The following is a 72,089-nucleotide window of genomic DNA, read 5'->3' as shown; positions in this document are numbered from 1 at the left end:
AGGGATTGTGCAGCCAATTTATAGACTCTGTTAGAAAGGATCACTGTCTTGGGACCTTCCCCTGCTGGACATTGAGGACTGAGTCTGGTGGGTCAACCTTCATACAATGGAAGGGATATCACCCCAGGGAAGGGGCCAAATGACAGTATATTGTGTAAAGATAGGTACAAACACTACTGAGTGTGACATTATTGAATGTATAGACACCAAAAGCATTTGTGTTAGTTAGTTGTGTATAGAATTATGGAACTGCAGATGCTGTTTTACCAAGGAAAGACAGAAAATACTGGAGCAACTCAGTGTGTCAGGCAGCATTCCTGTTGAACAAGGATAGTTTTGAGTTGGGACTCTTCAGACTAATTTGGTATATATTTTATTCTGAAATAAAGTTTATTTCTGAATATAAAGAATGTGAGGTTTGAAGAGAGCAAGGATTCTGCCTTTCCCCATCACATTCAGGACATGATGCAACATTCAGAGCAATGGTCAAAGCTGCAGGAAGAGCTGTAGCAATTTAACCACAATGATTCGTCTATTCTCACCTGTGGGCTGTTTCACTTCCCGTTTTTTATCTGACTAAATTTCACAATGTGTAAATAAACATCAGAATTGTGAAGGACAAAGACAACATCAAACTATCCCAAAACCTATTGAAACATGCAAAAGAGAATCAGGGGTGGATTATTTGTCACTTTGAGCCTGTTCAATCATTCAATACATTCTCATATTCCAATTCTCTCCCGATAAATGTTGATGCATTTTACATCAAATAAATCTATCCCCAACTTAACAAGATTCAGTGACCTGCCATCTACCATTTTCTGTGGAGTGAATTTCAATGGCTCACCATATTCACAATGAAGAAATGTCTCAGCCCTAAATGTTTCACCCCTTATCTTGAGTCCAAAACCCCTTGTTCCAGATCCTACAGTCACTGGAAATATCTTTATGTATCGAGTCTGTCTAGCTCTGCTTTGAATGTTGTTTAATTTAGAGAGGTCATGTTTAACTCTTCCAAACTCCAGTGACTACTGGCTCAGTCAGCTCCTCCTCTCCTTACACATTAGTCCTGCCATTCCAGGAATCAGTCTGGTCAGCCTTGGCTGCATTACATGTGTGGCTGAAAAACCCTTTCTCCGGTAAGGAGAGCACAAAGACATGTTTGGAGAGACATGGGCCAGGCGTAGCCAATTGTGATGGGGTCAGTTGGACATCTTGGTCAGCATGTGCGTGTTGGGTTGATGTGTCTATTTCCATGCTCTACAGCTCTATGACTCTCTGCTGCATCTGTGTATATTTGACAAGTAACTCAACTGACTGACATCACCTGGAAACCTCTTTGCATCCTCTTTGCATCTCCTATTTACTCTCAGTTTCATGTCATCAAACTTAGAAACATTCAATTTGTTTCCTTGTCAATACCATTGATGAACATTGAAAATAACAGACTCAAGAACTGGCTTGATGTTGGATCATTCATCACCACCTGCCACCCTAACAAAGTCTCCTCTCTGTTTCCTGTCTGCCAAATAAGTTTCAATTCATGCCTGTTTAATATTGCCTAATCCACATATTTAAAATTCAAAGACCTTCTGAAAATTGGACACATCGACTTGTTCTCCCTGAAACAAACAAAAACAATCTGCTGGAGGGACTCAGTGGGTCAGGCAGCATCTGTCGAGGTAAATGTACAGATGACCCTGTGTATCGTGACCCTTCTTCAGTTGCGAATGGTCATCTGTCCATTTACTTCCACAGATGATTCCTGATCCACAAATTCCCTCCAGCAGTTTGCTCTTTGCTGGTGTTTCCAGAATCTACAAACCCTTGTGTCTCCACATCTTCTGCCTTATCTATTCTACACGGTACATCACCATCATCTACAATAGATTTGTTTGCCATCATTTCACTTACATACATTCAAAAATACATTGTCTTATCGCATAAATTATTTTAAATATCCAAACACTGTTTTGGAACCTGGAAACACAAAACCAGGTTGGAGATTGAAATATGTTTTAATGAATAAAGAGCAACATTTACTAGAGAGAAACACCATTATTTTATTTTTTAATCAGTGGGAAGAAGCAACAATAATTTAAATATTATGATTTTTGGTCAAGACACCAACAATGTTAGTTTTCCCATGGTGAAATCTGTGGGCTCCTTCTCATGAAGAGGCAAGTGAGGAAACAGTATGTTCTTTCTCCTTTCATCAGGGCCAATCCTCTCTCCGGGAATGGTTCAGTTTATCCTAATGGATGGAATGGAATTGCCAGCATGTTTAATGTACACAACCCTCTATGGATGTTTTTTCATCATGAAATGGCAAGACCCCCCTGGATTGCATGTACTGTCTGGTGGAACATCAGGCCCAACAGATGCAGCAAAGCACCTGGAGCTCTCTTGGTGGCTAAATGGTTGCCGACTAGGAAAAGGGGAGATGCAGCGAGACCTGGGTGTCATGGTACACCAGTCATTGAAAGTAGGCATGCAGGTGCAGCAGGCAGTGAAGAAAGCGAATGGTATGTTAGCTTTCATAGCAAAAGGATTTGAGTATAGGAGCAGGGAGGTTCTACTGCAGTTGTACAGGGTCTTGGTGAGACCACACCTGGAGTATTGCGTACAGTTTTGGTCTCCAAATCTGAGGAAGGACATTATTGCCATAGAGGGAGTGCAGAGAAGTTTCACCAGACTGATTCCTGGGATGTCAGGACTGTCTTATGAAGAAAGACTGGATAGATTTGGTTTATACTCTCTAGAATTTAGGAGATTGAGAGGGGATCTTATAGAAATTTATTAAATTCTTAAGGGGTTGGACATACTAGATGCAGGAAGTTTGCTCCCGATGTTGGGGAAGTCCAGGACAAGGGGTCACAGCTTAAGGATAAGGGGGAAATCCTTTAAAACCGAGATGAGAAGAACTTTTTTCACACAGAGAGTGGTGAATCTCTGGATCTCTCTGCCACAGAGGGTAGTCGAGGCCAGTTCATTGGCTATATTTAAGAGGGAGTTAGATGCGCCCTTGTGGCTAAGGGGATCAGAGGGTATGGAGAGAAGGCAGGTACGGGATACTGAGGGATGATCAGCCATGATCATATTGAATGGCGGTGCAGGCTCGAAGGGCCGAATGGCCTACTCCTGCACCTAATTTCTATGTTTCTATGTTTCTATGTTTCTCCCATTTGAGATCCATTCGAAATGTTCAAAATCGCAAAGGTGCAAGTTCGATTCCAGATGGAGTCTTTATTTGTTGTATATCTTAACCCATTTGTATCAACACCAGTGGTGCGGGAACCCTGAGCTGGAGGGGGAGTGTCATTGAGTTTGACAAGAGGCAGCGTCAGTTACTGTGCAGTGTGAGGGAACCTCAGCTTGTCCTGTGCTGGGCTCAAAGTCACATTGCTACTTCTCCAGAATTCCACACAAGTTCCTCTGCAGAAGGTCAGTAAACTTCACACGTTATTCTTCATTGGTAATAGTGGATTAAATGAACGGGATTAAATGATTGAAATGTAGTTTGCAAAACTGATGTACTTCTTCAAATGTTATTGTGAAATGTGTTCTCCTGTTACAATGATGGTGTCTTCACTAAAAACGGAACAAATGTCATTATTTTTGCTCCATCCGACTGATTAAAATCTAAAATAGTGATGTTTCTCTTGACTATTCAAATGCACTTTATTCTTTCCCACATTTCAAATTTCCTGTTTCCTACCTGTTGTATGAAAAGATTTAAATATAACCTTGTTTGTTGTATCTGTTTTCCAAAACAATGTTTGATCTTGAAACAAAAGAAATTGTTGGATGAATAATTTTCCTCCACAGATGCTGCCTGAATCGCTGAGTTTAGTTTTGGGTTTATTTGCTTCAGGGAGAAGAAGTGGATGTGTTGAATTTTCAGAAGGTCTTTGATAAAGGCATGCGTAAAAGATCAACAATGAATATTAAAATATGTGTATTTGGCAATGTTCAAGTGGGATGGATTGAAAATTCTCTGGCAGGCGAGGAACCGAGACTTCTTTTGGGTGGCACATGGTGACTAATGAGCCATCATTGAAACCATTGCTTGAGCCTGGTATTTTCAATGTACATTAATGATTTGGACAAGGAAGTAAATTTAATATTTCTATGTTTGATGACATGAAACTGAGAGTAATTAGGAGAAGCAAAGAGGATGCAAAGAGATTTCCAGGTGATCTCAGTCAATAGACAATAGGTGCAGGAGGAGGTCATTCTGCCCCTCGAGCCAGCACTGCCATTCAATGTGATCATTGCTGATCATCCCCAATCAGTACCCCGTTCCTGCCATCTCCCCATATCCCCTGATTCTGCAATTTTTAAGAGCCCTATCTAGCTCTCTCTTGAAAGCATCCAGAGAACCTGCGTCCACCGCCCTCTGAGGCAGAGAATTCCACAGATTCACCACTCTCTGTGAGAAAAAGTGTTTCCTCGTCTCCGTTCTAAATGGCTTACCCCTTATTCTTAAACTGTGGCCCTTGTTCTAGACTCCCCCAACAACGGGAACATGTTTCCTGCCTCTAGCGTGGCCAAACCCTTAACAATCTTATATGTTTCAATGAGATACCCTCTCATCCTTCTAAACACCAGAGTGTACAAGCGCAGCCGCTCCATTCTCTCAGCATATGACAGTCCCGCCATCCCGGGAATTAACCTTGTAAACCTACACTGGGCTCCCTCAATAGCAAGAATGTCCTTCCTCAAATTAGGGACCAAAACTGCACATAATACTCCAGGTGTGATCTCACTAGGGCTCTGTACAACTGCAGAAGGACCTCTTTGCTCCTATATTCGATTCCTCTTGTTATAAAGGCCAACATGCCATTTGCTTTCTTCACTGCCTGCTGTACCTGCATGCTTACTTTCATAGACTGATAAACAAGGACCCCAGATCCCATTGTACTTCCCCTTTTCCCAACTTGATGCCATTTAGATAGTAATCTGCCTTCCTGTTTTTGCCACCAAAGTGGATAACCTCACATTTATCCGCATTAAATTTCATCTGCCATGCATCTGCCCACTCCCCCAACCTGTCCAAGTCACCCTGCATTCTCATAGCATCCTCCTCACAGTTCACACTGCCACCCAGCTTTGTGTCATCTGCAAATTTGCTAATGTTACTTTGAATCCCTTCATCCAAATCATTGATGTATATTGTAAATAGCTGTGGTCCCCGCACCGAGCCTTGCGCTGCCCCACTAGACACTGCTGGTCCCCGCACCGGGCCTTGCGCTGCCCCACTAGTCACTGCTGGTCCCCGCACCGGGCCTTGCGCTGCCCCACTAGTCAATGCTGGTCCCAGCACCAAGCCTTGCGGTACCCCACTAGTCACTGCTGGTCCCCGCACCGAGCCTTGCGCTGCCCCACTAGTCACTGCTGGTCCCCGCACCGAGCCTTGCGGTACCCCACTAGTCACTGCTGGTCCCCGCACCGAGCCTTGCGCTGCCCCACTAGTCACTGCTGGTCCACACACCGGGCCTTGTACTGCCCCACTAGTCACTGCTGGTCCCAGCACTGAGCCTTGCGCTGCCCCACTAGTCACTGCTGGTCCCCGCACCGGGCCTTGCGCTGCCCCACTAGTCACTGCTGGTCCCCGCACCGGGCCTTGCGCTGCCCCACTAGACACTGCTGGTCCACGCACCGGGCCTTGTGCTGCCCCACTAGTCACTGCTGGTCCCCGCACCGGGCCTTGCGCTGCCCCACTAGTCACTGCTGGTCCCCGCACCGGGCCTTGCGCTGCCCCACTAGACACTGCTGGTCCACGCACCGGGCCTTGTGCTGCCCCACTATTCACTGCTGGTCCCCGCACCGGGCCTTGCGCTGCCCCACTAGTCACTGCTGGTCCACGCACCGAGCCTTGCGCTGCCCCACTAGTCACTGCTGGTCCCCGCACCGGGCCTTGCGCTGCCCCACTAGTCACTGCTGGTCCACGCACCGGGCCTTGTGCTGCCCCACTAGTCACTGCTGGTCCCAGCACTGAGCCTTGCGCTGCCCCACTAGTCACTGCTGGTCCCCGCACCGAGCCTTGCGCTGCCCCACTAGTCACTGCTGGTCCACGCACCGAGCCTTGCGCTGCCCCACTAGTCACTGCTGGTCCCAGCACCGGGCCTTGCGGTACCCCACTAGTCACTGCTGGTCCCCGCACCGAGCCTTGCGCTGCCCCACTAGACACTGCTGGTCCCCGCACAGGGCCTTGCGCTGCCCCACTAGACACTGCTGGTCCCCGCACCGGGCCTTGCGCTGCCCCACTAGTCACTGCTGGTCCCCGCACCGGGCCTTGCGCTGCCCCACTAGTCACTGCTGGTCCCCGCACCGGGCCTTGCGGTACCCCACTAGACACTGCTAGTCCCAGCACTGAGCCTTGCGCTGCCCCACTAGTCACTGCTGGTCCCAGCACCGGGCCTTGCGGTACCCCACTAGACACTGCCTGCCATTCTGAAAGGGACCCGTTAATCCCTACTCTTTGTTTCCTGTCTGCCAACCACTTCTCTATCCATGTCAGCACTCTACCCCCAATACCATGTGCCCTAATTTTGCCCACTAATCTCCTATGTGGGACCTTATCAAATGCTTTCTGAAAGTCCAGGTACACTACGTCCACTGGTTCTCCCTTGTCCATTTTCCTAGTTGCATCCTCAAAAAATTCCAGAAGATTAGTCAAGCATGGTTTCCCCTTCGTAAATCCATGCTGACTCGGACCGATCCTGTTACTGCTATCCAAATGTGCGGCTATTTCATCTTTTATAATTGACTCCAGCATCTTCCCCACCACCGATGTCAGGCTAACTGGTCTAAAATTCCCCGTTTTCTCTCTCGCTCCTTTCTTGAAAAGTGGGATAACATTAGCTATCCTCCAATCCCCAGGAACTGATCCTGAATCTATTGAACATTGGAAAATGATCACCAATGCATCCACTATTTCTAGAGCCACCTCCCTGAGGACCCTGGGATGCAGACCATCAGGTCCATGGGATTTATCATCCTTCAGTCCCATTAGCCTACCCAATACTACAGTATTTCTTGCCTCATGCAAATTTATTTCTATTCCTCTACCCCCTTAGATCCTCTGTCCTCCAGTACATCTGGGAGATTGTTTGTGTCTTCCTTAGTGAAGACAGATCCGAAGTACCTGTTCAACTCTTCTGCTATTTCCTTGTTGCCCATAATAATTTCACCCGTGTCTGCCTTCAAGGGACCCACATTTGACTTTGCTACTCTTTTCCCCTTAACATATCTAAAGAAGCTTTTATTGTCCTTCTTTATATTCCTGGCCAGCTTCCCCTCGTACTTCATCTTTTCAGCCCGTATTGCCCGTTTTGTTTCCTTCTGTTGTCCTATGAAAGTTTCCCAATCCTCTGGCTTCCGGCTGCTCTTTGCTGTGTTATACATCTTTTCTTTTAGTTTTATTCTATCCCTAACTTCTCTTGTCAGCCACGGTTGCCTCCTACTCCCCTTAGTTGAGAAGAAATCAGGAAGTAAAACAGCCCAGAGCTCAAAATAGACGAATCATTGTGGTTGAATTGCATAAAAGCTCTTAATGCAGCCTTAACCATTGCTCTGTATTTTGCTTCAGGTCCTGAATGTGATTTGGGGAAATGCAGAATCCCTCATTGTTCTTGGGATCTGTCAGATCTATATAATCTACTGAATGAGCATGAGTCCTTCTAAACTCACTTTTCCTTTATATTTTAAAATAAACTTTAGGCAGAATAAAAACAATTTACAAAACTATTTTTGAACAAAACGATCCTGACCCAAACCATCACCTAGGCATGTTCTCCACAGATGCTGCCTGACCAGCTGAGTTACTCCAGCACTCTGTCAAACGTCACCTATCCATGTTCTCCACAGATGCTGCCTGACCCGCTGAGTTACTCCAGCACTTTGTGTCTTTCCTCGGTAAACCAGAATCTGCAGTTCCTTGTTTTATACAAATCTAAAACAACATAACAACATCTTCAGACACTTTCAGTGTCTCTACATTCAATAGTGTCATACTCAATAGCGTTAGCATTTATCTTTACAATAAACACCCTTAACACTCATGTGGCCCCCTGTGGTGATATCCCTTCCCTTGTATGAGGGGTGTACCCACCAGACTCATCCCTCAATGTCCAGCGGGAGAAGGTCCCTAGACTGTGATCCTCCCCCACAGAGTTTGTATGTTGGTTGCACCAAGCTTCAGTGTGTCCCTCAGCTCATTTTCCTGCAGTCTGGAGTGGATCAGTCAGGTGGCAACATTCCCTGATGGACCACACTTTGTCATATGGTTACTTCATTCCTCAGCACAGTAACAGTGTGTGGGAGATGGGGCAATGTTCCTGTCCTTATAATCCAGCCTTTGACCCACAGTGAGCAGCACCAGAACAGAGGTATTACAATTGAAGTTTTATCATTACAAACAAAAGAGACACTTCCTCACTTTCATTCAATGGCCTTAACATTGAAGGCAAACATACCACACGCCTTCTTCACTACCCTAACTACTTGTGCTGCCACCTTCCGTGAGCTATCAACGTAGACTCCAAATGCACAGAAGATATGTGTCTCAAACTGGCTCCGTCTAAAATTCTCTGTTATTTCCCACAGGAATCCACAAAATGAGGCCCAGGTTTCTCTGCAACAGTTTGCCAGCAGGTTTGATGTTCGGTGTCTTTGTTTTCCTGCTTCGACCAGTTTCCACACAGAGTAAGTACTTTCTCTTCACCAGTCACAATCACCTTGCATTAATTATCATGGTCCGTGTAAACCCGCACCCTATTGGCAATCTCACTTTCCTCTCCACGTCCCACAAATCCACCCCATCCTTGCTGGAGCTCTGTTTCTGAGCCTCTCCCATTAGCTCCCTCCCTCCCCTTCCCCTGCCCCAACATGGTCCTTTTCAAAGTCAGAAATGGCCCCCGGTGAGTAGTGTGACACGGTTGTCCACACCATCCTCCCAAACATCTCCTCATCACAGTCCAGGTGGGTGGAACTGCCCTCGACTTATCGATCCAGTCGCAGCCCGAGAACTACCTGCAATGTCTTCACTTCACGCTCCAGCACAGTTCCCTCGGGCATCCTCCGACAATCTACCATGGACCCCTCCTATTTCACATCCTCAAGCTGCCCTTCGGTGACATCAGCTGAAGTTTCACCGTTGCTTCCACAAGTTGACTGTGGACACCAGCTCGATCTCGCTAGCACCTCCCTCGACCCCTCCATAGTCTCCACATTCCTAGACTACACCTGGGACATCCAGGACTGGATGAGCAGACTTGCCCCCCAACTGAACACTTTGAATCACAAAGCCGTTGTCTTTAGCCCCACCACAACCCCTTTCTCCAGCCAGCAATTCCATTCCATTCAAATGCCAGAATATTTGGGGGTCAGACTGGTGATTCACTGGCAACAAACCAGGCTCCAGGATGGTGTGTTGCCTCCCTGGTGCCAGGGTCCAGGATGTCTCCCAGCAGCTGTGGGACATTCTCAAGGATGAAGGTGAACAGCCAGAAGGCACAAATGGGATGAGGTCTGATAGTTTCCCTACCACTGACATGAGTCTCACTACATTAACAACTCTCCAACCCTTCCACAAACCCACCTGTGGCCAGAGAACACACACAGATCTTTATCAAGGCTCGCTGGGTTCGTCATCTCCAGATTCCTCCCGGTGTCATGTGTTAGTGAAGGTAGGAATAGGAAGAAAGGGCAAATGAATGTATGGCTCAGGACTTGGTGCAGGGGGCAGAGATTCAGATTCAGATCTTTTGGTCATTGGCATCTCTTCTGGGGCAGACGTCACCTCTACAAGAGGGATAGTTTGTATCTGAAATGGAGGGGACCAATATGTTTGCAGGGAGGTGTTACCTAGAGGGCTAAACTGGAGAGGCAGGGGGGTGATGGCAAGGTGGAGATGAAGATAAGTAAGTCTCAAAGGAAGGACAGACAGAGGGAGGTGAAGTTATATAGTGAGACTGATGGGTGGAGGTTTGTTCATTTCAATGCAAGGAGTATTGTGGGCAAAGTAGATGAACTTTGAGCCCAGATCGCTGTTGGTGGAATATGATGTTGTGGTCATTGTGGAATTATGGTTGTGACAGGGACATGATTAACAGCTCAATGTTCCATGTTTCTATGGGATAAAGATGGGGAGATTGCTCTATTAATCAGGGAAACGATCTTGTTGGCACACAGAGTGGAGACTCTGGATGGTTTGTCCACTGAGGTGATATGGGTAGAGCCATGTGAAAATAAGAAAGGTGCAAGCAATCCAACGGAATTGTATGAGAGGTCTCCCAAGAGTGAGCAGGAAATAGAGGAACAGATGTGGACACAGATTACACAAATGGATGTATTGGGGGGTGACTAATGGTATATCCAATAGGATGTTTTATAACAATTATCAATAGTGCAATGTGAGAAAGGAATCCAAAATGGACCTTGTGTTGGGAAATGAGTCTGGCCTGGTGACTGATGTTTTAGTGAAAGAGTATTTTGGAGATAGTGAATACAACTCCATAAATTTTAAGATTGGTTTGAATAGGGATAAGTCTGGACTGTACGACAAGGCAAGGCAAATGACACCATTATTAGGCAGGAGCTTGGAAGGTACACTCAGAGCAGTTGTTATTAAGTTACTCCAAGTTTGAGATAGTGAATTGTCTGAAGGTCAGTTGATCCAAACTCAAGACCGGCAAGCTCCAGTAAGGAGGAGAGATAAGACTGGCAAAGTAAGGGACTGAGATGACCAAATACATTTGTAAAGTTGGTCAAAAATAGAAAGGAAACACATGCAAGGTTGAAGAATATGATAGCAGAGATGGCCATTGAGGAATATAAAGCAAGGAGGAAAGAACTCAAGTGGGCGATTAGAAGGGAGAACATAGGCCACTAAATGGCTGTGGTGTTTTGGAGTAAAGAAAGTTCCAAGGCTTCTTATACATACATTAAAATCAAGATGGTAGACAAGGAGAAGGTGAACAAGGATAAATGAAGGAAACTGAAACTGGAGTTAGGGGATGTAGGTGAGGTGTCAGATAACTCCAGGGATGAGAGGAACAAGGGAAAAGGAAACAATATGTCAGTAAAAAGGTGGGGTGGATTGTTTAGGGATTTGTTGCCTGAAAGTCAAGAATTCAATGTTCATGAGGTTGTCAGATACCCAAGGGAAATATGAAGTGAGATTTCTTCAGTTTGCATGTGGTCTCACTGGCAATGGAGGAGGCCAAGGACAGAAAGATCAGTATGGGAATGGGAGTTAAATGGTGTATCTGTTTAGAGAGAGAATTCAGCGAATTAAAGAGCTGTGACTCACATGACAACAGCAGGAAACAATTGGAAAGGATTCTTTGGGATAGAATTGACTCCCATTTGGAACAAAATAGATGAGGGGACTAAAGAGGGCATGACGTTTACGTGGCATTGTCTACAGTGATTTTAATAAGGCACTTGGTAAAGTCCCCCATGATAGACTGATGCTGAAGATTAATAAACATGGGATTAACATTGAATTATTTGTCTGGATTCAGAATGGGCAGACTAGAAAACAGAGGAAAAGGCAATATTCAGGCAGGAAATCTGTGACCAGTGGAGATCTATATGGATCTCTGCCAGGACCACTGTCGGTCATCATTTATACAATGAATTTAAATGTAGATGGGTTGGTTAGTACATTAGCAGATGTGAACAAGATTGCTGCACTGTGAACAATGATGTCAAAGTATCAAAGTCTGTTGTAAAGTAATGAATGGGATTTAGACCAGCTACAGAAATGGGTGGACAAATGACAGATCAAATTTAATAGTAAGATTAAACGAGAATTTACCAGTTTGAAGTTTGATCTGTATTTTATGAGGAGTTACGATGAGGGATTACGTGAAGAACCCGCTCAGTGCGCAGGCGCGGCATACTTCCAAGCAGCGGTGTGGAATCACAGATAGACACAGTTATTTTGAAGTAAACATAGTAAAGATAAGGAGACATCAATTTATTAGTTTGATCCATATAATGAGGGTGGGAGCGGAGGGCACGTAATCCCTCATCGTAACTCCTCATAAAATACAGATCAAACTTCAAACTGGTAAGTTCTCGTTTAATCTTACTATTTTACTTCGGAGTCACGTGAGTGACTACGTGAAGATTTCAAAGCTCTGTGATTTCAAACCGTGTAACAGTTTCATTTCACTCACTGCCGAAGTTCTTGAGGGAGGAAGTGTTATCGTAATGAACCAATGAGTCTATTTGTAGAAAAACACAATGGTATTTTTTTAAACAATAACAACAAAGAATTAAGTTGCTCCCCTGGGCTTAAATTAAATATTTGCAGTTCGTAAATCTTTACTGCAAATAAACCAGGTTTTGCCAACGGCTTATTATAAAATTTCTGAACGGTCTTTTCCCTTCCCACCATCCTGCTGTAGCCAGGATGTGGTGTATAGGCATGTCCATTCTTTAGCCGTCGACATGGATGCTGCCCTGGTGGAATAAAATTTGTACATGTTAGTGTTTATCCCAGCAGTTTCTAGCACCTGCTTGAGCCATCTCGCAATGGTTTGGCTCGTACCCCACCATAAGGTTTTTGTGACTGACCCACAAGGCTTTTCATCTCCCTCGAATATTCTGGTTGTGTCTATGTAGGATAGTAGGTAGGTCATGGCACATAACCGTGGTTCTGGTGGGTAAGCCACGACTGGATTAGGTGTTCCTGGTCTGCTCTGTTTGACCAGTCGCTGGATAACGACAGATCTGGTCTGGAGCTGTGATCATGTTGTCCAGTCGCAATAGGTGTAGTGACTGGACCCTCTGAGCGGATACAAGTGCCATCAACCTAAGCGTCTTTAGTGTAGCTTGCTCGAGGCCGGGGGATCTGGCTGGTGGCCATTCCCTGAGATATGTCAGGACCACACTGATATCCCAAATATGGGTATACCTGGGCTTAGGGCTTGATATTGTAAATGCCCTTCATCAGTTTTACCACCAGTGGATGGGATCCCATCGCCTGTTGTCCTGCCGCTGGTTTGAGATAAGCAGAAAGAGCACTCTGCGCTGTGTTGATGGCACTGTAGCTGATCCCTACATCGTGGTGTAGATGGCCAGGAACTCCAGTATGTTGGTGGCTGTAGCTGTTGCGTATGTTGTCCATGTTTCCTGGCAGTACTTCTCCCTTTTTTGATGCTGGTTAAGTACTGCCTCTTGGTGGATGTTCGAAGGGATGCCGACATGGTGGTGATGGTTTGTTTGGACAATCCCAGTTCCAGGTAAGGTCTGTTCAAACTTGCAACCCTGGCGTTTAATTTTCTCATGGCATGGGTGTTTAGCTTACCTGGTAGGTAAGTAGCTGATAGCCAAATATGTCTTTCGACATACCATTGCCAAATCATGTTGACCAATTTGTCGCATGATAATGATTTTATGCCACCCATTTGGTTAATATAAGCCATCACCGTAGTATTTATCAATTTGTAACCGAACATGCAAGTGCTGCATATTAGATACATATGCTTTTAAACCATAAAAGGCGCCCAACATCTCTAGATAGTTAATGCCCAGTGTAAGTAGTAATGATGACTCTAGTTTAGTCCATCTACCATTTGTGCTGGATATGGAGTTAGTCGCTCCCCAGCCTTGAGCACTGGCATCTGTTTGAATAACTAAAGTAGGGTTAGTGATAAAGATAGGGCTGAAACTATGCCAAACGTTTTCTGCCCACCACTGTAGCTCTGATATTGCTTCAGTGGGTAAGTTCATGACACGATCATAGTGACCTGTATGTCGTTTTATTGCCCGTACCTTTGCTCTCTGTAAAAAATTTTGATAGTGCAAAGGTCCGAATTGTGTAGCCGGAAATGCTGCTTGTCCATTTCCCCAATTACTCTTGCTACTTGTCGAATAGTTGGTCGCTCGTTGACCATTAATTTGTTGCACGATTGTGCTAATTCAACCATTTTTGCCTTTGGCAAGGTAACAGTCATATGGATTGAGTTAATTGTGAAGCCCAGGTAGTCCATGATAGTGGATGGCTTCAACTTAGATTTATCTGGATGTAGGACGAACCCGAGTTTCGAGGAGCTGTTTTGTAGCTGATACTGCTGCCACAGCCAATTCCATCGTTTTCCCTACTATGAGAATATCCTCCAGATATGTCATGACAATATGTTTTTGTTTTCTTAGTATTGCCATGGCTGGGTTCAATATTTTGGTGAATAATCTTGGGCTGAAGTTTGCCCATAGAGCAATGCTTTGTACCATCCAGATAAATTTTAGGTATCTGCGATGATCCTTGTATATGGGTACTAGATAGTAAGCATCTTTAAGATAAATGCTTGCCATGAAGTGTCCTTTGGAATTCAGTTGTTTGGCAGTAACATATGTCTCCATTTTGAAATGTATATACTTAACAATTTGTTTAGTGATGTTAAGTCAATGATGATGCGACAGACACCATCTTTTTTGGTTTTAGTGAATATATTCGATACAATTTCCAAAGGTTCATGTTTGGTCTTTTTGATGACCCCCTTTGTGATAAGTCTCACCAGTTCAGCTTGTCCCTCACGTTTCTCTTTGACGGAGGGAGAAATACCCTTTGGGGCCATTGTTGAACTGGCGGCGTTTTTTCTGACATGAATTGTATTTTATATCCTGTAATGTTGTTGAGTATATACTTGTCACTCGTGACCATACCCCATGCTTCTTTAAACAAGTGTAATCTCCCCCCTGTTAATAAAGCACCCTTATTCTCTATATGCTGGTAGGGACCAGACCCACCTACCTCCATGGTTATTGGCGATTCTGTTTCTTCATTTTCCTGAAGATTTTGTTCTGACGTGCTGGCGATGTTGGGGGGAGGCGCATTTTCCAGAGGGTCCGCTGCGGGCCCTGATCTGAAAGATCTTTGGGGATAATGTGCGGACCCCAAGCGTTCACCAGTCCCATATTGCGGACGTCGACTGGTGGATGCCGTGGGGTGCTGCCACTTGGGTATCGGAGGTCTTGGTTTGCTCGTCCCGGGGCCTGCCCTCATTAGGCCGAAGGTTTTTGATGCTTCCTGCATCTCCTTCAGTTTTTATTGAAATCTTTCCCAAATGGCAGCGCGTCCGTCTCCGCAGCTGGGGCTTTACACAAGCCAGCAAATTTGGGATTGAAGGCAGGTCTTATGTTTCCCTCCGGAGAATGTTGATCTCAAATTGTGTGGTACACATTAATGCCAGCACATCCTGCTGGCAGGTATCCATCTCCGTGGTTTCCACGGAACGAGCAAACGCTGTGATGGCTGACGTCAGGAGCCTTAGGATCCGCTGTAGCTTGAGTTCTTGGGTCTGGATGTGTGACCCACATGCCCCCAGATTTGGCTGTTGACACTTTTTACTTTGAGGGCCTCACCGTTTTCTGGTGCTGTGTTGTTTCAGCACCTCAGCGAGCACCTTTTCCAGTAATGGTTGATGCTGGCCGCCATTCTTGGTTCCAGCGGTGCTCCAGCCCGTGGGGTTGCTACAAGCGGTCCATCACACCCAACAGCTCTTCATGTTCCTGCACCCCTGGCATACTCCCGAATTCGTCCGCCTGCCCCTGTTCCAGACCAGCCCAGCCCTGGTCACCAATGCTAGCCTCCATTAATGAGGGAGCAAAGGGCAGTGCATGAGGCACTGTGGAGGGGGTGCCTGACCTCCCTCCGCGAGAGCGCTCTTTCTGCGCATCTCGCTGGAGCTGCTCCAATTGCTGTTGGATGCAGCTCAGGCGGCTGTCTCTCCTCCATTTAGGTGGAGACATGTCCCCGTCCGACGAATCGGACGCCACCGGCCGGATGCCTGTTCGGATGGCTAGACATCCAGCCCGCAGTTCAGGCACTAGCGGGACTGGGCTCGGCGCGGTGATGGGGATAGCGGGGCGACCGGTAATTGTTCCTACCGCCTGTTGCTGCCCCCCTTGCAATGGAACGCTCCTCCGCTGGAGTCGAGCGGGGGACAGGTTCTTCTGGAGCTTTTGCCTTGTAGATGCGAGAGCGCCCCTCAAGCAGCGCGTCTCGCAGGCACCTGCTCCGTGAGCCGCTCCAGCGGCTCAGGCGGCTCTCTCTCCCCCCGTGCGGGTGGAGAGACGTCCCGTCCGACATCGGGAACACCTGCCGGATGCCTCTCGAGTGGCTATGCGTCCAGCCCGCTGCTTCAGGTACTTGCGGGCTGGCCTCGGCACGGTGTCGGGGAATTACGGAACACCGGGTAATGCTCCTACCGCCTGTTGCTGCCCCCCTCCCCAACGGGAAAACGGGGGACAGTTTTATTCCAGAGCCTTTTTCTCTGCCTGTAAAACACAAGCAGAAAAAGGCTCACCTGTAAAAGAAAACCCGACCTCAGGGTACTCACCTGACGGTCCGGTTCATCCTGTAACGGGACAGCCTAACTCACGTTGCAAGCCGCTGTTGCACTGCTGGCGTAATGCCGCGCCTGCGCACTGAGTGGGTTCTTCACGTAGTCACTCACGTGACTCCGAAGTAAAATCCAAGCATCTGTGAGGTGTTGCACTTTGGGAGGTTGAATATAGGGGGAAGATATACAATTAACGGCAAGGCCCTTAACAGCATTGATGTACAGAGGGACCTTGGGATCCAAGTCCCAAACTCTGTGAAAATGGTAATACAGGCAGATAGAGTGGCAAAGAAGGCAGATGGCATGCCTTTGGTTGGATCATTGGGTATAAGAGTCAGGAAGTCAGGATGTGATGCAGCTTTGTAGGACATTGGTTAGGCCGGATTTCAAGCATTACATGCAGTTCTGGATGCCCCAAAAATGCAGATGCAGAGGCTTTGGAGACAAGGCTGAGAAGGTTGACAAGAATGATGCGTGTGTTACTGGATATTAGCTACAGGGAGAGGTTGAATAGACTTGGATTGTTTTCTCTGGAATGTTAGACATTGAAGTGAGGCATGATAGAATGATACCATATTATGAGCGGCAAGGTCAATGTAGACAGTCAGAATCTTTTCCCCAGGATGGAAATATCAAATACAAGAGGGCATGGGGGGCTTTTAGGTGAGAGAGGCAAAGTGCGAAGGAGATGTGAAGGACAAGTATTTAACACAGAGTGGTGAGTGGCTGGAACGTTGCTGCTGGTGGTGATGGAGGTGAGATGGGTGAATGGGATTTAAGAGACTATTGGATAAGCACGTGGACATGCAGGGAATGGAGAGATATGGATTATGTGTAGGTAGATAAGAGTTGGTTGTGGCATTATGCTCGACATAGACCTTGTGGGCCGAGGGGCTTGTTCAGGTGCTGAACTGTTCCATGTTGTAATTCACTGTGGAATGAGGAGCAGGCAGGGAGGCAGGAACATGTTTATTCTGTCCCAGGTCTGTCCGACAAGGGCCGGGGATGCGGTGTGTACAGGATCAGCCTGATCTCCACCCACATCAGGAAACCCCGTCACAGGGAACACCGTCACAAACGCCCTTCGTCTTTCTCCCACTCACTCTTCTCATGTCATGAAGTATCCCTGGATCAGGCCAGGTTATTCCAGCCAGCTGTGTCCGTCTCACTGGAGGTTCTGTGGGAGATCAAAACTAGATTCTGGAAATAAATGAAATTCAAAATTAATAATTACAGGCATGGAGTGGAAGAAATGTGCTTAAAATGTTAATTCCTACAATTTTCCTATTTCCAACAGGAATCAGAAATCAGATTTATTTCTTGGATAATGAAGGCGACATTGTGTTAAACGGACCGGACAATCCTGGGAGTGACACTGTTGTCTGGGAATGGGAACCACACTCAGGGCAGGGAAAACAGACCGTGGTAACTCTCCGCTACCAGAACAAGAACACGTGGAGCAAACAGTGGGGCAATGGCTGGGAAAAGACAGACAAGAACCAGGGGGTGGATGTGGATGACAATACTGGTAATCTGGCAATAACAAAACCCAGATTTAAATGGTCAGGATTGTTCACTTTGACTGAAACACATCCGAGGAACCAGATCCTGAAACAATATGAAATATATGGGATGAAAGGTGAGTGGGTGAGACATGGATCAACAATATGTTTCTCTGTAAATAATGTCACATGTAATGATGAAATATGGCGGGAATTGTGAGACTTCTTCCACCCGATGAATCTCCCAATGAAACAATTGGGGTAAAGTTTTGTCTTCATTGATTCTGTGGGCCTGGGGTGAGATTGTCGAGTGAGTGACACTGCTGCTCAATGTTACCCAGTGAACCAGGTCCATGCCTCACTTGGTTGTGATCCCAGAGGAAGTCCATCATCTGTGGAACTTACACTGGTGGGAGAGTTCCCACCTTGAGGGCGGTCGGGGGAGACAGGACAGGGACAAATGGACAAACGTATCAATCCAGTTACATCTAAACATTGTTTGCATTCACTGGTCAGAGTGTTGCCGGTTGCACCAGCAGTGTCACAGTGAACAGCTGGCATTTACCTGTGTGAATATGAACAGCTTCAGGACTTCCACCCATGTGTTTCACAAGGAGGAACTCCACAACTTGCTGACAGTTCTTGCGGTGAATCTGCCAGCGCTCCCCTTCACTTCTCCATGTGGAGACCAGGACTGGAGCAGGAATATGCTGATATTCCCCAACACTGGCACTGGGAAAACTGCTCCAGGATCCGGGGCCTGCAGGGGTGGAGACTCTTCAGGAATCAAAACTAATCCTTATTGTAGAATTAGACTCTTTCATGATAAATAAAAATGAAATATTCAATATTAATAAATGAAGTTTACTTCTAAAAGTTGGTGCCACTCAGAACCATTCCAACAGCTTGGGAGCTATAGCAGAGGATGAACAAGGCCTTTGCCTCCTGTAGATAATTCTCCACAGGTGGAAAGGGATTGGGATTTATTCATTGCTCTAACGTTTGCTGAGATACAGTGAATGAGGTTGGATCCAACGACTTTGATCTTCATGTTTTCCCCAGCGAAATCTCCATTGCAGAATATTCTAGGCTGCAGGAGTACGTGCTGAGGGACACACTGAAGATCAGTGCAGACAAAGCAAAGGCATTGTGGAATAAAACTACAGTCCATGGACCTTCTGCCACCAGACCCTGCCGAGCTAAATCTAATGTACAAACCTCTGAAACACTTGAATCTCAGGATGCAGCATGAGTGTCTAGAGTGTTATGTGTACACAATGTGTGAACACTGCCAACGTGAGGATCAATAACACTATGTCTGTGTAGTCTGAACAATATCACATTCAGATTTAGATTTAGTTTATTGTCATAACATTTGGGTAAAACACATTCATTGTTCAGATAAAGTCAATTATAATAAAAGGTGCATTAAAAAATGCAACAAAAGCAAAAGAGCAGAATGGTGCAAGTTCAAGTTCAAGTGAGTTTATTGTCATGTGTCCCTGTATAGGACAATGAAATTCTTGCTTTGCTTAAGCACACAGAACATAGTATGCAGAGATTGCAGTCTGAAGTAATGCAAAATAAAACGAACCTTTATGAAAATGCCCCAGGGGATGATGAGTGTTTGTGGCTCTGGGCTTGGACTAGCTGGAGTTTAGAAGAATGAGAGGTGGGTCTAGGTTTTCAGTTGAGGTGAGATTGAGCCCAGTCATTGGACTTGTATAAACCACTACTCACTCTGAATCTCATTGATCTGTTCTGTATTGATGCCTACAATATTCTGTTGTGCTGCAGCAAGCAAGAATGTAATTGTCCTATCTGGGACTAGACTTGTACAAACCACTACTCACTACAGGAGCCTGAAATCTGCAACATCCAGGTTCAGGAACAGCATCTTCCCCACAGCCATCAGACTATTAAACACAACTTCAAACAAACTCTAAACTAAAACAGTCTATTGTACTTTATCTGTTTATTTATGTGTGTATATATAAATATTCTATGGTATATGGACACATTGATCTGTTCTGTATTGATGCCTACAATATTCTGTTGTGCTGCAACAAGCAAGAATGTCATTGTCCTATCTGGGACTTGACTTGTACAAACCACTACTCACTCTGAATCTCATTGATCTGTTTTTCACAGTTGAGGCAAGTCCACAGAAGCCTCTGCTGGGCAGTGACGTTACACTCAGCTGCACCATCTCCAGACTCTCAGATACAGCCAGTCTTCACTGGAGACCCATGGACTCATCCCAGCAGAACAGGGGCAACACTGATCAGATCCGCCTGGATAACACGGTCTATCTGATGGTTCAACACGTTACAGTGGAGGATGGGAAGCTGTATGTGTGTGAAGTGCGGGAAAACGGAAACATTCTTCACACAAGTAACGGAGATTTTACTGTAAACAACGGTGAGTGTGTACATCTCCCATTGGGTATCAAGTAGACACTTGTATCACGGTGCTTCTTGTAATATTATATGTGCGCTCCGTGAAGAACTGTGGCAGTGACCAACTGCTCTCCAGTATAAAATGCTGCAATGATCAGGGAGAAGTTTCCAGAAAGTCTCTGTGTGGAGCAGCTGCCTGCTTGTCTCTGTGTGACAGACACACACACAGCACAGGAGGGAGATGTCTTTCTGTAACCATTGTTCAGTAAAGTATTTTGTCAGTTTATCTTGTCATCAATGCCCCAGTATCTGAGACTGAGATACTGATACAGGGCTCATCTTGCTATCAATGCCCCAGTATCTGAGACTGAGATACTGATACAGGGCTCATCTTGCCATCAATGCTCCTGTATCTGAGACTGAGATACAGGACTCATCTTGCCATCAATGCTCCAGTATCTGAGACTGAGATACTGATACAGGACTCATCTTGCCATCAATGCCCCAGTATCTGGGACTGAGATACAGGACTCATCTTGCCATCAATGCTCCTGTATCTGAGACTGAGATACAGGACTCATCTTGTCATCAATGCTCCAGTATCTGAGACTGAGATACAGGACTCATCTTGCCATCAATGCTCCAGTATCTGAGACTGAGATACAGGACTCATCTTGCCATCAATGCTCCAGTATCTGACACTGAGATACTGATACAGAGCTCATCTTGCCATCAATGCTCCAGTATCTGAGACTGAGATACTGATACAGGACTCATCTTGTCATCAATGCCCCAGTATCTGAGACTGAGATACTGATACAGGGCTCATCTTGCTATCAATGCCCCAGTATCTGAGACTGAGATACTGATACAGGGCTCATCTTGCCATCAATGCTCCTGTATCTGGGACTGAGATACAGGACTCATCTTGCCATCAATGCTCCTGTATCTGATACTGAGATACAGGACTCATCTTGTCATCAATGCTCCAGTATCTGAGACTGAGATACAGGACTCATCTTGCCATCAATGCTCCAGTATCTGAGACTGAGATACAGGACTCATCTTGCCATCAATGCTCCAGTATCTGAGACTGAGACACTGATACAGGACTCATCTTGTCATCAATGCCCCAGTATCTGAGACTGAGATACTGATACAGGACTCATCTTGCCATCAATGCTCCAGTATCTGAGACTGAGATACTGATACAAGACTCACGTCAAAGTGTCAGATAGAAAGTGTAGTCACCAGCACTTGCTGCTCACACACACACTGGGGGTCCCGACCCACACATCAACACTGAACAACAATCCATCCCCTCTCCCCACACTGACCCTTCTCTCCGAGTCTGGTGTTGCTTGAAGTGATTCCAGCTGCTGCAGACTCGGGCTTGGGATCAGCATTCAGCTGGGAGCAGGGCCCGGGAACAGGGAAGGACAGGGAATCAATGGGTGTGAATGGGAGAGGGATGGTGGGAATAATGGGAATGAGCCGATCCACTTGAAGTGTCAACGTGTCCGGGTCAGTCCCCGTGCAGGCATCCTCTGGGCTGCTTCTGTCCACAGCCTGAACCTGAACCTGAACCTGAACCCGAACCCGAACCCGAACCTGAACCTGAACCTGAACCTGAACCTGAACCTGAACCCGAACCTGAACCCGAACCTGAACCTGAACCCGAACCTGAACCCGAACCGGAACCCGAACCCGAACCTGAACCTGAACCCGAACCTGAACCCGAACCCGACCCTGAACCTGAACCCGAACCTGAACCCGAACCCGAACCTGAACCTGAACCCGAAACCGAACCTGAACCTGAACCTGAACCTGAACCTGAACCCGAACCCGAACCTGAACCCGAACCCGAACCTGAACCTGAACCTGAACCTGAACCTGAACCTGAACCTGAACCTGAACCCGAACCCGAACCTGAACCTGAACCACCTCCTGCAGACTGACAGAGACATTCACCTCCCACACCGCTCTCGGGAGTCTCCGGGAGGTTTCATTCCATCCCGGGACATTCCCGGACAGTCCGGGTGTGGGGGCCAACCTCATGTTGAAATGTAGAGTGGAATATCCAAACTTCACTGCAACTTACTGCCGTACAGCACATTGTATTTTATAAAGATCTGATGAGTTTAGTGCGGCATTCATGAAAGATGTTACATTTGAAACTTGATCAGTTGAACAAAACACCACAAATGTTTATAAGAATACGGTGGAGAATCTGTGTATGGCACAGTAACTGTAATACTGAAAGGAGTTATCCTCTGTCTCTCTGATACAGATTTATATTATGGGAGATACACACTTTACCGCTCCAGCACCGGTCACAGTGAACTTCACCTGGTTTGTTCTGGGAGTAATGGTCGTAGCTATTCCCGTAACATTGAAGTGGGCCTGGTCACCTCGTCCCCTTCAACAGTGGAAAGTAATAGCATCTGCAAACCGTTCTCAGCCCATCACCATCAATGTCAATGGGACCAACTTCGTGAATCGACTGGTGACCTCAGGGAAACTCTACGATGGCAAGGATTTCAATGTGAGGATTGTCCCCGTTGTGTTTCAAGATGCCGGAGTTTACGCCTGTTTTCTGGAATCAAATCCATTTCCCATCATTGATCTAATCACAGTGAAAGGTAGGAGTCAGAATGTTGCCACTGAGTTTACTGATGAACTTATTGTTTAAAATGTAAACAACCTGCTTGTTTCCAGTCACAGCTGAACCGTCTGATGCAGTGACTGAGGGAGACAACGTTACCCTGACCTGCTCTGTGTCTCACGTCATTGAGTCAATGAGACTGGTTTGGATCAATGGTGATGGCAAACGTGTTGGAGAAAAGGCACTGACTGTGGAAGAGAAATCTCTGAGTCTGGTTATTCAGAAAGCTGAGAGAGGCAGAGGGAACTGGAGATGTGTTTTGTTTCATCAAGACCTGCCCCGGCTTTTTGTCCCGTGTCAGGAGCCCCGTGGTAAGTGATAAGGGTTTGTTCTTCATACTTAGAGTCATAATTGAGTTTTGATGTCCTGACATTTGATAGGGGAATATAGTTGTACCTTGACTGTATTAAATACTTGACGTTAGAGGCATTTCCAAACAAAATTCTAACCGCAGATTTCACAAGGACAAATAACAACCTTCAACCACTGCTGGAATATTAATTATACTTTTTCCTGTATCTTCTTCTTCTTGCGTGTGGCGTGCACAGCCTAAAGTTGTTGGACAACTTGTTCTATTTGATCTTCCGTTTGTACACGTCGAGTTGATTGCATTAGTTGACACAGGGCGGACCATGTGAAGGTTGCAAACTTCCACCCCTTTTCCCTGTATAATCCTAAATAAAACAATTTCTCTCAAAGTCTCCCATATTTCCATCAATGCCCAATGCTACAGATCAAAGTGTAACTTCACTGGAGCCCGTCAATTGATGGCAGAATGTTATATCAGTGAATAAAGCAACAAATATGAAGTATTTTGTGTTTACATGTTACAGAAACACAGATCTTTCAAACCCATACATGAGGGTAACATTGAAGCAAGATTACACCTTTATAAAATGGACATTTCTTTAAATAAACCCAAGTGAATGAGCCATGCCTCTCACACCTCACTGGGTAATGGATAGAACAGGTTTGTAGGGATATGGACCAAGCTTGGGGGAGGTGGGACTAGTGTAACTGGGACATGCAAGTTGGGCTGACAGATTTGTTTCCACACTGCATCACTCTATGACCCTATTAGCTCCTCAGGCAATACGGCCCAGAGTAAGAATTCAGATCCAGCAGAGTCTCAGCTGTGAATCTGTATCCACGCCCTCTTGTGTAGACACCTGGTTGACATCAGTTTAGATAATGGATCAACCTATTTTGTGTATATTCAGACCCAAAACATATTCACAATGTTCCAAAAGTAATGAAGCAGAAACTATCAACCAGAAGTACTCAGATGTTATGGACACGAAATAAAATGTACCCTGGACTTAGACGTGGCACAAATATTTTTCACCGTGTCCCAGTGTCTAATTCAGAATGTTGTCACATCACAGACAGGAGTATTTAATTATGAAACACGGTGGAGAAAGGAAATTAAAATGTCAATTTTTTCCTTCACAGTGAGAGGCATTAGGATCATCATAGTTCTGGGCTACTTGGTGATTAAACTGGCCGTTGCTCTTGGACTAATTTGCTGCTCGTGGAGGATGAACAGGGTGAGAATTTCATGAGCTTTTCAATATATCAGAAACCAATGGCGGGCTGTCTCTGACATTGAAGAAATGGCTGTTCACAGAACATATTAGAGTGATGACAATCTGTATTTTAGTGTTTTTGTATCGAACAGTGCAGCACAGAAATAGTGTGTGGACGTGGCATCGAAGGATGAGAATCTGAAGCAAAGAAGTCGAAGACAAATAACCGAATGGAAACGTAGCTGAAACGCCAAATAGCCGAATGGAAACGTAGATGAAACGCCAAATAACCGAATGGAAACGAAGCTGAAACGCCAACTCACCGAATGACCGCTCTGCCGAAAAGTCAAATAATGGCTTGTGTGTGAAAATGACCCCCACCCTCCCGTCTCCACCGGCCAGTGATGTGATGGACGCGGGGGGTCTGGAACAATTGCTGACCAGTCCCAACCCCCGGAGACGTCATGTCCATTATTTGCCGTTTCAGCAGAGCGGCCATTCAGTTATTTGGCTTTTAGGCGACGCAGCCTTTCGGTTTATTGGAGTTTCCGCTTCGTATACTTTCGGTTATTTGGCGTTTTGGTTTTGTTTCCATTCGGTTATTTGGCTTCGACTTCTCGTCCTTCGATGCCACATCCGGGTACCACAGAATTAGGCCCTTTTGGCCCATAATGTCGATGTTGATCATGATGCTAATTTAAACTAATTCCTTTTGCCTACTCATGATCTAAATCTCTCCTTTCCCTGCATATTAATGTGCCTATCTAAAAACCTCTTAAACTAATTCCTTTTACCTACTCATAGAAACATAGAAACATACACAATAGGTGCAGGAGTAGAGGCCATTCGGCCCTTCGAGCCTGCACCATTCGCCATTCAATATGATCATGGCTGATCATCCAACTCAGTATCCTGTACCTGCCTTCTCTCCATACCCCCTGATCCCTTTAGCCACAAGGGCCACATCTAACTCCCTCTTAAATATAGCCAATGAACTGTGTGGCCTCAACTACCTTCTGTGGCAGAGAATTCCAGAGATTCACCACTCTCTGTGTAAAAAATGATTTTCTCATCTCGGTCCTAAAAGACTTCCCTCTTATCCTTAAACTGTGACCCCTAGTTCTGGACTTCCCCAACATCGGGAACAATCTTCCTGCATCTAGCCTGTCCAACCCCTTAAGAATTTTGTAAGTTTCTATAAGATCCCCCCTCAATCTTCTGAATTCCAGCGAGTACAAACCGAGTCTATCCAGTCTTTCTTCATATGAAAGTCCTGACATCCCAGGAATCAGTCTGGTGAACCTTCTCTGTACTCCCTCTATGGCAAGAATGTCTTTCCTCAGATTAGGAGACCAAAAATGTACGCAATACTCCAGGTGTGGTCTCACCAAGACCCTGTACAACTGCAGTAGAACCTCCCTGCTCCTATACTCAAATCCTTTTGCTATGAAATCATGATCCAAACCTCTCATTCCCTGGATATTAATGAGCCTATCTAACTATCTAAAAACCTCTTAAACGCCACTCTCAGAGCTGTTTCTCCACAACCCTTCATAAAACTTCATAAATGTTGCATTTTATTCCCACTCAAATGCAGACGACATCCTGGTAAATCTCTTCTGCATCTTCTCCAAAGCCTTCACATCCATCCTTTAATGGGGCTACAGAACTCCTCGTTCTCCTAATGAGTGTTTATGTTTACATGAAATGGCCATGTAAATGTTCCCAACTTTGTCTCCAAACTCCCTCTTACCTATCACTTCCAGCCTATTGTTTATCATTGCAGGATAAACTCTTTATTTTAAAGCATATTTGTTGCTCTTGTTTGATACAGAGCTGCAGAAATCCACGGGAAGTTACAGGAAATGTCACAAACAATTCAAACGAAGCTGTCGCAATGCAGACCCTTAATTCTGACCCAGATCTGAGGGATCAGAATGAATGACCCAGCGCAGGAGAGGCCGTTCAGCCCATCAGCCTCATGTCCAAGGAAATCCTACAAAAATATCGAGACCGAACGGAGACTTTGGAAATAGATTTGTGGGTTTATTGTGCATTTGCTTTGTGCTTGTTTGGTTGTCATCTCTCCGAACTGTCGTAAGTTTGTCTTGTACGCAGACCCCAAATTAAGGAGACTCCCCCCTCCTAATCAAGTGGTGGAGTCTGTCCCAACCCCATCTCTTTTCTCCAGCTTTCTCCCCCCCGACTCCATCAGTCCAAAGAAGGGTCCAGAACCGACATGTCACCTGTCCATTCCCCACCAAAGTGCCGGTAGATCTCAGCAGGTCAGCCATCCGTGGTGGGAAACGGATGGAGAAGTGTTCCTATTACAAGCTCTCCTTAGCCCTGTCAAGAATGTGGTGTCCATTCTTGGGATGAGATGCAAGGTTTGAGTTGACCAGTCATCGACAGCCCCCCCCCCCTTCCCTTCCCTTCCCTTCCCTTCCCTCCCCTCGTGGGCCATCTCTTTGTCATTCCTCTGTCTTCTTCTCACTGGATGACAAGTAGAACCATCTTGGTTTAACAGTAGATGTATCTTCTCACTGGATGACAAGCAGAACCATCTTGGTTTAACAGTAGATGTATCTTCTCACTGGATGACAAGCAGAACCATCTTGGTTTAACAGTAGATGTATCTTCTCACTGGATGACAAGCAGAACCATCTTGGTTTAACAGTAGATGTATCTTCTTCTCACTGGATGACAAGCAGAACCATCTTGGTTTAACAGTAGATGTATCTTCTCACTGGATGACAAGCAGAACCATCTTGGTTTAACAGTAGATGTATCTTCTCACTGGATGACAAGCAGAACCATCTTGGTTTAACAGTAGATGTATCTTCTCACTGGATAACAAGCAGAACCATCTTGGTTTAACAGTAGATGTATCTTCTTCTCGCTGGATGACAAGCAGAACCATCTTGGTTTAACAGTAGATGTAACTTCTTCCTTTTGGCCTCTCGTTTCTGCAGGTATTTACAGCAGAATGTAAACTACTTCCCTTAGGTCCTGATCTCCCTTTTGTTTTAGTAAAGGTAGAACGTTTGACAGTAGCGATTGGTTTAGGATCTTGAAAACTCCCATAGTGTAAATTTGACATGAACCGTACTTGCTTTTCTATGAAGTTCCCCAGATCAGGAAGCATGGCCTCTCCATTCTCATTTTCCTCTAACAGACCAGCTTTATCTTTTCTCTAAGTCTATAGGACAGTTTTAGAGTGATCATTTTCATATTGCCGACAACATTCATTTCTTGCATGTGGTCTAAGAGTGTAGTCATTTCTTTCATACTTGTATGAAATATCGCAAACTCCCGCAATGCTTTCGCATCTTCTGGCTGGATATCTATCCAAGCGTAGGCCTTCTTCATGAGGATGTCTTTGGATCATGGAAGCTTAAAGGGACTTTTATGTAGTGTGTTGGCCGGCTGTGAGCGAGCGGAGACTGCGGAGGGTTCAACAGCCCCGACCGACCACGGGTAAACAAAAGGGGAAGATTATTGAATTTTATTACCTTCCATCACAGTGAGGAATGTGGATTCCTCTGTGGTGGATGTTGATGTTAGATTTTATTTTATGTGGCTGTGTGTCTTGTTGCTTTTTACTCAGTGTGGCTGTGTGGTAACTCAAATATCACTGGACCTTAATTGGTGCATGTGACAATACATTCCAACTTGTTATTTGTATTTATTATTTTTATTAGAAGCAAAGCCATATTACAAACATTTCATGTATATCAGTCACACATTGTTAATATTAGCAGTTGTGGATTGGTTCTGCTTCTAGTTTGTTTTTTAAGATAGAAAGTAAGAGAGAAAGGGGAAAACCCCCCACAAATGTCAAGATAAATAAAAGAATGGAATGATTTACTAATAATACATCATTGGAGATAGGTTTGTGGATTATAAAGTATAACTTTCATCTAATCCTGAGTTCAAGCTTCGATTAGGTTCCCGTGCTAGACCGATCTACCCCTTCAAATAGTCAATGAATGGAGACCATATTCTAACAAAAAGTTCTTGTTTGTCCATTAAGACAAATCTGATTCTTTCCAGGTGTAGGGTCTCCGACATTTCCATAATCCACATTTTAATTGTGGGGGTTATAGGGGCTTTCTAAAATGTTAGTATTAATTTTTTCCCAGTTATTATACTGTAATCAAGAAAGTCTCTTTGGTTTGTTGTGAGTGTTAGACTTTGTTCTGTTATGCCAAGTATTTTTAGTTTTGAATTGGGATCTAATTTAGTATTAATAACCTGAAATTATTCTAAAAATATCAATCCAGAAATGTTTGATTTTTATACAGTTTACAAAAGTATGTGCTGGGTTAGCCTCTAGATGCTGACATTTATCACAGATAGGAGAGATATGTGGGAAAATTCTAATTAGTTTTGTTTTGGAGTAATGTAATCTGTGTAATACTTTAAATTGTATTCAAGCATGTCTGGCATTTAACGAGTATTGATGTATATGTTGTAGACTTTCACCCCAGATATCTTTTGTTATAGGATGGCCTAATTCATTTTCCCATGTGTGTCTATATAATTCCATCGATGGGACCTCGCTGTCTAACAGGATGTTATAAATATAAGCTATTGATTTTTTTGTATTAGGATGTTTGGTCAAACATTCATCAAGGATTTCTGGTTCCTTAGTCCTATAATCTTGTGTATTAGATTTAACATAATCTCTAAATTGTAGATATCTGAAAAGGTTATTTGAGTGTAAACTGTAGATTTGTTGTAACTCCTGAAATGAGAGAAAAGTGCCTTTCCTATAAAGATGTCGCAACTTTTTAATTCCACAATTTTTCCATTGTGTAAAACCTTTATCCAATATGGATGGTTGAAATAAAGGATTGTTTACAATGGGGGAACAGAGTGATATATTATCCAATTTTAAAGCCTTTTTTAATTGTTTCCAGATTCGTATACCACTATGTATTATAGGGTTTCCCCTATAGGTTTTTTTGTGCCGTTTTGTGGGAGCAAATATAATCGAACCAATTTCAAAAGGCAAACAGTCTTCCTTTTCCATTCTTAACTAATCTGGTTGCTGATCCATTTCTTCCAGCCAGAAATTCATATTTTTAATATGGACTGCCCAAAAATAAAACAAAACATTTGGTAAGGCTAAACCTCCATTTGTCTTTGATTTACATACAAGTTTTTTGCTTATTCTATGATTTTTTATAATCCCAGATGAAGCTTGTAACAATAGAATCGACCTTGTTAAAAAGATATATCGGAATTGATTGAAATAGGTACAGTAATTACGGTAAAAAGATCATTTTTATAGCATTAATTCTACCAAACATTGAAATGGGAAGTGTTTTCCAATACTGAATATTCTTATGTAGTTTATTCAGTAAAGGTGGGAAGTTTAATTTAAATAAAGAAGTATATGTCTTAGTTACATAAATTCCTAAATATTTAAATTTTTCCTTCACTGTTTTAAAAGGGCATTATTGTAGTGTATGTAAATTGAGTTCCGTTATTGGCATGATTTCGCTTTTATTCCAATTAATTCTATATCCCGAAAACTGACCAAATTGAGTTATTAGATTTAATAGGTTTGGAAAACTAGTTTCTGGCTTTGTAATATATATTAATACATCATTCGCATATAAAGAGATTTTATTCATTGTGTCTTTAGTATTATACCCGTGTATTTCTGGATGGGCTCTAATACTTTCTGCTAGTGGTTCAATTGCAAGAGCAAATAATGATGGGGATAGCGGGCATCCTTGTCTACAACCTCTAGAAAGATTAAATTTAGTTGAAAACATTTGGTTTGTTAATATTCTAGCTGTTGGGTTAGAATATAAAAGTTTAACCCATATGCAGTATTTCTCCCCCAGTTGAAATGTTTTCATCACCTAAAATAAATATGACCATTCTACCTGGTCAAATGCTTTTTCAGCATCTAACAAAATGATTGCTAGGTCTGCATTAGCAATTCTATTTGAGTATATAACATTGAATAGTTGTCTCAGATTATAAAATGAGTAACGTTTTGGAATAAAACCTGTTTGGTCGGGGTGTATTAATTTGTTAATCACTAAACTCAATCTATGAGATAGGATTTTGGTTCATATTTTCTGATCAGTATTTACGAGAGCTATTGCTCTATATGAACCTGGGTCTTCAAGATCCTTATCAGTTTTTGGTATAAGTGTTATTGTGGATTCATTTAAAGTTTCTGGCAGTTTCTGTTGAGTGTAGGCGTATTTATACAGTGTCTGTAAGCGTGGAGAAATCAGATCATAAATTTTTTAATAAAATTCAGAACTTAGGCCATCAGGACCTGCGGCCTATCCGTTTTTTAAACATCTAATTGACTCTTCGATATGTTTTACCGTTATTTCAACACCTAGTGATTCTCTCTCTTTGAGATCTAAACCCGTAAGATTACATTTCTGTAGAAATGCTTCCATTCCTGCTGATAGTTCTGTCACTTTAGTTGAGTAATGTGTTTGATAGTATTGTAAGAATTTGTCATTGATATATTTGGGCAGTGTTAATATCTGATCTGATCTAATTTTGTAAACTGTTTTTCCCCGTCTAGTTTACAAAGTTGACGTGCTAATAGTTTTTGTGGTTTATCACCGAATTCAAAATGTAATTGTTTTGTGTGTTGATAAAGTTTTATAACTTGGTCTGAGTATATTTTATTTAACTTGTGCTCCCCGGGCAACACAATCTTGCACTGTTCTGCACTGGATATAGATATAATTAGATAGATATAATTTATTGCCACACAACCAGGGTTGGTGGAATTTGGGTTGTCAGCAGCAGTACAATAATAAAGAACACACAACCACAATAAAAATGTAACACAAACATCCACCACAGCATTCATCACTGTGGTGGAAGGCACAACATTTGGCCAGTCCTCCTCCATTTCCCCCCCGTGGACAGGACCAGAGTCCAGAGTCAGTCCAGGATCGGCTCTTCCTCACTGGAGACCGCGGCTTTAAGTTGGTGTAGGCCGCAGGCCGGCGGTCAAGATTTAAAGTCCCCGCCGCAGCCAGAAGCACCGTAGACTGCAGGGCCGGCGGTCGAAGCTCCCCTCCAGGGGTGATGGTAAGTCCATGCCGGCCCCGCGGTAGAAGTTGGCCGTGGGCCGGCGGTGGAAGCTTCTTCTTCCCCCGGGTCCCCAACGTGAGATCCCGGGCTGTAGACGCCGCACCAGCTGGAGCTCTGCAGGCCGCGGCTTCAGGCTGCGACTTCAGGCTGCCGGCTGCCCCGGGCCAGCGAAACGGAGCGCTCCCCTCCAGCGAGGGCTCACCCGCTCCACATCGAGACTCCACGCTGCGCCCGCCGCTGGAGCCCCGAGCGCGTCTCCGGGAAAGGCCGCGTCGATCCTTGATGTTAGGCCACGGGGGAGGCGACCTGGAAAAAGTCGCCTCTCCATGGAGGAGGCGACCGAAGCGGTTTCCCCCTCACCCCCCCACACCACCCCCCACACCACCCCCCCCCACACCACCCCCCACACCACCCCCCACACACCACCCCCCCCACCCCCCCCCCCCCACCCCCCCCCCCCCCCCCCCCACACCCCCCACACACCGCCCCACACACACCGCCCCCCACACACCCCCCCACACACCCCCCACACACACCCCCCACACACACCCCCCCACACACCCCCCCACACACCCCCCACACATCCCCCACACACCCCCCACACACCCCCCACACACCGCCCCCCACACACCCCCCCCACCCACCCCCCCCCCCCACACATACACACACCCCACACACACAACCCACACACACACCCCACACACACCACCCCCCACACCACCCCCCACACACCCCCCACACACCACCCCCCACACACCCCCCACACACCACCCCCCACACAAAACACACAAGGGAACATTAAATACATACTTAAAAACATACTAAAAAATTTTAAAAAGTTGAAAAAACTAACGCGCTGCTGACATGTATTTATTACAGCGTTTGTCACCACTGTATGTACACTGTTCTGTACTGGATATTACATTTATTACAGCGTTTGTCACCACTGTATGTACACTGTTCTACACTGGATATTGCATTTATTACAGTGTTTATCACCACTGTATGTACACTGTTCTGCACTGGATATTGCATTTATTACAGCATTTATCACCACTGTATGTACACTGTTTGCTCTGGCGGCTGCGTGTGAACGGGAGATTTCATCGCCTCCCGATCGATGTGCAGAACAACAAACTAATGAAGCATCTGGAACACAGCTCTCCTGGGTTGCTGCAGGCTGAAGCATCAAACTACTACCCTGTTGAGCCCCGTCAGTCAGTCCCACAACACAGAAACACACAGCCATGCCTATCGAAGCTAGTCCCACATGCCCACCTCTGGCCACTCACCCTCTCTGCCTTTCCCACCCATGCCTTTAGACAGGAGATGAGGAGGAATTTCTGTAGCCGGAGGGTGGTGAATCTGTGGAATTCATTGCCACAGAGGGCGGTGGAGGCCAAGTCACCGGGTATTGTTTAGATTTTAGAGATACTGCACGGAAACAGTCCCTTCGGCCCTTCGAATCATCGCTGACCAGTGATCACCCCGTATACTAGCTCCATCCTACACACATTAGGGACAATTTTACAGAAGCCAATTAACCTACAAACCAGCAGGTCTTTGGAACACCCGGAGAAAATCCGCGCAGGTCATGGGCAGAACATGCAAACTCCGTACAGACAGCACCCGTATTCAGGATGGAACCCGGGTCTCTGGCGCTGTGAGGCAGCAACTCTACCGCTCCACCACTATCTATCATTTCATTTATTACTCACACCAGCAGAGTTGTGTACAAATGGTTCACATTAATAATGTCAATCTGAGGGGCAACTTTTCCACACAGAGGGTGGTGGGTGTATGGAATGAGCTGCCAGAGGAGGTAGTTGAGGCAGGGACTATCTCAACGTTTAAGAGACACTTGGATAGGACAGGTTTGGAGGGACATGGGCCAAACGCGGGCAGGTGGGACTGGTGCAGATGGGGCATGTTGGTCGGGGTGGGACTAGTGTAGATGTGGCATGTTGGTCGGGGTGGGACTAGTGTAGATGGGGCATGTTGGTCGGGGTGGGACTAGTGTAGAAGGGGCATGTTGGTCGGGGTGGGACTAGTGTAGATGGGGCATGTTGGTTGGTGTGGGACTAGTGTAGATGGAGCATGTTGGTCGGGGTGGGACTAGTGTAGACGGGGCATGTTGGTCGGGGTGGGACTAGTGTAGATGGGGCATGTTGGTCGGGGTGGGACTAGTGTAGATGGGGCATGTTGGTCGGGGTGGGACTAGTGTAGATGGGGCATGTTGGTTGGTGTGGGACTAGTGTAGATGGAGCATGTTGGTCGGGGTGGGACTAGTGTAGATGGAGCATGTTGGTCGGGGTGGGACTAGTATAGATGGGGCATGTTGGTCAGGTGGGACTAGTGTAGATGGGGCATGTTGGTCGGGGTGGGACTAGTGTAGATGGGCATGTTGGTTGGGGTGGGACTAGTGTAGATGGGGCATGTTGGTCGGGTGGGACTAGTGTAGGTGGGGCTTGTTGGTCGGGGTGGGACTAGTGTAGATGGGGCATGTTGGTCGGGGTGGGACTAGTGTAGATGGGCATGTTGGTCGGGATGGGACTAGTGTAGATGGGGCATGTTGGTCGGGTTGGGACTAGTGTAGATTGGCATGTTGGTCGGGGTGGGACTAGTGTAGAACCGGGCATGTTGGTCGGGGTGGGACTTGTGTAGATGGGGCATGTTGGTCGGGGTGGGACTAGTGTAGATGGGTATGTTGGTCGGGGTGGGACTAGTGTAGATGGCGCATGTTGGTCGGGGTGGGACTAGTGTAGATGGGGCATGTTGGTCGGGGTGGGTCTAGTGTAGACCGGGCATGTTGGTCGGGGTGGGACTAGTGTAGATGGGGCATTTTGGCCAATTATTGTCCCACAGACAACTACTGCCCCAGGTGGATGTCATGATGTGTGCAACAAACATTGATTGGCCACTGGTGGGCGAATGGTTAATGTGGCCATTGGCTTGATTGGAGCTGATTAGAAAATTGTCAGCTGCTGTGTATAAAAGGTGTAGTTGTGGCGTGTCTGAGTGTCGTTGGCCTGGGCTGTGGATGGGAGCAGTGGTCCTGGGTAGAGACAGGGAGTCTCCCCTTGTGTCTGATGTGGATCTACATCTCCAGGGCACGAGGTCGGTGAGAACACTATCGCTTTCTACTGAATTGTGTTGCATCTTTGATTAATTCTGCTGACTTTTCCTTTCAATTGTTGTCATTTGAAGTGTCCAGGGTTTTTAATGATGATTTTTTTCTGGTGCAACTGGAATTGTGTTGTTTCTGTGCTATATCTCCAAACTAAAAGGATGTTTCCACTGGTGGGAGAGTCTTGCACCAGAGGGCACAGTGTCAGAATAAAAGGATGTAACTTTGGAATCTTATTTGTGGATTCCCTGCCACAGAGGGCAGTGGAGGCCAAATCACTGGATGGATTTAAGAGAGAGTTAGACAGAGCTCTAGTAGGCATGAAAGTGCAGCAGGCAGTGAAGAAAACGAATGGTATGTTAGCATTCATAGCAAAGGGATTTGAGTATAGGAGCAGGGGGGGTTCTACTGCAGTTGTACAGGGTCTTGGTGAGACCACACCTGGAGTATTGCGTATGGTTTTGGTCTCCTAATCTGAGGAAAGACATTATCGCCATAGAGGGAGTACAGAGAAAATTCACCAGACTGATTCCTGGGATGTCAGGACTTTCATATGAAGAAGGACCGAGATGAGAAAAACATTTTTTTTCACACACAGCGAGTGGTGAATCTGTGGAATTCTCTGCCACAGAAGGTAGTTGAGGCTACACAGATCATTGGCTATATTTAAGAGGGAGTTAGATGTGGCCCTTGTGGCTAAAGGGATCAGGGGGTATGGAGTGAAGGCAGGTACAGGATACTGAGTTGGATGATCAGCCATGATCATATTGAATGGCGAATGGTGCAGGCTCGAAGGGCCGAATAGCCTCTACTCCTACACCTATTGTTTATGTTTCTATGTTGCTGTGCCAGTGAATTACAGTAGTCAATGTATTCTTCTACCCTGTAGGGTTCACTACAATCCTTTCAATGGCTGATCCTGTTTCTCGTGACATTTAATTTCAATTGGAATCTCTTCCTCTCTAGGTGTCCAGTGTGAAGGAGGATGTCGGCAAGACTTCAAATCACTAACGTAACATTGGTTTGTTTTGTATATAACTTGTTCTATGTGAATATGGTTATGGAGTTGGTACACAGGTAAGGCCCCTGTTTAGAACCTTCTCTTGGGCTTCAGTGTGGATGAATGTTTGGGAAAGATTAACAATTGTTTTCTCTAATTGGGCTCAGCCTGTCTCAGCTTGGGGCCACTTTAGTTTAAAGATTACATTGCCCCTCCCCCTCGTGAGGGTTTATTCACTAAAGTTGTGGTCTGGGCCTACTTGAAGGAGTTTAACAGGGACCACTGGTATGTACTTGTGTCTCTATTTAGTAGTGAGTTTCTGCCTGTACCTGGGGCTGTTGGTCAGGGTGGGGACAGTGAGGGGGATGTGTGGGGGGTGGGGACAGTGAGGGGGATGTATGGGGGGGTGGGGACAGTGAGGGGGATGTGTGTGTGGGGGGGGGGAGGGTGGGGACAGTGAGGGGGTGTATGGGGGGGTGGGGACAGTGAGGGGGATGTTGGTCAGGGTGGGGACAGTGAGGGGGATGTATGGGGGGTGGGGACAGTGAGGGGGATGTGTGGGGGGCGGGGGATGTAAACGGGTCCTTTTCACAATGGCAGGCAGTGACTAGTGGGGTACCGCAAGGCTCAGTGCTGGGACCCCAGCTATTTACAATATATATTAATGATCTGGATGAGGGAATTGAAGGCAATATCTCCAAGTTTGCGGATGACACTAAGCTGGGGGGCAGTGTTAGCTGTGAGGAGGATGCTAGGAGGCTGCAAGGTGACTTCGATAGGCTGGGTGAGTGGGCAAATGTTTGGCAGATGCAGTATAATGTGGATAAATGTGAGGTTATCCATTGATCAGGTGCAATGGGCCGGGTATCCGGGTGTAATGGGACCAGAAGGGATAAAAGGGAATGTGATTTGGAGATGGGGATGAGTGTACTGATGAAGGGACACCCCCTCTTTCCCTACACTCCCCACCCTGGTGCACCTCACTCAACACTCCGGTCACCCTACTCCTTTCCCCTCTAATGTACGCTCATCCCTGTCGCACATTCCCCTCTTTCCCAGATCCCTCTCTCTGGCTTTGCATGTCACACCTCTTCTTGTCTGACACTTGTCTCCGCTTCACCTCTATCCTTTGTCACTACTCCCCTATCTGCTAATCAGCCCCCAACTGTATCCAGCATCACTCACCAGGCTTTGTCCTGCTCCCATCTCTCTCCAGCTTTCTCCCAACTCCATCAGTCTGAAGAAAGGTCCTGATCTGAAACATCTGTCCATTCCTCTGCAGTCGGGCAGGTGGTGCCTGACCCACTGAGTACCTCCAGCACTGTTTCTGACCTAGTTATTCCTTGGTTAAAGTTATCTGAGGGAAAGTGAGTTTAATAGTCATGGCTCTTGAGTCTTATTACAATTTACTAATCCTGCCCCTTCCATTCACTCTACTGTAGTTCTTTAGAGTTGGTCTAAATCTATATTTGGTTTGGCGAGTGTCTGTGTTGCTGCAATCTGTTTGCTCTGAATAATTAGTGTTTGTTTCCACCCAGGATCTCCAAGGACTGGACCTGTGCTGCTGGAAGTGTCTGCTGGGGTTAGACTGTCTCTTCCCGTTCTGCCAAATGTTGGCGTAAGATGGAATAAACTTCTTCCCCATTGCTGTTCTCCTGATACACAAGTCCCATTTAATGTTTTTGTCGGTTAAAGTAGAGTCTGGTCTGTTGTGGTCGGGTTTCCTCTGATATTGTGAACTGCTGCACGTCCTGTAACATTCCTGCAACCTTATCCAGTCTATCTGGGTTTGATCTCCATGGAGATGGTGTGAAGGTAAGGCTCCTATTTCAACCCCTCTTTTGGTTTCAGTGGAGATAAGATTTTGAAAGTTTAACAACGGGGTTTCCTATTTATTTTTGGTCAAGGGTTTTATAATTCAGGATGCTGGATCTTTAGCAATAGAAGCAGAGTTGGAGGAACTTGATGGGTCAGGCAGCATCTGTAGGCTGGCTCAGAGATTTGTAGGTTAATTGGTTTTAGTAAACTGTCCCTAGTGTGTTAGATAGTGCTAGTGTATGGGGTGATCACTGGATTGTGCAGACTCGCTGGGCCAGAGGCTCAGATATTTGTAGGTTAATTGGTTTTAGTAAACTGTCTAGTGTGTAGGATAATGCTAGTGGATACAGGTGAGTGGGTGATGGGCAGATGGGTGGAGTAAGTGACAAAGGCTGAAGGTGAAAGTGATAAAACATGTTGGATAAGGACAAGAACTGTGACATGTAACATCAGGAAGGTAAAAGGGAAATCTGGGACAAGGAGATGAGAGAAGAGTGTACTTCCCTTCACCTCCCCCAACACTGTACTAGTTGACTGACTAACTAATTGACTGACTAACTAGTTAAATGACTAACTAATTAACTCACTAACTAACCAACTAACACTGGTCCTTTCCCTTCCTCTGTACGCTCATCTCTCAAACAGTCCCATATTTCCCACTCTCTCTTCAACCCATATCTCTCCTAGTTATTTGACATTTTGTCCCTTCCACCTTGAGCCTTTGGCACTCACTCCATCCATATGCTAATCACCCTCACATTGAGTCTAGAAGTTGGGATGTAATGTTAAAATTGTACAAGGCATTGGTGAGACCAATTCTGAGTATGGTGTACAATTTTGGACGCCTAATTATAGGAAGGATGTCAACTTAATAGAGAGAGTGCAGAGGAGATTTACTAGAATGTTGCCTGGGTTTCAGCAACTAAGTTACAGAGGAAGGTTGAACAAGTTAGGTATTTTCTTTGGAGTGCAGAAGGTTAAGGGGGGACTTGATAGAGGTCTTTAAAATGATGAGAGGGCTAGACAGAGTTGATGTGGATAAGCTTTTCCCACAGAGTAGGGAAGATTCAAACAAGAGGACATGACTTCAGAATTAAGGGACAGAAGTTTAGGTGTAACATGAGGGGGAACTTCTTTACTCAGAGTGGTAGGTGTGTGGAATGAGCTTCCAGTGGAAGTGGTGGAGGCAGGTTCGATTTTATCATTTAAAAATAAATTGGATAGGTATATGGACGGGAAAGGAATGGAGGGTTATGGTCTGAGTGCAGGTAGATGGGACTAGGGGAAAATAAGTGTTCGGCATGGACTAGAAGGGCCGAGATGGCCTGTTTCTGTGCTGTGATTGTTATATGGTTATATGGTATCACCTATTTACATGCTAGCTTTGTCCTGCGTGCCTCTGCCTCTTTTCACTCTTTCATCAGTCTGAGGAAGGTTGCTGATCTGAGGTGTCATCTGTCCATTCCACTTGCAGTCAGGCAGATTGTGCCTGAACTGCTGAATGCCTCCAGCACTTTGTCTTTGGACAGAGCCATGTTCCCTGGTTGTAGTTGGCTCCTGTTACAGGGAATGTAGAGTTTAATATTTGTGGTGTATTAAATTGACTGTTTTGTACATCTTTGTCAGTTCTCGGGATCTGGTCTTTCTGGAGATTACTTTAAGGTAAGGCCCCTGTTTCAAAACCTCTCTTGGGTTTGTGTTTGGGGAAAGATTGGGCCGCACAGTGGTAGAGTTGCTGCCTCATAGCACCAGAGACCAGGGTTCAATCCTGACAACATGTGTTGTCTGTATAGTTTGTATGTTCTACCTGTGACCATGTGGGTTTTCTCCAGTTCTGGCTTCCAACACCAAAGACACCGACAACATGTGTTGTCTGTATAGTTTGTATGTTCTGCCTGTTCTAGCCCCTAGAGCTCTATCTAACTCTCTCTTAAATCAATCCAGTGATTTGGCCTCCACTGCCCTCTGTGGCAGGGAATTCTACAAATTCACAACTCTCTGGGTGAAAAAGTTTTTTCTCACCTCCGTCTTAAATGGCCTCCCCTTTATTCTAAGACTGTGCGTGGCCCCTGGTTCTGGACTCGCCCAACATTGGGAACATTTTTCCTGCATCTAGCTTGTCCAGTCCTTTTATAATTTTATATGTTTCTATAAGGTCTCCCCCTCATCCTTCTAAACTCCAGTGAATACAAGCCCAGTCTTTTCAATCTTTCCTCATATGACAGTCCCACCATCCCAGGGATCAATCTGGTGAACCTACGCTGGGCTCCTTCAATCACAAGGATGTCCTTCCTCAAATTAGGAGACCAAAACTGTACGCAATACTCCAGGTGTGGTCTCACCAGAGCCCTGTACAACTGCAGAAGAACCTCTTTACTTCTATACTGAAATCCTCTTGTTAGGGTGATGGGAACCCCCTCTTTCCCAGCACCCACCCTGGTGATGGGAACCCCCTCTTTCCCTGCACCCCCCACCCTGGTGTTGGGAACCCCCTCTTTCCCTGCCCCCCCCACCCCAGTGATGGGAATCCCCTCTCCCCCCCTCCACCCTGGTGATGTGAACCCCCTCTTTCCCTGCACCCCCCACCCTGGTGTGAACACTTCCCTCAACACCTTGGTCACTCTGCTCCTTCCCTCTCTGTGCTCACCTCCCAAACCAGTCTCATATTTCACTCTATCCCCTTCCACCCGTATCCCTCCCTCCAGCTTTACATTTCACTCTTCTCATCTGTTGCATCTTTTGTCTCCTTGTCACCTCGAGCCAATGTCACAACCCATCACCCTCTCTCCCCTGTATCCATGAATCATATAACAGGCTTTGTCCTGCTCCCACCTCTTTCCCACTTTCTCTGCCCAACTCCATCAGTCTGAAAGGGTCCCAACAGGAAGCGACAGCATCTGTCCATTCCCTTTGTGGTCGGGTAGATGGTGCCTGATCTGCCAAGTACCTCCAGCACTTTGTTTTGGACCAGGTTACATTCCCTGGTTAAAGTAATCCTAGTTGGCTGCTGTTGCAGGGAAAGTAGTTTAATGTTGATGACATTTGACGTCTCATTACAAATTATCAATCCTGTCATTCACCCGACTGTAGTTTTGGAATTGGTCCAAATCTACATTTGGTTTGAGTGTGTTTGTTGCCAGAATCCATTTCCTCTCCTCTCTGCTCTTTTGTGAAGGTGACCAATTAGTGTTAGTTTCACTTCCACTTTCTCTGCCCTACTCCATCAGTCTGAAGAAGGATCTCGACCTGAAACATTATCTGTCCATTCCCTTTACAGGCAGGCAGATGGTGCCTGACCCACAGAGTAACTCCAGCACTTTGTTTTAGACCAGGTTACATCCCCTGGTTAAAGTAATCCTAGTTGCCTCCTGTTGCAGGGAAAGTAGTTTAATGTTGATGGCACTTGTGTTTAAATCATTACAATTAAGTAATCTTGCCCCTTCCATTCACCCAACTGTAGCTTTGTTTGGAATTGGTCTAAATCTATATTTGGTTTAGTATGTTTGTCTGTGTTGCCAGAATCCATTTCCTCTCCTCTCTGCTCCTTTCTAAAGGGGTGACCAATTAGTGTTAGTTTCCACCCAGGATCTCCAAAGACTGGGTCCTCTGATGCTGGAAGAGTCTGCCAGGGTTAGACTATCTTCCTCATTCTGCCAAACGTTGCATAAACTGGGCCAAACGTCACTGCTGTTCCTTTACTTGTACGTCTCATTTAATTCAAAGTATTTCTTTGTCGGTTAAAGTAGTATCTGGTTTGTCATGGTGTGTTTCTCCAGATATTTGAACTGCCTGTATGCTCCTATCTGTTTCTGTTTGTGGACAGGGTTTCAATGTCCATTGTAAAGGGAATGGTGTCGGGGGCAGTGTCGGGGTGAACACTTCATGTGACATGGTAAGTTTCACATCTGTGTGCTCAGGGTTTCAATGTCCATGTTAAAGGGCACGGTATCAGGGGCAGTGTGGGGGAGAACACTTCATGTAACATGGTAAGTTTCACATTATGGACACAGTGTGGAAACAGCCCCTTTGACCCACCGAGTCCGCACCGACCAGCGATCCCTGCACAATAACACATCTGTTAAAGGGCACGGTATCAGGGGCAGTGTCGTGGAGAACACTTCATGTGACATGTTAAGTTTCACATTTAGAGACACAGCACGGATACAGCCCCTTTGACCCACCGAGTCCACACCGACCAGCGATCCCCGCGATTAACACATCTGTTAAAGGGAACGGTATCGGGGGCAGTGTCGGGGTGAACACTTCATGTAACATGGTAAGTTTCACATTTAGAGACACAGTGTGGATACAGCCCCTTTGACCCACCGAGTTCGCACTACCCAGCGATCCCCGCACAATAACACATCTGTTAAAGGGCACGGTATCAGGGGCAGTGTCGGGGAGAACACTAAATGTAACATGGTAAGTTTCACATTTAGACACAGTGTGGATACAGCCCCTTTGACCCACCGCTCCGACCAGTGATCCCCGCACAATAACACATCTGTTAAAGGCACGGTATCAGGGGCAGTGTCGGGGACAACACTTCATGTGACGTAAGTTTCACATTATGGACACAGTGTGGAAACAGCCCCTTTGGCCCACCGAGTCCGCACCGACCAGCGATCCCCGCACAATAACACATCTGTTAAAGGGCACAGTATCAGGGGCAGTGTCAGGGAGAACACTTCATGTAACGCAAGTTTCACATTATGGACACAGTGTGGATACAGGCCCTTTGGCCCACCGAGTCCGCACCGACCAGCGATCCCCGCACAATAACACTATCCTACACACACTAGGGACAATGTTACATTTATACCAAGTCAATTAACCTATAAACCTGCACATCTTTGGATAGTGGGAGGAAAGTGAAGATCTCTGAGAAAACCCACTTGGTCACTGGGAGAACGTGCAAACTCCGTACAGACAGCACCCGTGTCTCTGGCACTGTAAGGTAACAACTCTACCACTGTGCCACTGAGCTGTCCTTCAACAAAGCTGGCATGTTGCTGTGCCAGTGAATTACAGTAATCAATGTATTCTGCTACCCTGTAGGGTTCACTACAGTCCTTTCAATGGCTCATCCTGTTTCTCATGACATTTAATTTCAATTGGAATCTCTTCCTCTCTAGGTGTCCAGTGTGAAGGAGGATGTCAGCAGACTTCAAATCACTAACGTGACATTGGTTTGTTTTGTATATAACTTGGTCTATGTGAATATGGTTATGGAGTTGGTACAAAGGTAAGGCCCCTGTTTAGAACCTTCTCTTGGGCTTCAGTGTGGATGAAGGTTTGGGAAAGATTAACAATAGTTTTCTCTAATTGGGCTCGGCCTGTCTCAGCTTGGGACCCACTTTAGATTAAAGATTACATTGCCCCTTCCCCTCATTAGGGTTTATTCACTAAAGTTGTGGTCTGGGCCTACTTGAAGGAGTTTAACAGGGACCATTGGTATGTACTTGTGTCTCTAGTAGTGAGTTTCTGCCTGTACCTGGGGCTGTTGGTCAGGGTGGGGACAGTGAGTGGGGTGTGTGGGGGGGGGGGGGGTGGGGACAGTGAGGGGGTGTATGGGGGGGGGGGGTGGGGACAGTGAGGGTGGTGTATGGGGGGGTGGGGACAGTGAGGGGGGGTGGGGACAGTGTGGGGGGTGGGGACAGTGAGGGGGATGTGTGGGGGATGTAAACGGGTCCTTTTCACAATGGCAGGCAGTGACTAGTGGGGCAGCGCAAGGCTCAGTGCTGGGACCCTAGCTATTTACAATATATATTAATGATCTGGATGAGGGAATTGAAGGCAACATCTCCAAGTTTGCAGATGACACTAAGCTGGGGGGCAGTGTTAGCTGTGAGGAAGATGCTAGGAGGCTGCAAGGTGACTTGGATAGGCTGGGTGAGTGGGCAAATGTTTGGCAGATGCAGTATAATGTGGATAAATGTGAGGTTATCCATTGATCGGGTGCAATGGGCCGGGTAGCCGGGTGTAATGGGCCGGGTGCAATGGGCCGGGTATCTGGGTGCAATGGGCCGGGTATCTGGGTGCAATGGGCCGGGTATCTGGGTGCAATGGGCCGGGTATCTGGGTGCAATGGGCCGGGTATCTGGGTGGATTGGGCCGGGTATCTGGGTGCAATGGGCCGGGTATCTGGGTGCAATGGGCCGGGTATCTGGGTGTAATGGGCCGGGTGCAGTGGGCCGGGTATCTGGGTGCAATGGGCCAGGTGCAATGGGCCGGGTATCCGGGTGCAGTGGGACCAGAAGGGATAAAAGGGAATGTGATTTGGAGATGGGGATGAGTGTACTGATGAAGGGACACCCCCTCTTTCCCTACACTCCCCACCCTGGTGTGCACCTCACTCAATACTCCGGTCACCCTACTGCTTTCCCCTCTAATGTACGCTCATCCCTGTCCCACATTCCCCTCTTTCCCAGACCCCTCTCTCTCACTTTGCATGTCACACCTCTTCTTGTCTGACACTTGTCTCCTCTTCACCTCTAGCCTTTATCATTACTCCCCTATCTGCTAATCAGCCCCCAACTGTATCCAGCATCACTCACCAGGCTTTGTCCTCATCCCATCTCTTTCCAGCTTTCTCCCAACTCCATCAGTTTGAAGAAAGGTCCTGATCTGAAACATCTGTCCATTCCTCTGCAGTCGGGAAGATGGTGCCTGACCCACTGAGTACCTCCAGCACTGTTTCTGACCTAGTTGTTCCTTGGTTAAAGTTATCTGAGGGAAAGTGAGTTTAATAGTCATGGCTGTTGAGTCTTATTACAATTTACTAATCCTGCCCCTTCCATTCACCCTACTGTAGTTCTTTAGAGTTGGTCTAAATCTATGTTTGGTTTGCGAGTGTCTGTGTTGCTGCAATCTGTTTGCTCTGAATAATTTGTGTTTGTTTCCACCCAGGATCTCCAAGGACTGGACCTGTGCTGCTGGAAGTGTCTGCTGGGGTTAGAGTGTCTCTTCCCGTTCTGCCAAATGTTGGCGTAAGATGGAATAAACTACTTCCCCATTGCTGTTCTCCTGATACACAAGTCCCATTTAATGTTTTTGTCGGTTAAAGTAGAGTCTGGTCTGTTGCGGTCGGGTTTCCTCTGATATTGTGAACTGCTGCACGTCCTGTAACATTCCTGCAACCTTATCCAGTCTATCTGGATTTGATCTCCATGGAGATGATGTGAAGGTAAGGCCCCTATTTCAACCCCTCTTTTGGTTTCAGTGGGGATAAGATTTTGAAAGATTAACAATGGGGTTTCCTATTTATTTTTGGTCAAGGGTTTTATAATTCTGGATGCTGGATCTTTAGCAATAGAAGCAGAGTTGGAGGAACTCGATGGGTCAGGCAGCATCTGTAGGCTGGCTCAGAGATTTGTAGGTTAATTGGTTTTAGTAAACTGTTTCTAGTGTGTTAGATAGTGCTAGTGTACGGGGTGATCACTGGATTGTTCAGACTCAGTGGGCCAGGCAGCATCAGAGATTTGTAGGTTAATTGGTTTTAGTAAACTGTCTCTAGTGTGTAGGATAATGCTAGTATATGGGGTGATCACTGGATTGTGCAGACTCAGTGGGCCAGAGGCTCATGTAGGTTAATTGGTTTTAGTAAACTGCCTCTAGTGTGTAGGATAATGCCAGTGGATACAGGTGAGTGGGTGATGGGCAGATGGGTGGAGTAAGTGACAAAGGCTGAAGGTGAAAGTGATAAAACATGTTGGATAAGGACAAGATCTGTGACATGTAACATCAGGAAGGTAAAAGGGAAATCTGGGACAAGGAGATGAGAGAAGAGTGTGGAATGAGCTTCCAGTGGAAGTGGTGGAGGCAGGTTCGATTTTATCATTTAAAAATAAATTGGATAGGTATATGGTTGGGAAAGGAATGGAGGGTTATGGTCTGAGTGCAGGTAGATGGGAATAGGTGAAAATAAGTGTTCGGCATGGACTAGAAGGGCCGAGATGGCCTGTTTCCGTGCTGTGATTGTTATATGGTTATATGGTACCCCCTATTTACATGCTAGCTTTGTCCTGCGTGCCTCTGCCTCTTTTCACTCTTTCATCAGTCTGAGGAAGGTTGCTGATCTGAGGTGTCATCTGTCCATTTACTTGCAGTCAGGCAGATTGTGCCTGAACTGCTGAATGCCTCCAGCACTTTGTCTTTGGACAGAGCCACGTTCCCCGGTTGTAGTTGGCTCCTGTTACAGGGAATGTAGAGTTTAATATTTGTGGTGTATTAATTTGACTGTTTTGTACATCTTTGTCAGTTCTCGGGATCTGGTCTTTCTGGAGATTACTTTAAGGTAAGGCCCCTGTTTCAAAACCTCTCTTGGGTTTGTGTTTGGGGAAAGATTGGGCAGCACAGAGTTAGAGTTGCTGCCTCACAGCGACAGAGACCTGGGTTCAATCCTGACAATATGTGTGGTCTGTATAGTTTGTATGTTCTGCCTGTGATCATGTGGGTTTTCTCCAGTTCTGGCTTCCAACACCAAAGACACCGACAACATGTGTTGTCTGTATAGTTTGTATGTTCTGCCTGTTCTAGCCCCTAGAGCTCTATCTAACTCTCTCTTAAATCAATCCAGTGATTTGGCCTCCACTGCCCTCTGTGGCAGGGAATTCCACAAATTCACAACTCTCTGGGTGAAAAAGTTTTTTCTCACCTCCGTCTTAAATGGCCTCCCCTTTATTCTAAGACTGTGCGTGGCCCCTGGTTCTGGACTCGCCCAACATTGGGAACATTTTTCCTGCATCTAGCTTGTCCAGTCCTTTTATAATTTTATATGTTTCTATAAGGTCTCCCCCTCATCCTTCTGAACTCCAGTGAATACAAGCCCAGTCTTTTCAATCTTTCCTCATATGACAGCCCCGCCATCCCAGGGATCAATCTGGTGAACCTACGCTGGGCTCCTTCAATCACAAGGATGTCCTTCCTCAAATTAGGAGACCAAAACTGTACACAATACTCCAGGTGTGGTCTCACCAGAGCCCTATACAACTGCAGAAGAACCTCTTTACTTCTATACTGAAATCCTCTTGTTAGGGTGATGGGAACCCCCTCTTTCCCAGCACCCGGTCCCCCCCCCACCCTGGTGATGGGAACCCCCTCTTTCCCTGCCCCCCTGGTGACGGGAACCCCCTCTTTCCCAGCACCCACCCTGGTGATGGGAATCCCCTCTTTCCCAGCACCCACCCTAGTGATGGGAACCCCCTCTTTCCCTGCATCCCCCCACCCTGGTGATGGGAACCCCCTCTTTCCCTGCATCCCCCCCCTGGTGATGGGAATCCCCTCTTCCCCCCCCCCCCCACCCTGGTGATGGGAACCCCCTCTTTCCCTGCACCCCCCACCCTGGTGTTGGGAACCCCCTCTTTCCCTGCCCCCCCACCCTGGTGATGGGAATCCCCTCTCCCCCCCCCCCCCCACCCTAGTGATGGGAACCCCCTCTTTCCCTGCCCCCCCCACCCTGGTGATGGGAACCCCCTCTCCCCCCCCCCCCCCCCCACCCTGGTGTGAACACTTCCCTCAACACCTTGGTCACTGCTCCTTCCCTCTCTATGCTCACCTCCCAAACCAGTCTCATATTTCACTCTATCCCCTTCCACCCGTATCCCTCCCTCTAGCTTTACGTTTCACTCTTCTCATCTGTTGCACCTTTTGTCTCCTTGTCACCTCGAGCCAATGTCACAACCCATCACCCCTTCTCCCCTGTATGCATGAATCATATAACAGGCTTTGTCCTGCTCCCACCTCTTTCCCACTTTCTCTGCCCAACTCCATCAGTCTGGAAGGGTCCCAACAGGAAGCGACAGCATCTGTCCATTCCCTTTGTGGTCGGGTAGATGGTGCCTGATCTGCCAAGTACCTCCAGCACTTTGTTTTGGACCAGGTTACATTCCCTGGTTAAAGTAATCCTAGTTGGCTGCTGTTGCAGGGAAAGTAGTTTAATGTTGATGACATTTGACGTCTCATTACAAATTATCAATCCTGTCATTCACCCGACTGTAGTTTTGGAATTGGTCTAACTCTACATTTGGTTTGAGTGTGTTTGTTGCCAGAATCCATTTCCTCTCCTCTCTGCTCTTTTGTGAAGGTGACCAATTAGTGTTAGTTTCACTTCCACTTTCTCTGCCCTACTCCATCAGTCTGAAGAAGGATCTCGACCTGAAACATTATCTGTCCATTCCCTTTACAGGCAGGCAGATGGTGCCTGACCCACAGAGTAACTCCAGCACTTTGTTTTAGACCAGGTTACATCCCCTGGTTAAAGTAATGCTAGTTACCTCCTGTTGCAGGGAAAGTAGTTTAATGTTGATGACACTTGTGTTTAAATCATTACAATTAAGTAATCTTGCCCCTTCCATTCACCCAACTGTAGCTTTGTTCGGAATTGGTCTAAATCTATATTTGGTTTAGTATGTTTGTCTGTGTTGCCAGAATCCATTTCCTCTCCTCTCTGCTCCTTTCTAAAGGGGTGACCAATTAGTGTTAGTTTCCACCCAGGATCTCCAAAGACTGGGTCCTCTGATGCTGGAAGAGTCTGCCAGGGTTAGACTATCTTCCCCATTCTGCCAAACGTTGCATAAACTGGGCCAAACGTCACTACTGTTCCTTTACTTGTACGTCTCATTTAATTCAAAGTATTTCTTTGTCGGTTAAAGTAGTATCTGGTTTGTCATGGTGTGTTTCTCCAGATATTTGAACTGCCTGTATGCTCCTATCTGTTTCTGTTTGTGCTCAGGGTTTCAATATCCATGGTAAAGGGCATGGTGTCGGGGGCAGTGTCGGGGTGAACACTTCATGTGACATGGTAAGTTTCACATTATGGACACAGTGTGGAAACAGCCCCTTTGACCCACCGAGTCCGCACCGACCAGCGATCCCCGCACAATAACACGTCTGTTAAAGGGCACAGTATCAGGGGCAATGTCGGGGAGAACACTTCATGTGACATGGTAAGTTTCACATCTGTGTGCTCAGGGTTTCAATGTCCATGTTAAAGGGCACGGTATCAGGGGCAGTGTGGGGGAAAACACTTCATGTGACATGGTAAGTTTCACATTTAGAGACACAGTGTGGAAACAGCCCCTTTGGCCCACCGAGTTCGCTCCGACCAGCGATCCCCGCACAATAACACATCTGTTAAAGGGCACAGTATCAGGGGCAGTGTGGGGGAGAACACTTCATGTAACATGGTAAGTTTCACATTTAGAGACACAGTGTGGATACAGCCCCTTTGACCCACCGAGTCCGCACCGACCAGCGATCCCCGCGATTAACACATCTGTTAAAGGGAACGGTATCGGGGGCAGTGTCAGGGTGAACACTTCATGTAACATGGTAAGTTTCACATTTAGAGACACAGTGTGGAAACAGCCCCTTTGGCCCACCGAGTCCGCACCGACCAGCGATCCCCGCACAATAACACATCTGTTAAAGGGCACGGTATCAGGGGCAGTGTCGGGGTGAACACTTCATGTGACGCAAGTTTCACATTATGGACACAGTGTGGATACAGGCCCTTTGGCCCACCGAGTCCGCACCGACCAGCGATCCCCGCACAATAACACTATCCTACACACACTAGGGACAATGTTACATTTATACCAAGTCAATTAACCTATAAACCTGCACATCTTTGGATAGTGGGAGGAAAGTGAAGATCTCTGAGAAAACCCACTTGGTCACTGGGAGAACGTGCAAACTCCGTACAGACAGCACCCGTGTCTCTGGCGCTGTAAGGCAACACCTCTACCACTGTGCCACTGTGCTGCCCTTCAACAAAGCTGGCACGTTGCTGTGCCAGTGAATTACAGTAGTCAATGTATTCTGCTACCCTGTAGGGTTCACTACAGTCCTTTCAATGGCTGATCCTGTTTCTCATGACATTTAATTTCAATTGTAATCTCTTCCTCTCTGGGTGTCCAGTGTGAAGGAGGATGTCGGCAAGACTTCAAATCACTAACGTGACATTGGTTTGTTATGTATATAACTTGGTCTATGTGAATATGGTTATGGAGTTGGTACAAAGGCAAGGCCCCTGTTTAGAACCTTCTCTTGGGCTTCAGTGTGGATGAAGGTTTGGGAAAGATTAACAATTGTTTTCTCTAATTGGGCTCAGCCTGTCTCAGCTTGGGACCCACTTTAGTTTAAAGATTACATTGCCCCTTCCCCTCATTAGGGTTTATTCACTAAAGTTGTGGTCTGGGCCTACTTGAAGGAGTTTAACAGGGACCACTGGTATGTACTTGTGTCTCTAGTAGTGAGTTTCTGCCTGTACCTGGGGCTGTTGGTCAGGGTGGGGACAGTGAGTGGGGTGTGTGGGGGTGTGTGGGGGGGGTGGGGACAGTGAGGGGGATGTATGGGGGGTGGGGGATGTAAACGGGTCCTTTTCACAATGGCAGGCAGTGACTAGTGGGGTACCGCAAGGCTCAGTGCTGGGACCCCAGCTATTTACAATATATATTAATGATCTGGATGAGGGAATTGAAGGCAACATCTCCAAGTTTGCAGATGACACTAAGCTGGGGGGCAGTGTTAGCTGTGAGGAGGATGCTAGGAGGCTGCAAGGTGACTTGGATCGGCTGGGTGAGTGGGCAAATGTTTGGCAGATGCAGTATAATGTGGATAAATGTGAGGTTATCCATTGATTGGGTGCAATGGGCCGAGTATCCGGGTGCAGTGGGCCGGGTGCAGTGGGCTGGGTATCTGGGTGCAATGGGCCGGGTATCTGGGTGCAATGGGCCGGGTATCCGGGTGCAATGGGCCGGGTATCTGGGTGCAGTGGGGCCGGGTGCAATGGGCCGGGTATCCGGGTGCAGTGGGCCGGGTGCAGTGGGCCGGGTGTAATGGGCCGGGTGCAATGGGCCGGGTATCCGGGTGTAATGGGACCAGAAGGGATAAAAGGGAATGTGATTTGGAGCTGGGGATGAGTGTACTGATGAAGGGACACTCCACTCTTTCCCAACACTCCCCACCTTGGTGCACCTCACTCAACACTCTGGTCACCCTACTCCTTTCCCCTCTAATGTACGCTCATCCCTGTCCCACATTCCCCTCTTTCCCAGATCCCTCTCTCTGGCTTTGCATGTCACACTTCTTCTTGTCTGACACTTGTCTCCTCTTCACCTCTATCCTTTGTCATTACTCTCCTATCTGCTAATCAGCGCCCAACTGTATCCAGCATCATTCACCAGGCTTTGTCCTGCTCCCATCTCTTTCCAGATTTCTCCCAACTCCATCAGTCTGAAGAAAGGTCCTGATCTGAAACATCTGTCCATTCCTCTGCAGTCGGGAAGATGGTGCCTGACCCACTGAGTACCTCCAGCACTGTTTCTGACCAAGTTATTCCTTGGTTAAAGTTATCTGAGGGAAAGTGAGTTTAATAGTAATGGCTCTTGAGTCTTATTACAATTTACTAATCCTGCCCCTTCCATTCACTCTACTGTAGTTCTTTAGAGTTGGTCTAAATCTATATTTGGTTTGGCGAGTGTCTGTGTTGCTGCAATCTGTTTGCTCTGAATAATTAGTGTTTGTTTCCACCCAGGATCTCCAAGGAATGGACCTGTGCTGCTGGAAGTGTCTGCTGGGGTTAGACTGTCTCTTCCCGTTCTGCCAAATGTTGGCGTAAGATGGAATAAACTTCTTCCCCATTGCTGTTCTCCTGATACACAAGTCTCATTTAATGTTTTGTCGGTTAAAGTAGAGTCTGGTCTGTTGCGGTCGGGTTTCCTCTGATATTGTGAACTGCTGCACGCCATGTAACATTCCTGCAACCTTATCCAGTCTATCTGGATTTGATCTTCATGGAGATGGTGTGAAGGTAAGGCCCCTATTTCAATCCCTTTTTTGGTTTCAGTGGGGATAAGATTTTGAAAGATTAACAACGGGGTTTCCTATTTATTTTTGGTCAAGGGTTTTATAATTCAGGATGCTGGATCTTTAGCGATAAAAGCAGAGTTGGAGGAACTCGATGGGTCAGGCAGCATCTGTAGGCTGGCTCAGAGATTTGTAGGTGAATTGGTTTTACTAAACTGCCTCTAGTGTGTAGGATAGTGCTAGTATACGGGGTAATCGCTGGGCCAGAGGCTCAGTTAATTGGTTTTAGTAAACTGTCTCTAGTGTAGGATAATGCTAGTGGATACAGGTGAGTGGGTGATGGGCAGATGGGTGGAGTAAGTGACAAAGGCTGAAGGAGAAAGTGATAAAACGTGTTGGATAAGGACAAGAACTGTGACATGTAACACCAGGAAGGTAAAAGGGAAATCTGGGACAAGGAGATGAGAGAAGAGTGTACTTCCCTTCACCTCCCCCAACACTGTACTAGTTGACTGACTAACTAATTGACTGACTAACTAGTTAATTGACTAACTAATTAACTCACTAACTAACCAACTAACACTGATCCTTTCCCTTCCTCTGTACGCTCATCTCTCAAACAGTCCCATATTTCCCACTCTCTCTTCAACCCATATCTCTCCTGGTTATTTGACATTTTGTCCCTTTCACCTTGAGCCTTTGGCACTCACTCCATCCATATGCTAATCAGCCTCACATTGAGTCTAGAAGTTGGGATGTAATGTTAAAATTGTACAAGGCATTGGTGAGACCAATTCTGGAGTATGGTGTACAATTTTGGACGCCTAATTATAGGAAGGATGTCAACAAAATAGAGAGAGTGCAGAGGAGATTTACTAGAATGTTGCCTGGGTTTCAGCAACTAAGTTACAGAGGAAGGTTGAACAAGTTAGGTATTTTCTTTGGAGTGCAGAAGGTTAAGGGGGGACTTGATAGAGGTATTTAAAATGATGAGAGGGCTAGACAGAGTTGATGTGGATAAGCTTTTCCCACTGAGAGTAGGGAAGATTCAAACAAGAGGACATGACTTCAGAATTAAGGGACAGAAGTTTAGGGGTAACATGAGGGGGAACTTCTTTACTCAGAGTGGTAGGTGTGTGGAATGAGCTTCCAGTGGAAGTGGTGGAGGCAGGTTCGATTTTATCATTTAAAAATAAATTGGATAGGTATATGGACGGGAAAGGAATGGAGGGTTATGGTCTGAGTGCAGGTAGATGGGAATAGGTGAAAATAAGTGTTCGGCATGGACTAGAAGGGCCGAGATGGCCTGTTTCCGTGCTGTGATTGTTATATGGTTATATGGTATCACCTATTTACATGCTAGCTTTGTCCTGCGTGCCTCTGCCTCTTTTCACTCTTTCATCAGTCTGAGGAAGGTTGCTGACCTGAGGTGTCATCTGTCCATTCCACTTGCAGTCAGGCAGATTGTGCCTGAACTGCTGAATGCCTCCAGCACTTTGTCTTTGGACAGAGCCATGTTCCCTGGTTGTAGTTGGCTCCTGTTACAGGGAATGTAGAGTTTAATATTTGTGGTGTATTAATTTGACTGTTTTGTACATCTTTGTCAGTTCTCGGGATCTGGTCTTTCTGGAGATTACTTTAAGGTAAGGCCCCTGTTTCAAAACCTCTCTTGGGTTTGTGTTTGGGGAAAGATTGGGCAGCACAGAGTTAGAGTTGCTGCCTCACAGTGACAGAGACCTGGGTTCAATCCTGACAACATGTGTTGTCTGTATAGTTTGTATGTTCTGCCTGTTCTAGCCCCTAGAGCTCTATCTAACTCTCTCTTAAATCAATCCAGTGATTTGGCCTCCACTGCCCTCTGTGGCAGGGAATTCCACAAATTCACAACTCTCTGGGTGAAAAAGTTTTTTCTCACCTCCGTCTTAAATGGCCTCCCCTTTATTCTAAGACTGTGCGTGGCCCCTGGTTCTGGACTCGCCCAACATTGGGAACATTTTTCCTGCATCTAGTTTGTCCAGTCCTTTTATAATTGTATATGTTTCTATAAGGTCTCCCCCTCATCCTTCTAAACTCCAGTGAATACAAGCCCAGTCTTTTCAATCTTTCCTCATATGACAGTCCCGCCATCCCAGGGATCAATCTGGTGAACCTACGCTGGGCTCCTTCAATCACAAGGATGTCCTTCCTCAAATTAGGAGACCAAAACTGTACGCAATACTCCAGGTGTGGTCTCACCAGAGCCCTGTACAACTGCAGAAGAACCTCTTTACTTCTATACTGAAATCCTCTTGTTAGGGTGATGGGAACCCCCTCTTTCCCAGCACCCACCCTGGTGATGGGAACCCCCTCTTTCCCAGCACCCACCCTGGTGATGGGAACCCCCTCTTTCCCTGCACCCCCCACCCTGGTGTTGGGAACCCCCTCTTTCCCTGCACCCCCCACCCTGGTGTGAACACTTCCCTCTACACTTTGGTCACTCTGCTCCTTCCCTCTGTATGCTCACCTCCCAAACCAGTCTCATATTTCACTCTATCCCCTTCCACCCGTATCCCTCCCTCCCTCCAGCTTTACATTTCACTCTTCTCATCTGTTGCATCTTTTGTCTCCTTGTCACCTCTAGCCAATGTCACAACCCATCACCCTCTCTCCCCTGTATCCATGAATCATATAACAGGCTTTGTCCAGCTCCCACCTCTTTCCCACTTTCTCTGCCCGACTCCATCAGTCTGAAAGGGTCCCAACAGGAAGCGACAGCATCTGTCCATTCCCTTTGTGGTCGGGTAGATGGTGCCTGATCTGCCAAGTACCTCCAGAACTTTGTTTTGGACCAGGTTACATTCCCTGGTTAAAGTAATCCTAGTTGGCTGCTGTTGCAGGGAAAGTAGTTTAATGTTGATGACATTTGACGTCTCATTACAAATTATCAATCCTGTCATTCACCCGACTGTAGTTTTGGAATTGGTCCAAATCTACATTTGGTTTGAGTGTTTGTTGCCAGAATCCATTTCCTCTCCTCTCTGCTCTTTTGTGAAGGTGACCAATTAGTGTTAGTTTCACTTCCACTTTCTCTGCCCTACTCCATCAGTCTGAAGAAGGATCCCAACCTGAAACATTATCTGTCCATTCCCTTTACAGGCATGCAGATGGTGCCTGACCCACAGAGTAACTCCAGTACTTTGTTTTAGACCAGGTTACATCCCCTGGTTAAAGTAATCCTAGTTGCCTCCTGTTGCAGGGAAAGTAGTTTAATGTTGATGACACTTGTGTTTAAATCATTACAATTAAGTAATCTTGCCCCTTCCATTCACCCAACTGTAGCTTTGTTTGGAATTGGTCTAAATCTATATTTGGTTTAGTATGTTTGTCTGTGTTGCCAGAATCCTTCCTCTCCTCTCTGCTCCTTTCTAAAGGGGTGACCAATTAGTGTTAGTTTCCACCCAGGATCTCCAAAGACTGGGTCCTCTGATGCTGGAAGAGTCTGCCAGGGCTAGACTGTCTTCCCCATTCTGCCAAATGTTGCATAAACTGGGCCAAACTTCACTGCTGTTCATTTACTTGTACGTCTCATTTAATTCAAAGTATTTCTTTGTCGGTTAAAGTAGTATCTGGTTTGTCATGGTGTGTTTCTCCAGTATTTGAACTGCCTGTATGCTCCTATCTGTTTCTGTTTGTGCTCAGGGTTTCAATGTCCATGGTAAAGGGAATGGTATCTGGGTCAGTGTGGGGGAGAACACTTCATGTGATATGGTAAGTTTCACATCTGTGTGCTCAGGGTTTCAACGTCCATGGTAAAGGGCACAGTATTAGGGGCAGTGTCGGGGAGAACACTTCATGTGACGTGTAAGTTTCACATTATGGACACAGTGTGGAAACAGCCCCTTTGACCCACCGAGTTCGCTCCGACCAGCGATCCCCGCACAATAACACATCTGGTAAAGAGCACAGTATCAGGGGCAGTGTTGGGGAGAACACTTCATGTGATATGGTAAGTTTCACATTTAGAGACAGTGTGGAAACAGCCCCTTTGCCCCACCGAGTTCGCACTACCCAGCGATCCCCGCACAATAACGCATCTGTTAAAGGGCACGGTATCAGGGGCAGTGTCGGGGTGAACACTTCATGTGACGTAAGTTTCACATTATGGACACAGTGTGGATACAGCCCCTTTGGCCCACCGAGTCCGCACCGACCAGCGATCCCCGCACAATAACACTATCCTACACACACTAGGGACAATGTTACATTTATACCAAGTCAATTAACCTATAAACCTGCACATCTTTGGATAGTGGGAGGAAAGTGAAGATCTCTGAGAAAACCCACTTGGTCACTGGGAGAACGTGCAAACTCCGTACAGAGCACCCGTGTCTCTGGCGCTGTAAGGCAACACCTCTACCACTGTGCCACTGTGCTGCCCTTCAACAAAGCTGGCACGTTGCTGTGCCAGTGAATTACAGTAGTCAATGTATTCTGCTACCCTGTAGGGTTCACTACAATCCTTTCAATGGCTGATCCTGTTTCTCATGACATTTAATTTCAATTGGAATCTCTTCCTCTCTGGGTGTCCAGTGTGAAGGAGGATGTCAGCAGACTTCAAATCACTAACGTGACATTGGTTTGTTTTGTATATAACTTGGTCTATGTGACTATGGTTATGGAGTTGGTGCAAAGGTAAGGCCCCTGTTTAGAACCTTCTCTTGGGCTTCAGTGTGGATGAAGGTTTGGGAAAGATTAACAATTGTTTTCCCTAATTGGGCTCAGCCTGTCTCAGCTTGGGACCCACTTTAGTTTAAAGATTACATTGCCCCTTCCCCTCATTAGGGTTTATTCACTAAAGTTGTGGTCTGGGCCTACTTGAAGGAGTTTAACTGGGACCACTGGTATGTACTTGTGTCTCTAGTAGTGAGTTTCTGCCTGTACCTGGGGCTGTTGGTCAGGGTGGGGACAGTGAGTGGGGTGTGTGGGGGGGTGGGGACAGTGAGGGGGATGTATGGGGGGTGGGGGATGTAAACGGGTCCTTTTCACAATGGCAGGCAGTGACTAGTGGGGTACCGCAAGGCTCAGTGCTGGGACCCCAACTATTTACAATATATATTAATGATCTGGATGAGGGAATTGAAGGCAACATCTCCAAGTTTGCAGATGACACTAAGCTGGGGGGCAGTGTTAGCTGTGAGGAGGATGCTAGGAGGCTGCAAGGTGACTTGGATAGGCTGGGTGAGTGGGCAAATGTTTGGCAGATGCAGTATAATGTGGATAAATGTGAGGTTATCCATTGATTGGGTGCAATGGGCCGAGTATCCGGGTGCAATGGGACCAGAAGGGATAAAAGGGAATGTGATTTGGAGATGGGGATGAGTGTACTGATGAAGGGACGCCCCCTCTATCCCTACACTCCCCACCTTGTTGCACCTCACTCAACACTCTGGTCACCCTACTCCTTTCCTCTCTAATGTACGCTCATCCCTGTCCCACATTCCCCTCTTTCCCAGACCCCTCTCTCTGGCTTTGCATGTCACACCTCTTCTTGTCTGACACTTGTCTCCTCTTCACCTCTAGCCTTTGACACTACTCTCCTATCTGCTAATCAGCCCCCAACTGTATCCAGCATCATTCACCAGGCTTTGTCCTGCTCCCATCTCTTTCCAGCTTTCTCCCAACTCCATCAGTTTGAAGAAAGGTCCTGATCAGAAACATCTGTCCATTCCTTTGCAGTCGGGCAGATGGTGCCTGACCCACTGAGTACCTCCAGCACTGTTTCTGACCTAGTTATTCCTTGGTTAAAGTTATCTGAGGGAAAGTGAGTTTAATAGTCATGGCTCTTGAGTCTTATTACAATTTACTAATCCTGCCCCTTCCATTCACCCTACTGTAGTTCTTTAGAGTTGGTCTAAATCTATATTTGGTTTGGTGAGTGTCTGTGTTGCTGCAATCTGTTTGCTCTGAATAATTAGTGTTTGTTTCCACCCAGGATCTCCAAGGACTGGACCTGTGCTGCTGGAAGTGTCTGCTGGGGTTAGACTGTCTCTTCCCATTCTGCCAAATGTTGGCGTAAGATGGAATAAACTTCTTCCCCATTGCTGTTCTCCTGATACACGTCTCATTTAATGTTTTTGTCGGTTAAAGTAGAGTCTGGTCTGTTGCGGTCGGGTTTCCTCTGATATTGTGAACTGCTGCACGCCCTGTAATGTTCCTGCAACCTTATCCAGTCTATCTGGATTTGATCTTCATGGACATGGTGTGAAGGTAAGGCCCCTATTTCAACCCCTCTTTTGGTTTCAGTGGGGATAAGATTTTGAAAGATTAACAATGGGGTTTCCTGTTTATTTTTGGTCAAGGGTTTTATAATTCAGGATGCTGGATCTTTAGCAATAGAAGCAGAGTTGGAGGAACTCGATGGGTCAGGCAGCATCTGTAGGTTAATTGGTTTTAGTAAACTGTTTCTAGTGTGTTAGATAGTGCTAGTGTATGGGGTGATCACTGGATCGTGCAGACTCGCTGGGCCAGAGGCTCAGTTAATTGGTTTTAGTAAACTGTCTCTAGTGTAGGATAATGCCAGTGTATGGGGTGATCACTGGATTGTACAGACTCACTGGGCCAGGCAGCATCAGAGATTTGTAGGTTAATTGGTTTTAGTAAACTGCCTTTAGTGTGTAGGATAGTGCTAGTATACGGGGTAATTGCTGGGCCAGAGGCTCAGTTAATTGGGTTTAGTAAACTGTCTCTAGTGTGTAGGATAGTGCTAGTGTATACAGGTGAGTGGGTGATGGGCAGATGGGTGGATACAGGTGAGTGGGTGATGGGTGGATACAGGTGAGTGGGTGATGGGCAGATGGGTGGAGTAAGTGACAAAGGCTGAAGGTGAAAGTGATAAAACATGTTGGATAAGGACAAGAGCTGTGACATGTAACACCAGGAAGGTAAAAGGGAAATCTGGGACAAGGAGATGAGAGAAGAGTGTACTTCCCTTCACCTCCCCCAACACTGTACTAGTTGACTGACTAACTAATTGACTGACTAACTAGTTAAATGACTAACTAATTAACTCATTAACTAACCAACTAACACTGGTCCTTTCCCTTCCTCTGTACGCTCATCTCTCAAACAGTCCCATATTTCCCACTCTCTCTTCAACCCATATCTCTCCTAGTTATTTGACATTTTGTCCCTTTCAACTTGAGCCTTTGGCACTCACTCCATCCATATGCTAATCAGCCTCACATTGAGTCTAGAAGTTGGGATGTAATGTTAAAATTGTACAAGGCATTGGTGAGACCAATTCTGGAGTATGGTGTACAATTTTGGACGCCTAATTATAGGAAGGATGTCAACAAAATAGAGAGTGAAGATGAGATTTACTAGAATGTTGCCTGGGTTTCAGCAACTAAGTTACAGAGGAAGGTTGAACAAGTTAGGTATTTTCTTTGGAGTGCAGAAGGTTAAGGGGGGACTTGATAGAGGTCTTTAAAATGATGAGAGGGCTAGACAGAGTTGATGTGGATAAGCTGTTCCCACTGAGAGTAGGGAAGATTCAAACAAGAGGACATGACTTCAGAATTAAGGGACAGACGTTTAGGGGTAACATGAGGGGGAACTTCTTTACTCAGAGTGGTAGGTGTGTGGAATGAGCTTCCAGTGGAAGTGGTGGAGGCAGGTTCGATTTTATCATTTAAAAATAAATTGGATAGGTATATGGACGGGAAAGGAATGGAGGGTTATGGTCTGAGTGCAGGTAGATGGGAATAGGTGAAAATAAGTGTTCGGCATGGACTCGAAGGGCCGAGATGGCCTGTTTCCGTGCTGTGATTGTTATATGGTTATATGGTATCACCTATTTACATGCTAGCTTTGTCCTGCGTGCCTCTGCCTCTTTTCACTCTTTCATCAGACTGAGGAAGGTTGCTGATCTGAGGTGGCATCTGTCCATTTCACTTGCAGTCAGGCAGATTGTGCCTGAACTGCTGAATGCCTCCAGCACTTTGTCTTTGGACAGAGCCATGTTCCCTGGTTGTAGTTGGCTCCTGTTACAGGGAATGTAGAGGTTAATATTTGTGGTGTATTAAATTGACTGTTTTGTACATCTTTGTCAGTTCTCGGGATCTGGTCTTTCTGGAGATTACTTTAAGGTAAGGCCCCTGTTTCAAAACCTCTCTTGGGTTTGTGTTTGGGGAAAGATTGGGCAGCACAGTGGTAGAGTTGCTGCCTCATAGCACCAGAGACCAGGGTTCAATCCTGACAACATGTGTTGTCTGTATAGTTTGTATGTTCTACCTGTGACCATGTGGGTTTTCTCCAGTTCTGGCTTCCAACACCAAAGACACCGACAACATGTGTTGTCTGTATAGTTTGTATGTTCTGCCTGTTCTAGCCCCTAGAGCTCTATCTAACTCTCTCTTAAATCAATCCAGTGATTTGGCCTCCACTGCCCTCTGTGGCAGGGAATTCTACAAATTCACAACTCTCTGGGTGAAAAAGTTTTTTCTCACCTCCGTCTTTCCCTTTATTCTAAGACTGTGCGTGGCCCCTGGTTCTGGACTCGCCCAACATTGGGAACATTTTTCCTGCATCTAGCTTGTCCAGTCCTTTTATAATTTTATATGTTTCTATAAGGTCTCCCCCTCATCCTTCTAAACTCCAGTGAATACAAGCCCAGTCTTTTCAATCTTTCCTCATATGACAGTCCCACCATCCCAGGGATCAATCTGGTGAACCTACGCTGGGCTCCTTCAATCACAAGGATGTCCTTCCTCAAATTAGGAGACCAAAACTGTACACAATACTCCAGGTGTGGTCTCACCAGAGCCCTGTACAACTGCAGAAGAACCTCTTTACTTCTATACTGAAATCCTCTTGTTAGGGTGATGGGAACCCCCTCTTTCCCAGCACCCACCCTGGTGATGGGAACCCCCTCTTTCCCTGCACCCCCCACCCTGGTGTTGGGAACCCCCTCTTTCCCTGCCCCCCCCCACCCTAGTGATGGGAATCCCCTCTCCCCCCCTCCACCCTGGTGATGTGAACCCCCTCTTTCCCTGCACCCCCCACCCTGGTGTGAACACTTCCCTCAACACCTTGGTCACTCTGCTCCTTCCCTCTGTATGCTCACCTCCCAAACCAGTCTCATATTTCACTCTATCCCCTTCCACCCGTATCCCTCCCTCCCTCCAGCTTTACGTTTCACTCTTCTCATCTGTTGCATCTTTTGTCTCCTTGTCACCTCGAGCCAATGTCACAACCCATCACCCCCTCTCCCCTGTATCCATGAATCATATAACAGGCTTTGTCCAGCTCCCACCTCTTTCCCACTTTCTCTGCCCAACTCCATCAGTCTGAAAGGGTCCCAACAGGAAGCGACAGCATCTGTCCATTCCCTTTGTGGTCGGGTAGATGGTGCCTGATCTGCCAAGTACCTCCAGCACTTTGTTTTGGACCAGGTTACATTCCCTGGTTAAAGTAATCCTAGTTGGCTGCTGTTGCAGGGAAAGTAGTTTAATGTTGATGACATTTGACGTCTCATTACAAATTATCAATCCTGTCATTCACCCGACTGTAGTTTTGGAATTGGTCCAAATCTACATTTGGTTTGAGTGTGTTTGTTGCCAGAATCCATTTCCTCTCCTCTCTGCTCTTTTGTGAAGGTGACCAATTAGTGTTAGTTTCACTTCCACTTTCTCTGCCCTACTCCATCAGTCTGAAGAAGGATCTCGACCTGAAACATTATCTGTCCATTCCCTTTACAGGCAGGCAGATGGTGCCTGACCCACAGAGTAGCTCCAGCACTTTGTTTTAGACCAGGTTACATCCCCTGGTTAAAGTAATCCTAGTTGCCTCCTGTTGCAGGGAAAGTAGTTTAATGTTGATGGCACTTGTGTTTAAATCATTACAATTAAGTAATCTTGCCCCTTCCATTCACCCAACTGTAGCTTTGTTTGGAATTGGTCTAAATCTATATTTGGTTTAGTATGTTTGTCTGTGTTGCCAGAATCCATTTCCTCTCCTCTCTGCTCCTTTCTAAAGGGGTGACCAATTAGTGTTAGTTTCCACCCAGGATCTCCAAAGACTGGGTCCTCTGATGCTGGAAGAGTCTGCCAGGGTTAGACTATCTTCCCCATTCTGCCAAACGTTGCATAAACTGGGCCAAACGTCACTGCTGTTCCTTTACTTGTACGTCTCATTTAATTCAAAGTATTTCTTTGTCGGTTAAAGTGGTATCTGGTTTGTCATGGTGTGTTTCTCCAGATATTTGAACTGCCTGTATGCTCCTATCTGTTTCTGTTTGTGCACAGGGTTTCAATGTCCATGGTAAAGGGAATGGTGTCGGGGGCAGTGTCGGGGTGAACACTTCATGTGACATGGTAAGTTTCACATCTGTGTGCTCAGGGTTTCAATGTCCATGTTAAAGGGCACGGTATCAGGGGCAGTGTGGGGGAGAACACTTCATGTAACATGGTAAGTTTCACATTATGGACACAGTGTGGAAACAGCCCCTTTGACCCACCGAGTCCGCACCGACCAGCGATCCCTGCACAATAACACATCTGTTAAAGGGCACGGTATCAGGGGCAGTGTCGTGGAGAACACTTCATGTGACATGTTAAGTTTCACATTTAGAGACACAGCACGGATACAGCCCCTTTGACCCACCGAGTCCACACCGACCAGCGATCCCCGCGATTAACACATCTATTAAAGGGAACGGTATCGGGGGCAGTGTCGGGGTGAACACTTCATGTAACATGGTAAGTTTCACATTATGGACACAGTGTGGAAACAGCCCCTTTGACCCACCGAGTCCGCACCGACCAGCGATCCCTGCACAATAACACATCTGTTAAAGGCACGGTATCAGGGGCAGTGTCGGGGAGAAAACTTCATGTGACATGGTAAGTTTCACATCTGTGTGCTCAGGGTTTCAATGTCCATGTTAAAGGGCACGGTATCAGGGGCAGTGTGGGGGAGAACACTTCATGTAACATGGTAAGTTTCACATTTAGAGACACAGTGTGGAAACAGCCCCTTTGACCCACCGAGTTCGCTCCGACCAGCGATCCCCGCACAATAACACATCTGTTAAAGGGCACAGTATCAGGGGCAGTGTGGGGGAGAACACTTCATGTAACATGGTAAGTTTCACATTATGGACACAGTGTGGATACAGCCCCTTTGACCCACCGAGTCCGCACCGACCAGCGATCCCCTGCACAATAACACTATCCTACACACACTAGGGACAATGTTACATTTATACCAAGTCAATTAACCTGTAAACCTGCACATCTTTGGATAGTGGGAGGAAAGTGAAGATCTCTGAGAAAACCCACTTGGTCACTGGGAGAACGTGCAAACTCCGTACAGACAGCACCCGTGTCTCTGGCGCTGTAAGGCAACAACTCTACCACTGTGCCACTGTGCTGCCCTTCAACAAAACTGGCATGTTGCTGTGCCAGTGAATTACAGTAGTCAATGTATTCTGCTACCCTGTAGGATTCACTACAATCCTTTCAATGGCTGATCCTGTTTCTCATGACATTGAATTTCAATTGGAATCTCTTCCTCTCTGGGTGTCCAGTGTGAAGGAGGATGTCGGCAAGACTTCAAATCACTAACGTGACATTGGTTTGTTTTGTATATAACTTGGTCTATGTGAATATGGTTATGGAGTTGGTACAAAGGTAAGGCCCCTGTTTAGAACCTTCTCTTGGGCTTCAGTGTGGATGAAGGTTTGGGAAAGATTAACAATTGTTTTCTCTAATTGGGCTCAGCCTGTCTCAGCTTGGGACCACTTTAGTTTAAAGATTACATTGCCCCTTCCCCTCATTAGGGTTTATTCACTAAAGTTGTGGTCTGGGCCTACTTGAAGGAGTTTAACAGGGACCACTGGTATGTACTTGTGTCTCTAGTAGTGAGTTTCTGCCTGTACCTGGGGCTGTTGGTCAGGGTGGGGACAGTGAGTGGGGTGTGTGGGGGGGTGGGGACAGTGAGGGGGATGTATGGGGGGCGGGGGATGTAAACGGGTCCTTTTCACAATGGCAGGCAGTGACTAGTGGGGTACCGCAAGGCTCAGTGCTGGGACCCTAGCTATTTACAATATATATTAATGATCTGGATGAGGGAATTGAAGGCAACATCTCCAAGTTTGCAGATGACACTAAGCTGGGGGGCAGTGTTAGCTGTGAGGAGGATGCTAGGAGGCTGCAAGGTGACTTGGATAGGCTGGGTGAGTGGGCAAATGTTTGGCAAATGCAGTATAATGTGGATAAATGTGAGGTTATCCATTGATCGGGTGCAATGGGCCGGGTATCTGGGTGCAATGGGCCGGGTATCTGGGTGCAATTGGCCGGGTATCTGGGTGCAATGGGCCGGGTATCTGGGTGCATTGGGCCGGGTATCCGGGTGTAATGGGCCGGGTGCAGTGGGCCGGGTGCAGTGGGCCGGGTGCAGTGGGCCGGGTGCAGTGGGCCGGGTGCAGTGGGCCGGGTATCTGGGTGCAGTGGGCCGGGTGCAGTGGGCCGGGTGCAGTGGGCCGGGTGCAGTGGGCCGGGTATCTGGGTGCAGTGGGCCGGGTGCAGTGGGCCGGGTATCTGGGTGCAATGGGCCGGGTGCAGTGGGCCGGGTATCTGGGTGTAATGGGCCGGGTGCAGTGGGCCGGGTATCTGGGTGTAATGGGCCGGGTGCAGTGGGCCGGGTATCTGGGTGCAGAGAGCCGGGTGCAATGGGCCGGGTGCAGTGGGCCGGGTGCAATGGGCCGGGTATCTGGGTGCAATGGGCCGCGTGCAATGGGCCGGGTATCTGGGTGCAGTGGGCCGGGTGCAATGGGCCGGGTGCAGTGGGCCGGGTGCAATGGGCCGGGTATCTGGGTGCAATGGGCCGCGTGCAATGGGCCGGGTATCCGGGTGCAGTGGGACCAGAAGGGATAAAAGGGAATGTGATTTGGAGATGGGGATGAGTGTACTGATGAAGGGACACGCCCTCTTTCCCTACACTCCCCACCCTGGTGCACCTCACTCAACACTCCGGTCACCCTACTGCTTTCCCCTCTAATGTACGCTCATCCCTGTCCCACATTCCCCTCTTTCCCAGACCCCTCTCTCTGGCTTTGCATGTCACACCTCTTCTTGTCTGACACTTGTCTCCTCTTCACCTCTAGCCTTTATCACTACTCCCCTATCTGCTAATCAGCCCCCAACTGTATCCAGCATCACTCACCAGGCTTTGTCCTGCTCCCATCTCTTTCCAGCTTTCTCCCAACTCCATCAGTTTGAAGAAAGGTCCTGATCAGAAACATCTGTCCATTCCTCTGCAGTCGGGAAGATGGTGCGTGACTCACTGAGTACCTCCAGCACTGTTTCTGACCTAGTTGTTCCTTGGTTAAAGTTATCTGAGGGAAAGTGAGTTTAATAGTCATGGCTCTTGAGTCTTATTACAATTTACGAATCCTGCCCCTTCCATTCACCCTACTGTAGTTCTTTAGAGTTGGTCTAAATCTATATTTGGTTTGGTGAGTGTCTGTGTTGCTGCAATCTGTTTGCTCTGAATAATTTGTATTTGTTTCCACCCAGGGTTCCAAGGACTGGTCCTGTGTTGCTGGAAGTGTCTACTGGGGTTAGACTGTCTCTTCCCGTTCTGCCAAATGTTGGCGTAAGATGGAATAAACTTCTTCCCCATTGCTGTTCTCCTGATACACAAGTTTCATTTAATGTTTTTATCGGTTAAAGTAGAGTCTGGTCTGTTGCGGTCGGGTTTCCTCTGATATTGTGAACTGCTGCACGCCCTGTAACGTTCCTGCAATGTTATCCAGTCTATCTGGATTTGATCTTCATGGAGATGGTGTGAAGGTAAGGCCCTTATTTCAATCCCTCTTTTGGTTTCAGTGGGGATAAGATTTTGAAAGATTAACAATGGGGTTTCCTATTTATTTTTGGTCAAGGGTTTTATAATTCAGGATGCTGGATCTTTAGCAATAGAAGCAGAGTTGGAGGAACTCGATGGGTCAGGCAGCATCTGTAGGCTGGCTCAGAGATTTGTAGGTTAATTGGTTTTAGTAAACTGTCTCTAGTGTGTAGGATAGTGCTAGTGTATGGGGTGATCACTGGATCGTGCAGACTCGCTGGGCCAGAGGCTCAGTTAATTGGGTTTAGTAAACTGTCTAGTGTGTAGGATAATGCTAGTATACGGGGTAATCGCTGGATTGTGCAGACTCGCTGGGCCAGACGGCCTGTGTCCACACTATCTCTAATTATTTTTTATTCACGGTTCTTTCAATTCGAGGCGCTGGAATCTTGAGCATAAACAACAGTGCTGGAGGAACTTGGTGGGTCAGGCAGCATCTGAAGAAATGGACAGATGACTAATCAGGTCGGGAGCCTTCAGACTGAAATACGGGAGAAAGCTGGAAATGAGGTGGGGGTGGGGCACTGCCTGACAGGTGATGGGTGGATACAGGTGAGTGGGTGATGGACAGATGGGTGGATACAGGTGAGTGGGTGATGGACAGATGGGTGGATACAGGTGAGTGGGTGATGGTGGATACAGGTGAGTGGGTGATGGGCAGATGGGTGGATACAGGTGAGTGGGTGATGGGTGGATACAGGTGAGTGGGTGATGGGTGGAGTAAGTGACAAAGGCTGAAGGTGAAAGTGATAAAACGTGTTGGATAAGGACAAGAGCTGTGAAATGTAAAGCCAGGGTGAGGTGGGTTGGGAAGGTAAAAGGGAAATATGGGACAAGGAGATGAGAGATGAGTGTACTTCCCTTCACCTCCCCCAACACTGTACTAGTTGACTGACTAACTAATTGACTGACTAACTAGTTAATTGACTAACTAATTAACTCACTAACTAACCAACTAACACTGGTCCTTTCCCTTCCTCTGTACGCTCATCTCTCAAACAGTCCCATATTTCCCACTCTCTCTTCAACCCATATCTCTCCTAGTTATTTGACATTTTGTCCCTTTCACCTTGAGCCTTTGGCACTCACTCCATCCATATGCTAATCACCCTCACATTGAGTCTAGAAGTTGGGATGTAATGTTAAAATTGTACAAGGCATTGGTGAGACCAATTCTGGAGTATGGTGTACAATTTTGGACGTCTAATTATAGGAAGGATGTCAACAAAATAGAGAGAGTGCAGAGGAGATTTATTAGAATGTTGCCTGGGTTTCAGCAACTAAGTTACAGAGGAAGGTTGAACAAGTTAGGTATTTTCTTTGGAGTGCAGAAGGTTAAGGGGGGACTTGATAGAGGTCTTTAAAATGATGAGAGGGCTAGACAGAGTTGACGTGGATAAGCTTTTCCCACTGAGAGTAGGGAAGATTCAAACAAGAGGACATGACTTGAGAATTAAGGGACAGAAGTTTAGGGGTAACATGAGGGGGAACTTCTTTACTCAGAGTGGTAGGTGTGTGGAATGAGCTTCCAGTGGAAGTGGTGGAGGCAGGTTCGATTTTATCATTTAAAAATAAATTGGATAGGTATATGGACGGGAAAGGAATGGAGGGTTATGGTCTGAGTGCAGGTAGATGGGAATAGGTGAAAATAAGTGTTCGGCATGGACTAAAAGGGCCGAGATGGCCTGTTTCCGTGCTGTGATTGTTATATGGTTATATGGTATCACCTATTTACATGCTAGCTTTGTCCTGCGTGCCTCTGCCTCTTTTCACTCTTTCATCGGTCTGAGGAAGGTTGCTGATCTGAGGTGTCATCTGTCCATTTACTTGCAGTCAGGCAGATTGTGCCTCCAGCACTTTGTCTTTGGACAGAGCCATGTTCCCTGGTTGTAGTTGGCTCCTGTTACAGGGAATGTAGAGTTTAATATTTGTGGTGTATTAATTTGACTGTTTTGTACATTTTTGTCAGTTCTCGGGATCTGGTCTTTCTGGAGATTACTTTAAGGTAAGGCCCCTGTTTCAAAACCTCTCTTGGGTTTGTGTTTGGGGAAAGATTGGGCAGCACAGAGTTAGAGTTGCTGCCTCACAGCGACAGAGACCTGGGTTCAATCCTGACAACATGTGTGGTCTGTATAGTTTGTATGTTCTGCCTGTGATCATGTGGGTTTTCTCCAGTTCTGGCTTCCAACACCAAAGACACCGACAACATGTGTTGTCTGTATAGTTTGTATGTTCTGCCTGTTCTAGCCCCTAGAGCTCTATCTAACTCTCTCTTAAATCAATCCAGTGATTTGGCCTCCACTGCCCTCTGTGGCAGGGAATTCCACAAATTCACAACTCTCTGGGTGAAAAAGTTTTTTCTCACCTCCGTCTTAAATGGCCTCCCCTTTATTCTAAGACTGTGCGTGGCCCCTGGTTCTGGACTCGCCCAACATTGGGAACATTTTTCCTGCATCTAGCTTGTCCAGTCCTTTTATAATTTTATATGTTTCTATAAGGTCTCCCCCTCATCCTTCTGAACTCCAGTGAATACAAGCCCAGTCTTTTCAATCTTTCCTCATATGACAGTCCCGCCATCCCAGGGATCAATCTGGTGAACCTACGCTGGGCTCCTTCAATCACAAGGATGTCCTTCCTCAAATTAGGAGACCAAAACTGTACACAATACTCCAGGTGTGGTCTCACCAGAGCCCTATACAACTGCAGAAGAACCTCTTTACTTCTATACTGAAATCCTCTTGTTAGGGTGATGGGAACCCCCTCTTTCCCAGCACCCGACCCCCCCCACCCTGGTGATGGGAACCCCCTCTTTCCCTGCCCCCCTGGTGATGGTAACCCCCTCTTTCCCAGCACCCACCCTGGTGATGGGAACCCCCTCTTTCCCTGCATCCCCCCCCCTGGTGATGGGAATCCCTCTTTCCCTGCATCCCCCCACCCTGGTGATGGGAACCCCCTCTTTCCCTGCATCCCCACCCTGGTGATGGGAATCCCCTCTTCCCCCCCCCCCCCACCCTGGTGATGGGAACCCCCTCTTTCCCTGCCCCCCCCACCCTGGTGATGGGAATCCCCCCCCCCCCACCCTGGTGATGGGAACCCCCTCTTTCCCTGCCCCCCCCACCCTGGTGATGGGAATCCCCTCTCCCCCCCCACCCTGGTGATTGGAACCCCCTCTCCCCCCCCCCCCTGGTGATGTGAACCCCCTCTTTCCCTGCACCCCCACCCTGGTGTGAACACTTCCCTCAACACCTTGGTCACTGCTCCTTCCCTCTCTATGCTCACCTCCCAAACCAGTCTCATATTTCACTCTATCCCCTTCCACCCGTATCCCTCCCTCCCTCCAGCTTTACGTTTCACTCTTCTCATCTGTTGCATCTTTTGTCTCCTTGTCACCTCGAGCCAATGTCACAACCCATCACCCTCTCTCCCCTGTATCCATGAATCATATAACAGGCTTTGTCCAGCTCCCACCTCTTTCCCACTTTCTCTGCCCAACTCCATCAGTCTGAAAGGGTCCCAACAGGAAGCGACAGCATCTGTCCATTCCCTTTGTGGTCGGGTAGATGGTGCCTGATCTGCCAAGTACCTCCAGCACTTTGTTTTGGACCAGGTTACATTCCCTGGTTAAAGTAATCCTAGTTGGCTGCTGTTGCAGGGAAAGTAGTTTAATGTTGATGACATTTGACGTCTCATTACAAATTATCAATCCTGTCATTCACCCGACTGTAGTTTTGGAATTGGTCCAAATCTACATTTGGTTTGAGTGTGTTTGTTGCCAGAATCCATTTCCTCTCCTCTCTGCTCTTTTGTGAAGGTGACCAATTAGTGTTAGTTTCACTTCCACTTTCTCTGCCCTACTCCATCAGTCTGAAGAAGGATCCCAACCTGAAACATTATCTGTCCATTCCCTTTACAGGCAGGCAGATGGTGCCTGACCCACAGAGTAACTCCAGCACTTTGTTTTAGACCAGGTTACATCCCCTGGTTAAAGTAATCCTAGTTGCCTCCTGTTGCAGGGAAAGTAGTTTAATGTTGATGACACTTGTGTTTAAATCATTACAATTAAGTAATCTTGCCCCTTCCATTCACCCAACTGTAGCTTTGTTTGGAATTGGTCTAAATCTATATTTGGTTTAGTATGTTTGTCTGTGTTGCCAGAATCCATTTCCTCTCCTCTCTGCTCCTTTCTAAAGGGGTGACCAATTAGTGTTAGTTTCCACCCAGGATCTCCAAAGACTGGGTCTTCTGATGCTGGAAGAGTCTGCCAGGGTTAGACTATCTTCCCCATCCTGCCAAACGTTGCATAAACTGGGCCAAACGTCACTGCTGTTCCGTTACTTGTACGTCTCATTTAATTCAAAGTATTTCTTTGTCGGTTAAAGTAGTATCTGGTTTGTCATGGTGTGTTTATCCAGATATTTGAACTGCCTGTATGCTCCTATCTGTTTCTGTTTGTGCTCAAGGTTTCAATGTCCATGTTAAAGGGCATGGTATCGGGGGCAGTGTCGGGGTGAACACTTCATGTGACATGGTAAGTTTCACATTATGGACACAGTGTGGAAACAGCCCCTTTGACCCACCGAGTCCGCACCGACCAGCGATCCCTGCACAATAACACATCTGTTAAAGGCACGGTATCGGGGGCAGTGTCGGGGTGAACACATAGAAACATAGAAATTAGGTGCAGGAGTAGGCCATTCGGCCCTTCGAGCCTGCACCGCCATTCAATATGATCATGGCTGATCATCCAACTCAGTATCCCGTACCTGCCTTCTCTCCATACCCTCTGATCCCTTTAGCCACAAGGGCCACATCTAACTCCCTCTTAAATATAGCCAATGAACTGGCCTCGACTACCCTCTGTGGCAGAGAGTTCCAGAGATTCACCACTCTCTGTGTGAAAAAAGTTCTTCTCATCTCGGTTTTAAAGGATTTCCCCCTTATCCTTAAGCTGTGACCCCTTGTCCTGGACTTCCCCAACATCGGGAGCAATCTTCCTGCATCTAGCCTGTCCAACCCCTTAAGAATTTTGTAAGTTTCTATAAGATCCCCTCTCAATCTCCTAAATTCTAGAGAGTATAAACCAAGTCTATCCAGTCTTTCTTCATAAGACAGTCCTGACATCCCAAGAATCAGTCTGGTGAACCTTCTCTGCACTCCCTCTATGGCAAGAATGTCTTTCCTCAGATTTGAAGACCAAAACTGTACGCAATACTCCAGGCGTGGTCTCACCAAGACCCTGTACAACTGCAGTAGAACCTCCCTGCTCCTGTACTCAAATCCTTTTGCTATGAAAGCTAACATACCATTGGCTTTCTTCACTGCCTGCTGCATCTGCATGCCTACTTTCAATGACTGGTGTACCATGACACCCAGGTCTCGCTGCATCTCCCCTTTTCCTAGTCGCCCACCTTCATGTAACATTGTAAGTTTCACATTATGGACACAGCACGGATACAGCCCCTTTGCCCCACCGAGTCCACACTACCCAGCGATCCCCGCACAATAACACATCTGTTAAAGGCACGGTATCAGGGGCAGTGTCGGGGAGAACACTTCATGTAACGCAAGTTTCACATTATGGACACAGTGTGGATACAGGCCCTTTGGCCCACCGAGTCCGCACCGACCAGCGATCCCCTGCACAATAACACTATCCTACACACACTAGGGACAATGTTACATTTATACCAAGTCAATTAACCTATAAACCTGCACATCTTTGGATAGTGGGAGGAAAGTGAAGATCTCTGAGAAAACCCACTTGGTCACTGGGAGAACGTGCAAACTCCGTACAGACAGCACCCGTGTCTCTGGCGCTGTAAGGTAACAACTCTACCACTGTGCCACTGTGCTGTCCTTCAACAAAGCTGGCATGTTGCTGTGCCAGTGAATTACAGTAGTCAATGTATTCTGCTACCCTGTAGGATTCACTACAGTCCTTTCAATGGCTGATCCTGTTTCTCATGACATTTAATTTCAATTGGCATCTCTTCCTCTCTGGGTGTCCAGTGTGAAGGAGGATGTCAGCAGACTTCAAATCACTAACGTGACATTGGTTTGTTTTGTATATAACTTGGTCTATGTGAATATGGTTATGGAGTTGGTACAAAGGTAAGGCCCCTGTTTAGAACCTTCTCTTGGGCTTCAGTGTGGATGAAGGTTTGGGAAAGATTAACAATAGTTTTCTCTAATTGGGCTCGGCCTGTCTCAGCTTGGGGCCACTTTAGTTTAAAGATTACATTGCCCCTTCCCCTCATTAGGGTTTATTCACTAAAGTTGTGGTCTGGGCCTACTTGAAGGAGTTTAACAGGGACCATTGGTATGTACTTGTGTCTCTAGTAGTGAGTTTCTGCCTGTACCTGGGGCTGTTGGTCAGGGTGGGGACAGTGAGTGGGGTGTGTGGGGGGGGGGGGGGGGGGGGGGGTGGGGACAGTGAGGGTGGTGTATGGGGGGGTGGGGACAATGAGGGGGGGTGGGGACAGTGTGGGGGGTGGGGACAGTGAGGGGGATGTATGGGGGGTGGGGGATGTAAACGGGTCCTTTTCACAATGGCAGGCAGTGACTAGTGGGGCAGCGCAAGGCTCAGTGCTGGGACCCTAGCTATTTACAATATATATTAATGATCTGGATGAGGGAATTGAAGGCAACATCTCCAAGTTTGCAGATGACACTAAGCTGGGGGGCAGTGTTAGCTGTGAGGAAGATGCTAGGAGGCTGCAAGGTGACTTGGATAGGCTGGGTGAGTGGGCAAATGTTTGGCAGATGCAGTATAATGTGGATAAATGTGAGGTTATCCATTGATCGGGTGCAATGGGCCGGGTAGCCGGGTGTAATGGGCCGGGTGCAATGGGCCGGGTATCTGGGTGCAATGGGTCGGGTATCTGGGTGGAATGGGCCGGGTATCTGTGT

General features: G+C 46.7%; 1 protein-coding gene and 3 long non-coding RNA genes across 4 annotated transcripts in view; all 4 read left to right on the top strand.

The window, feature by feature from the left end:
- The first annotated feature begins 22,630 nt into the window (after nt 1-22,630).
- Nucleotides 22,631-26,398, top strand: LOC116966227 (CD276 antigen homolog). The gene is made up of 4 exons (XM_033012373.1): nt 22,631-22,904; nt 22,981-23,238; nt 24,380-24,474; nt 26,288-26,398. The coding sequence occupies exons 1-4, from the start codon at nt 22,631-22,633 to the stop codon at nt 26,396-26,398; spliced, it is 738 nt and encodes a 245-aa protein (XP_032868264.1).
- Nucleotides 26,399-41,357: 14,959 nt separating this feature from the next.
- On the top strand, nt 41,358-44,452 carry LOC116966260. Its single transcript, XR_004409948.1, has 3 exons — nt 41,358-41,376; nt 42,620-42,673; nt 44,394-44,452. It is a non-coding gene; the product is annotated as an uncharacterized LOC116966260 (long non-coding RNA).
- A 3,939-nt stretch (nt 44,453-48,391) lies between these two features.
- On the top strand, nt 48,392-51,142 carry LOC116966271. Its single transcript, XR_004409959.1, has 2 exons — nt 48,392-48,430; nt 51,022-51,142. It is a non-coding gene; the product is annotated as an uncharacterized LOC116966271 (long non-coding RNA).
- Nucleotides 51,143-71,148: 20,006 nt separating this feature from the next.
- The window catches only part of LOC116966259, a 2,094-nt gene continuing 1,153 nt past the window's right edge, over nt 71,149-72,089 (top strand). The window contains exon 1 of the long non-coding RNA XR_004409947.1: nt 71,149-71,235. This is a non-coding gene — a long non-coding RNA (uncharacterized LOC116966259). The remainder of the gene's footprint in view (nt 71,236-72,089) is intronic.

This window comes from Amblyraja radiata, chromosome 36, assembly GCF_010909765.2.
Source record: "Amblyraja radiata isolate CabotCenter1 chromosome 36, sAmbRad1.1.pri, whole genome shotgun sequence".
Lineage (NCBI taxonomy): Eukaryota > Metazoa > Chordata > Chondrichthyes > Rajiformes > Rajidae > Amblyraja > Amblyraja radiata.
The sequence above is the reverse complement of the archived record's forward strand: the minus strand, read 5'-3'. Positions and strand labels throughout refer to the sequence as shown.

Coding starts and splice junctions, on each gene's coding strand:
- LOC116966227 (XM_033012373.1), top strand. CDS start 22,631: ATGGTCGTAGCTATTCCCGTAACATTGAAGTGGGCCTGGTCACCTCGT. Junction 22,905..22,980: donor TGATCTAATCACAGTGAAAG/GTAGGAGTCAGA, acceptor GCTTGTTTCCAG/TCACAGCTGAACCGTCTGAT. Junction 24,475..26,287: donor GCTCGTGGAGGATGAACAGG/GTGAGAATTTCA, acceptor TGTTTGATACAG/AGCTGCAGAAATCCACGGGA.